Genomic DNA, 72089 nt, shown 5'->3' on the forward strand with positions numbered 1-72089 from the left:
AATGAAAGAGGGCCAAGGAAGGAGAGAGAGAGAGAGAGAGAGAGAGAGAGAGAGAGAGAGAGAGAGAGAGAGAGAGAGAGAGGGTGGGACCCTTTAATTAAATATTTTTGTTCTTTTTTTTATATAGAGAAAACCTCACAAATGGTCCTTGTGTATTGAAATGACGAAAATGTCCCTCACTTACCGGTAGAAAGCTGACGGAATTAGGCGGAAGGACCATTTGTTAAAAGTTTTGAAACCACAGGAACCATCTGTGAGGTTTTTGAACTTAGGGACTAAACTTGATATTTTTGGAAACCACAGGGATCATTTTTGAAGTTTTGTCCTTTTTCTAATATATCGGGTATCTTTAAACCTTTTTTTTTAATATCAGTTAAATTATTTGTATCTTTTTTAAATTTTTGTAAAGGTTATATGTTATTTTAAACATATGTAACATTTATAAATTTAAACAGCACTTAACAATAACATTAAATAAAATTAATTTACTATAATATATAAAATTAAAATAAATACTATTTAGAGTTTATATTTTGTTTTTATCATGTCACACATCATTTAATAAAAAAATATATCATATGATAATTGCACTTCTACTATTGAAGCTAAAAAACAAAGCTTTGGAGTTTAAAAGTGGTCGATATCATTGACCCATTAAAATAGTAAAAACCTAGGTTCTAAAAAGATTGTCATAACGCGTCATGACTCTAAAGCTTGTATTTGACGTCATGCTTTAACAAAATATTTTCATAAGTCATATATGTATATAAAAAGTGAATAATAGTAAATATTCCTTTCGAGATGCACTAAATGAGGTTCTTTGAGTTTTATATTTTATATAGTTAACTATATTTATTCAAAATGTTTTATTTGCCCATATCTATATTTAACCTTAAAATTTTTATTATATGTTGACTTTAGATTTAGTAGTTTTTATTTTAATTTCATATATCGTAATAAATTAATTTTAAGCTTTTAATTACCTTTCAACTTTATGAATATTATATATGCCTAAAAAAATAATAAATTAAATGAAAGGAATTTATAAAAGATTGTACAAAGATAAGGGTAATTACTAATTAGTTATATCTTTAAAAAAAATGGACAATGTTGAAGAAAGTTTGAATTTATAGCCTTTTAGTTTATCAAGGTTAACCACACTAGTTGTTTCTATTTAGATTTATAGTTTTCCTTTAACCAAGGTTCAAAAAAGACATTGGGACAACATAGTTCGTTAACCAATGAAAGTCTGAAAATTAATACTCCTTCCGTATCAAATTAATAATTTACTTTTGATTTTTGAAGTTTTTTTTTTCTTCAACTTTAACCTTAAATATTTTTATTTGTGTTATATATTACTTGATAAATCTTATAACCATGAAAAAACATTTAAAAGACAATTCATTCATATATTTTGCATCAAGTATTATCTATCAAAAACTAAAATATTCAATGTCAAAATTGAAGAAAAAAAACTTCAAAAGTCAAAAGTAGACTATCAATTTGGGACGGAGGTACTATCAGTATGGACTCCGGTCGATTTTCCAATAGCACGTTTAATCGATAGGTTATTAGTCGATTGCTTTAGATGGGTTGGAGCGGGCAACAAAGAGCGACGTTATTCCGACGTGGCATCCAAATAACGCCGGTATAACGGGTGGAACACCGACCCCGGTCTCCGTTTTCGACGTTTGGGTAACGGGACGAAACGCATGTAACGGTTTATTTTTCGACCGTTGTGGAACAATCACGAATAAAAAAAATCACTTTAAAAGGATGTATTTTTTTTTTTTGTAAAAATGTGTTTCAACGGATAACCAATACAATGGAAAACAAGTATCGTAATTACAGTTGTTTTAAAAAATGTATGTTCTTTAGATTATTAAATAATTGTTTTAAAAATTAAATATATGTTCTTTAGATTATTAAATAATTGTTTTAACAATTAAATATATGTTCTTTGGATTATTAAATAATTGTTTTAAAAATTAAATATATGTTTAGGTATGAATATTTCCGAATGAGGTATGATGCGTGTAACGACCCGTCTCCGGTATGATAATTCCTTAGTATTTATTTAGAAATTTGCAAGAGGGACTCGGCGAGTTCATAGCTTGACTCGCCAAGTAGGGACGGGATTTCGAGCACGTGTTAGTCGACGACTCGGCGAGTCCATATTCGGGACTCTGCGAGTCTGCCTGCCTGGAAGAAACCCTAAATCCCCGGGTTGCTCACTATTTAAGCCACCTTATAGCCCCCATTCTCGCCTCCTTCACCCTCAGAAAGCTGTGAGAAAACCCTAATCCATCCTTGAGTGATCTAAGTGTTTTTGTGTTAAATTTTTTGAAGACTTGAAGAAGGAAAAGAAGAAAGGAGCAAGGAGAAGAGTTGTAGAGCATAGATTCAAGGGCAAATCAGAGTTCTTTGAGGTATTCTTCGGATTTCCCCCTGTTTTATGCTTTAAACCTCCATTAGAACTCTTCTAGATCTAGTTTGATGCTTTTCTCAAGCCTTATGATTGTATGGATACCCTATTATGTCGAGATATCTTTAGATCTGTTCATCTAGGAGTTGGAGAGCCCAGATCTATTGCCTTTTTGAAGTTACTTTGCATAAGAACCCTAGATCTACCCTTTTAAGTGCCTTTTTAGCCTTTATCTCCTTTTTCATGTGTTTGTACACGTAAAGTTGGAAACTTTACGTGGTGAATCAGCTTATTGGGCTCAGATCTATCTTTTGTATGTAATGAACTCAAGCAGAATCGAGTTTAAAATAGTTGCATGGTTGTGACTCGGCGAGTCGGAAGAACGACTCGGCGAGTCGAGTCGCGAGTCCCCGATTTCTTCCTTTTTGAGTGATGCCGAGTGGGACCAGTGAGTAGTAGAGTGGACTCAACGATTTCGAGGTCAGACTCAGTGATGGGGGGACTCGGCGAGTTGTTCATACAACTCGGCGAGTCCAAGGCAATCTTCTTAAGCTCAAGAACAGCTCGTCGAGTTGTTCATATGACTCGGCGAGTCGGATGCAGATTGTCTGAGTTCTTGGATCGAGAGATTACTCGTCGAGTCGACACCATACTCGACGAGTAGCCACGAGTGGGGTTGTGAAATGAGATTAGAGACTCGGCGAGTTGGCGGCCCAACTCGGCGAGTCAGGTCAACTGTGAGTTGACTTTGACCGAGAGGGTTGACTTTGACCAAGGGTAAAAGAGTCATTTTACTCCAGTGCAGTGTTTAGTATTTGATTAAGTGTGTTTATGGACTTGTAGCCGGGGAGATACCGGAGCAGCAGCAGATAGCTTCCAGAGCCATACACACAGCAGCCAGTTCACGAGGTGAGTTTCCTTTCAGTAGGAACGGGTCTACGGCCACAATGCCGGCCCGTTTAATTAGTAGTAGTTAGAATGCTTGATGTCTTTGTGATTCAAGCATGTTTGTGTTATGTGTTCCGGACTCTGTTCCAATGCAGTATGCAGTATATGTGATTATAATAGTTGATATGTGTTATGCTATGCCATGATCAGCCAGTTCCGGACTTCAGTCCGATGCAGGGGACAAGGTCCCAGTCAGTTCCGGACTTCGGTCCGATGCAGCTAGTTCCGGACTTCGGTCCGATGCAGTCAGTTTCGGACTTCGGTCCGATGCAGTTAGTTCCGGACTCTGGTCCGACGCAGGGGACAAGGTCCCAGTCAGTTCCGGATTTCGGTCCGATGCAGCTAGTTCCATACTTCGGTCTGATGCAGTGGGCAAGGCCCAGTATGTGCTTTATATATGTATTGTATGGTATGTGGTAGCTTGGGGGGAGCTCACTAAGCTTCGTGCTTACAGTTTCAGTTTTGGTTTCAAGTACTTCCGCAAGCAAAGGGAAGAGCTCGGGATGATGGCATCGCACACACACACCACAGCTTCAGTATTTATCCTGGGAGTTGACTCAGTTTTCTTAGATATGTTTTGATACAGATGTGATACAGTTTTCTCGTTACAGTGTTTTTTTTAGTATGGTTTTGAGATACGCAACGCGTGGTCTTATTATGATATACTCAGTTTTATGATTTTTGGTTATATTAAAAATGAAATTTTCGGGTCGTATTTTTGGGTCGTTTCAATGCGAGAGGTAAACGAGGTTTTATAGGGTTGCAAAAATGTGTTGCTGCAATCAAGCTTATGGCTTTGGGGGAGTCACCCGATTCTAATGATGACTATATGAGAATATCAAAATGAACTGCAGTACTGCACGAGAAAGTTTGTATAGATTGGCGAGAGGTGTTATCGAAACCTTCGGTGACAAATACTTGCACACACCTTCATTGAATGACATGAAACAACTATATACGTCGCATGAAGAACGACATCGTTTTCCTGGAATGTTTGGAAGCAGTGATTGCACAAAGTGGATATGGGGAAATTGTCATGTGGCGTGGAAATGTCAATACACAAGTGGTCATCTTGTATCACCTTCGTTAGTATTAGAGGCTATTGCGTCACAAGACGTATGGATGTGGCATGCTTTTTTTGGAGTTGCGTGTTCTAACAACGACGTAAAAGTTCTTGATCAGTCACCAATATTTCAGGACCTTTTGATAGGAAACGCAACAGATGCTCCTGTCATAGTAAATGACCATGAGTATAAGTTCGAGTATTACATCACAGATGGAATATACCCACCATATTATACGTTTGTGAAGGCGTTTTGACACCTGATACAATCAAGAGACAAAAATTTCAAGAGAAGACAAGAAGGAGCACGTAAGGATGTGGAACATGCTTTCGGAGTTCTGAAAGCAAAATGACACTTAGTTGAGCATGCGACACGTCCATATGAGTTGGACACTCTACGAGATATTATGTATGCATGTATCATAATGCATAGCATGGTGATTGAAGATAAATGACAAAACATTACGGAGTCTACACCTACAAAACCTGAACACATTCAATTTCAACCAGGGACAGCAAAATACTTACATAGAGTCGTTGATATTCAAGACCAATGAAAACACAAACAACTTTGAAAAGACTTGGTAGATCATATCTACGATGACATTGAAGATGAATAATTTATGTAAAAAGTGTAATTTCTTTCGTTTTTTTTTAAAAGGTTTTTAAATGTTTTTATCTTTAGTTGTAATTTTTTTATGTTGTTTTTAATTTAGGATTTAAAATTTTATTTTTACTTTTTAAATGTTATTTTTAATTTATGATTTAATTTATATGATAATTATAAATATTATGACATAAAAAAAAAGAAATTGGAAATATAGAAATTCAAAACATAAAAAAATAACAAATAAAATAAAAAATAAGAGGTGTTATTACATGTTATTTGGTGTTGCCCATTTCCATCTTGAGTGTTATATAACACCTTTTGGTTATGGTAACATACAATAACATATTGCACACACCCAACACCTAAACTTTTGCGTATTAATCAATATGAGATATTTATTACAAACTTTTCTATTAAAATTCTTATTTTATATCAATGTGAGATGACTTCTGAGTATAATCAATATGAGATGAATCATTACAAACTTTTCTATTAAAATTCCTATTTTATATCAATGTGACATGAGTGGTTGCATACTCACACAATTCAACTTTTTATTTCATATAACTATTAAATATGTTATTGCATTCAATTAGAGTTAAATCTGTATAAAAGAAGAAATTGCTTTATTCATTCTTAGTGACAGTTTTGGCCATTTATTAATAGATAATGATAAAAACAAATTAAACAAAAACATGTGGCCCTTAAATGCACAATGTGATATGATGTTGCTACTTACTAAAACCATTATCGGGCCACTAACTTTAAGTATTATAAGATTTTCCTTTATTTTCTTATAGAAATCTAAACATTATTTTCTGAAAGAAATCTGAAGTTGGTTTTGTTAAACATGATGAGTAAACAGTACTTTTAAAAATTCGAATAAGTTACTTGTAAACAAAAGTTATATTTTTGTTTAATTGTCTGGTAAATGTGAAATATTTTTACAAGAGACAATTATACGGATTGGAGGGAATCATTAAATCAAAGACTTCATTAATGATGACCCATCCGGAAAAAAAATCACAGTATAAACCATTAGAGTTGTGGTACTGACTTGGTAATATATGTAAAAAATATGGGTTAGATGCAATTGTTATGCATCTTTTAACATGTTTTTTTATTACTTCCACCTTATCATTTAATGGTGGGTTCCCTTGTGTTTCAATAAATTGTGTATGTCTCGTTTTCTTTGCAGAATGTCCTACTATTCATTTTTAATATAATTTTCAGGGTAAATTGGATTGGTACGAGAACATGAAGATTTGAGGATGCACGTAAGGAAACACTGAAGCATAATCGGAGCTGAAAATTACTAATGGAAGATGGGCACTGGATGGAAGGAGCTAAAACTTAAGATTTATGCATGAAATGCATGGAAATGCCTTTACACGGTTGTGTGACCCTATTACATGACATGTAAGCATCCTACAGAAGTTGTGGACCATTTATTCATGCATAAAACCACCACAAGATTACATGATCGTGTAAGACTACCGCAAGTGTTATACAACCTTTCAAGCATCCCAAGCAATCCACAACATGATTACATAACCGTGCTTCCCTTTACACGATCATGTTTTTTTCCTGGAGTCCCAAAATGGCATTGTACTTCATTAAACCGACTCAACATTTTGAAAGTGTCTGAAGGATGCCAAAATAGAGAAAGTCGTAGGTAAAGGGTTATCCATCAATTAGTGAACACCTATATTTTTAAGGGAGTGAAAAACTAATTTTCGGGGATAAAGACCTCGTTGGCGACTCAAAAATGTCTTTGGTATTTTTCAGATTAATCTAACATCCTAGAAATTCTTGAAATACTTCCCAAACATGCTAGCCAGATCCCAGGACGCCCCAAAAATGCCATTATGATGTTGATTTTTGTAAAAAAAAAACATCCCATCTTGAAAAGCCATAAATGCCTAGGCGTCCTAACCCTTAGTTCCAGAGTTTAGCAAAAGAAAAAAAAAGAAGAGAAAAGAAAGTCACAAGAAAAAAGAAGAGAAAGGAAAAGAAAACAAAATTTTTCTTTGTGTTCCCGAGTTGGAGAGAAATGGAAGGAAAATGAATCATTTTATTCTTTCTTTCCAAATCCTCCCAAATCGGAAGGAAAGTTAGGGGGGGAAACGATCCTCCCATTTCCCTCCACTTCCCTCCTTTAATGAAACTCGGGAACACCAATTTCTTTTATTTTCTTCTCAATTCCACCTATTTCCTTTCATTTCTCTCGTTAAGTTGAACTCGGGAACGGGGTGTAAGAAGGCTAAAAAACTCATGAGTTCCAAGCTAGTTTTGGTAATGAAACTGGCGGAATTATCTTAACGAGCAAACGCCAAAGTTGGGGAAAACTCTTGAATCACATCGATTGGAGCACTAGAGTGAAAGATATGGTTAAAAGATTGAGGACTTTGCTCGACAATATATTTTATTCAGTACTTTGTTTGGTTTGTCCCACATGCTCGTCGGCCCCTATTTTCTTAGTGGTATAGTTTTCACCAATTTCTTTCACTTTTTTTTTTTTCATATGCATGTATATTCAATAACTTTATCAAGGAAGACCGTTGTTTGGCAAACATACACTGAAATAAGTGTTTTCAAACATTTTACCACATACATAAGATGAACCAATCAAGAAGACACATTAACTAAATGTGGAATGTGGAATGTTAAGTAATAGGACACCCACCCAATCAGTGTATTTGAAGTATGGACGGATGAATGTGAGATGATATAGAGTACCGACTTGGCTCTGATATAAAATGGGGTAGCGACAGGGGCTTAGATAAATCTGTTTTGGACTCGGTGTCAGCCAGAGTGCGATGTAGGTTTGTAGTGAAGCATGCACACATGCTCAAAGATGTATGTGACATATTCCGCTGACTGAGCGTGATGAGTGTGAGTATCAAAAATCCTAAGAAAGTAATTTAGTTACTTGAAGTCGGTACATGAGAACTCGTGACTTAGAGTTGTGATGAGGTGTCACATAAGCGTCGATGAGGATGTTGTCAAAAGGATATCATATAGATAAAAAGAGACCGGATCTTGTTTGGAATATTAGGGTTTGCGGTGGAGATCTGGATACCAACTTGGATCGTGATATCATTTTCCGAACTGATATTTCTACCCTATGTCTGGGTTACAAGAAATTCAACCTAGGATAATCCAAGCGGACACCTACGTTTCTAGGCACAGAAAACGTAAGCTATTATGCTAAAGGGTTCTGTGAATGTGTGATGAAAAACGAGAGCTAAAGAACGTCTACTTTATGGAAAGGAAGAGTTGTTTATATACTAAACACGATTAGGGTTTCATTAGGGTTGGGCCGTCATTAGTTGCTTTGGAAGCAAGTAATATTAATCCGGATTAGGGTTACCAAAAACTAAGGAGTTTCGTTAGTTTTACCATAATCACCCTCAAGGAATTGAGTTTTCCATTATGATGCCACATGCAAAATTCGGTGAGGTTTTGGGGCGCAGCGGGACCCCAGCCAGGGGCTCTGCCCCTTGGACACCGCTAGGGGCACTGCCCCTTTGGAAACCCCGAACTCCCGACTAGTCGTCGAACCGGCTTCTGACTCGATCTTATACATGTGTGCACTCCACACAACCCCGTACATGTATTAGAGTACAAATCATGAAGCCCCTTAGCTCACATGTTAGTTCCAGTTACTTAAAATGACATGATGACACTAAATCACCAACAGATCTGGTGATATATAAGAAAGAGTTTGGGCGGCTGTGATGGAACCCAATACATGTAGTAAACTAGGTAAAACAATGGAATCATGTGCGAGAAGCTTGCTTGAAACCAATAAGGACCTTTGAGGATGATAGCATGATCGGGGTAGGTTGATCACTGAAACCAAGGGTTGGTAAAAATCAACCACTTGGGAAACGATGTGTTTATGTTAGCTAGTTTAAAGGATACAGTATGATACCATATCAAACGATGTATTTATCTTCCTATTAAACATGATAAATGGTCTAATACACATGTGATTTTTTGCCTAAACCGTGTACCGTACCAACTGTAGTTGGTATAATTTTTTTGCTACAACTACCGTACCAACTATAGTTAATACCAACTTGTTTGACTACTAATAAATTCGGTTGATACAAGTTGGTAATGGTATATACCATGATGTACGAAAAAATTGTAAATAACGATTTACATGTTCTTGAACATTGTGAAATACTGAAATGTGAATGAGGTTTTGTGAATTCGAGTTTGGTAATGATTGGGATTCAAAACTCGATCCAACCGAACATGTTGACTACCAAAATTCGAGTTTGGTAATGGTTGGTATTATCATGGTATTGAAAATTTTGTACAACTACCGTACCATGATTCCTCAATTGGTATGGTACTACCAACCAAATATGTTGGCTACCAAACATATTGATTACTTACATTTTTGGTTCGGTTGGTAACATGTTGGTTGATTTTTCGTGGTACATATTTGTCAGCCTTAATCTATATATACACTTAACATTTACACGCAAACGCCCCATTGTGTTCAATATTTGGTATGACAAGTTTGAGGTTTAGAAGCAACAAAAATTGCTTATAATAGCTGCGAAAAATATATGTGATGAAATCAGTAACATAACACGATTTATTAAATTAAGAAAAATAATTAAAAACAGAAAAGAACCCACTTAATTAAACTGAAAATATTGAGTTTAAAGTTCTATACGAAAGAAATCAGGTTCCAGTGTTCCACAGTTGGATCAAACAAAACATGTGATCGTCGAGACCTTTCTACTTATCCAATAACTTTTGGTTTCTACAATTCTACTCATCCATAACTTTTTAGCTTTACTCATCTAATCCATTAGAAACAAATTTTAGCAAATCGACGAATTTACCTATAATTCAATGCATATGAATCTATGTACTTTCTTTTCTCATAGCATCATAGAACTGTCTACTTTCAAAAGATAAAGTAACAACCCAAATCAACAAAATAATTTACTTACAACAATTACTTATTTCTGTAGAAACTTATGAAAACATCCCAAAAGTTAATAAATTCATACATTCACTAGTGTTTCTGTTTCATACAAGATAATGAAACAACAAAATCTACTTTTTCCCAAACAAATTTCTCAACCTCCCCCTTTCCAACTTCTCAAGCAACTTCCCACAACCGGGAATCTCTGACTCATTGAGTTTCTTGAGATACCCGATTGCACCGTAGGAAACCATTAGTTTCCTACACCTTTTGCTCGAAGAAAGCAAACCCAAACAAGAAACTGCGTATTTTTTAGCCGTATTTTGTGGACTAGAATCAAGCAGTTGAACCAAACTCGGGACACTTTTATCATCTTTTTTAACCTCTCTCCGATTACATTGAACCGTCATTAGGCTCGCAAGGGCTTGAGCCGCCACTTCCCGAACCCCATTTGATTTAGCCTCGAGCAAACCGATCAACAACGGGACACACCCACTTTCACCCACGAGTTTTTTCACTTCCGTCGTGTTGCAAATACGACATATCGATGACGTGGCAGCCTTTTGGGCCCCGAGTGAACCCGATTTTAACACGTGGACGATTCTCGGAAGCAGCCCGAGTGAAATTAGGGTTTCCATTGACACTAACCCGACCAAATTCCGTAAAGCTGCAACCGCGGGTTCTTGAGGTAATGGGCCATCGAGGTAAGCCAATAGACTGCGGACCCCACCTTCGTTAATCACCGATCTTTTTAGATCATCGTTGCTCGAGGTTAAATTCCGTAAACATTCCGCCGCGTATTCCTTTGATCCCAACAAGATTCCGGTATCGAGAACCGAAATCATGATTTTCACGATTCCTTCTTCAGCTAGGGTTTGGCGCAGTTCGGGGATTACAGATAAGTTTTTCAAGGTACAAGCGGCCGAAGCTTGGGAAACGGAATCACCGATTCCGGTGGAGCAAATGTCGATGAGTGGTGGGACTCCGCCGTGTCCCGCTATCGCCCTTGCGGTTTCTTCCGACATTGACAGTCTTTGAAGGGCAATTACGGATTTTTCCCTTCCAATTGAGCTTCCAGATTCTAACAACCGGATTAGAGGTGGAAGAACCCCTTCGGAAACTAGCCAACTTTCACAACCGCCGGATTCCGCCAATGAACAGATCAAAGTAACCGTTTTTTCCCGGATTCTTGGTGAAGTAGCGGTGAGGAGTTGTACCAAAGCTCCGATGTTACTACGTCCCACAATGGACAAAACCGTCTTTTCATCTTCTTTCATCACATCAACAAGGGTGTCGAGAGCTTTATGTTTAGCTTCCAAATGACCAATTTGCAGCCTCGCAAGTAATTCCCGGATGTTATTGTCCGTGCTTCGATGACTTGTACCTTCAAGATCGGTTGACATGGTGACCTCACCAAGAACACCGGTTTTGATTAAAAGCCCGCAATCTCGAAGATTCAAATCGAGTTTTCCTGATAATGAATCGAGGTCGCTTTGCATTTGGAGCTTTCCATCGTATTTTCCCTTTGAACATGTTTCTGCCAACTCGATTGATTCATTCAAAGTCTTGGAGATTGCTTCTAATTGTTCGTTGCATAACGTGTTCTTCGAGAAACATGGGTGGCTTGATAAATCTGATAAACGAGATGGGATTTGCTCTAATCGAGATATAATCATTTTCCATCTTCCTGGGAATTCTTTCACTTCTCGTGCCTTTTCCAAAGCCACCGGAACAAGATCTTTAGCACGTGAAAGCGACTCATCGGCTAATCGGAGGTCGGCCATTGAAACTTAACCAACTCTAATCTGCAAAAAATACGAAGAAAAACGCAATATTTTCAGGGGTTTAAATTAAAATAAACTCGAATTTGAGTTATTGAGGTCAAATTTGAATCTGTAAGCCTAAAGAAACCGACGTACAGAACTGAAAATCGAAAAAAATCGAAGCTTTAAGACTAAAAAGATGTACTTATTAGATTTTACATGGATATTATAGATCTAAGACCTCAATTTTGACTTTTTTCCGGTCAATTTGAATCGTCAAGCTCAAAAGAAACCGATATGTTTAAGTAAAGCGATCCGAAACAAGATAAAAAATTGAACCTCGTTCTTAAAAGATGTGGAAAAATCCCAACATGAAACTTTATTAATGAAATAAATAAGAAAAAAGGGAGCAAGATCAAGAAATTTAAGGAAACCAAGATCAAATTTGATTCTTGAAGCTTTGAGAAACCAACATGCTCAAGTTAAGTTATCGAAAATAAGATTAAAAATCAGAAAAAATCACAACTTTTTCGTTAAACTACAGAAAAGTTTGCATCACCTAACTTTCAAATTATCAAATAATTAAATAAAGACTAAAGAAAGAAAAAGGGACCAATATATAGAAGATTGGAGAATCTTGCATCGTCATATATAATCTGTTTACTTAAAATAAGAGAGGCAAAGTAATTACAAGGAAATGCAAACCCCACATGTGTGTAATGAGTAATGACCATCAAGTTCTAATAATACAAAGAAATTATATATAGATATATCTATGTATATATATGAACAAAATTGCTGCTTATTTTTCTTTCTGATTTACTTTACACGATTGTAGTGTAAAGATGATGAAAGTGAGGGGACGACATTTCAGTGGCTAAGAAAGAGCCGCCTATTAAAGGCAATTATCAAGAAAGTTTCTGATTTTTTATTATGAAAATGATATGACATGTACGTTTTTTTTCTCTGTGAAATAAACTGTAAAAGGACAATTATGTCTATTATTTATCAGAAAATTATATATGTATGTGTGAAGTCATGTTTCGAAATGCTAAGATTCAAATTTGGGCCTTTTTTGTCCTCATTATATATCTTATTTTCGAAAAACGAATCTAGAGTCAATCGAGTTAACTTCTAGCTATAAAGTCAAACGAATTTTGCTTCGTTTCAAGCTCGAGATTTGATAATTACTACATTGAATGAAAACATGTTTGGTGTTACAAAACTATAAATAGTTTTATGATGCTTGAGTTTTTAATATAAAATTTTGGATTTTTCCAAAATTTTAGAGCAAGTATTCTTTAGAAACGAAGAAAACTGAATCGAGACTTTGCTTTGAAGTGGGGACTTTAGAGGGTCTCTATCAACCCTCACTACAATCCACACAATACAATATTTTACAAAATTGAAATGGCACCAACCCATCAAATTATTTTTCAAATAACAATTTTTTTTTTGTTTTTTTTTTTTTGAAAAGGGAACATTCTGGTGGACTCGTGCTTTAGAGTCATTACAGATGGATCTCCATATAGCTATAAGGACCGAACAGTATTAAAATTTAAACATAAGTCAATCGGTTATCCATCGATACACAAGTTAACTTAAATTAACTTAAAGTTCATCTTTTTACTCTATTATTTTTGATTTTTGTGGGTCCATAATCAAAATTTCATTTATACCCATGTCGATGATGGTCCCACCAAATGCAAATTAAATTTTGGGACAATTAATACAAGATCAAATCCATACCTCAATGTGATTGGTTCCTTGCCATCATTTGAATTACTCAAAATCCAAGACTAATGCTCCTGTGAAGAACAAATACAAAATGAACAATTATCAAAAACTAAAATCAGAGAATTTGGAAAAAAGGAAGGGGCTTTGGTGGGGTATTGTTGGCTGTGTTCTTTTAGAAGAACTTCAAGCAAAAACCTTTTAAACAATTTTGAACTTTACGTAAAAAAAAAAAAAAAACTTTCCTTAATTAGTTAAAAGCACAATCTAGGATTCGGAAAGTAGTTTCTAAGAAATGTGTGAAATACCCTCCTAAAGATTAAGGTTACCCTTTTTTAGACCAATTGCGGGTAATGTATAAGTTTTAATGCACAATATGAATCGGTATTGCTTTTGGAATTGAAAATTGTTGCTTTGTACAAAAACAATATCAAAGATCATGCTTTGAAAACACTATTTTCCTATTTCACGGAGTACATTCAATGATTAAACAATAAGTTTTTAAAAGATTTTAGACATACCCACCAACGATTTGATCTTTATGAACACTATTATCTAAAATTAGAATGCACAACCAAGGAATTAATCATAAATTTCTTGGAAATTTGACATATACCCACCATAGATTAGAACAATCCCAAAAAAAGGGTATGATGGGTTTGATGTTTCAAAAATTATTTTCCAAAACAACGACAAGAATAGATGCAGTAATCTCAAAGAATTTGGCTTTTGAGAAATACCCTCAAAGATTTAATCTTTAAAACCTATTTTCCGAGATTACATCACAAGTGTTAAATCATAAGTTCATAACTGAAGTGTTGACTTTGACAAACAGTCAAACACCCAACAAAGAATTGAATTTGATCTAAAATAACAAATTTCCCTAAACTTAGAGAACCTAAACAGTGACTAAACAACAAATTTGATCCTGAAACACCTTATAAATGGTAAAGATTGATCTGAAGGAAATTTCAGGAACACCCACCAAAGATTTGATCTTAAAAACACCAACTTTGACCATGAAATGCTGAAGAAATAGAAGACCCAACGGTCAAATGTAGTATCCAAAAACGGAAATGCACAAGAATCAGGGAAGAATTTAAAATTTGAAATTTAGAAGTTTACCTGCAAATGAAGACGATCAAGCTCGCAAATGGATGACAATGGAGTGAAGCAAGCACGACGACAAGAACAATTGCATTCAAAAATCAAAAAACGCTTCTTCCTTCTGCTTCGAATCCCTCTCTAATGTCAGACGCAAGCTCCAAGATTCACTTTATGAAACAACTGTTCAGAGTAAAGAGAGGTAAAAACACAAAACCATAGAAATTGTACAAGTTTTTATGCATATATTTCAAGTTATGACTTCATCGTTTCTCTGGCGTCTATGGGTGTTGGTGTGGAGAGAGAAATTACTTTTAAATATACCTTGGTTAATGGTAGCAGGCCAAATATCCTTCTGGTTTTTGAGATTATCAATAGTAGTCCTTCTTGTTCTATAATTTGCATTATTTACCTTATACAAACATTCATTACATAACTATGCATTTGAAATGATTTATAGAAACGGAAACGGTGATTGGTGAAATATTAACGAACGTCACTATAAAGCTGACTGTATTTATAGATAAGACGTTGAAAAATTAAAATCATATCATCATATACACGGACGCAAAATGCATTGTTTGTTTTTCTAAGTAAAATGTCTGTAGTATGTGAACCACATCTGCAGACCTTTACAGTAGAAGAGGTAGACCAAACGTCTGCAATCTGAAAGAAAAAAACTATTTGTTTTTTAACATTTGTATATTGTTACAATAAATTAAAATTTAATTAAACTTATTTTTATGAAAAAAAAAACTTAAAAGAGTTTTCAATAATTTTATGGCTTTATTATAGATAATTAACACATGTAAATCAACTTTTATGTATTATTGTATAAAAGTGAAAATAAAATGGTATGAATTAACGTATATATTTAATAAAAAAAATAACAAATTTTGATCGGAAAGTTATACCTAAACATTGTAACTAGGGTCAAAATATTTAACACCTAAATTGGATGGAAATAAACTATGATTTTAAATGAAAATTTTGAAAATTTTTATTTTACTTTTTCAATTAAATCAATTAAAAGTTGGGCATAAATATTTTTTTTCAAGAAATGAATGATATTGTATTAAGTAATGTTTATAAAATTTGACACAAAAAATATAAGATAATATTAAGATTTTTTTCATGTCTATATAAACGGTTGCAATTACCTTATTGTAATTAAATCTTTATTTATAAATTTGTCATAAATGTTATTATGTCACCGAACCTTTATTCTTTTAGTATTGTAGTTTTTTTATTATTAAAAATTGTTTATAATAGATAAAGTTGTAATAAATCTAAGTTAAAAAAAAAAACAAAGATATATATGTTATTTTAGACTAGAAGATGTCTGAAAATGTCTAAAAACTCTTGTCTACATTTGCGCCAAGAAGATGACGCACATACCTTTTTAGGTCTGTAATCTTCAAAAAAAACAAACAGTTTGCGAAGACCGATGTCTGCACCGCACAGACAAAAAAAAAACTAAGAAAATCTATAGACAAAAAATAAACAACACCTTAGTGTTTGTGTGTATGATTTTTTTATTAGCTACAAATATCACATCATCTAGCATCTTTATTTTTTATTGTAAATAAAAATATGGCTTGACTTTTTACAAGAATGTGATTATCTATGTTCTATAAAAATTATGTATTCATAGCCTCTTTAAAATATTTGCATAGAAAGCAAGAAAACAGTAATGAGGATAACATAGATGTTCCCTAACTTATTTATCTTTAAAAAATATCATTTTTATTTAAGAAAATCACATCTCTAACACCATCTCACCTATTCTCAAAAAAAAATTAAAAAAAAAAAAAAAAAAAAAAAACTTATCCTTAAAAGTTCAAAATCCTTAATAAAACGTGGGAAAAACATGACGAGAAAACCCATTGTAACGTAAGTTAAGGGTTTTGACATATTTGATGTTTAAAAAAAATACAATATTTGATAAAATAATGTTAACTAAGATCATTAACAAAGTATTATCATTGTATATTTATGAATGTGGTTTTTGCAGTCGAATTCTTTGAATTATATAAACATTCATGTAATTTGTGAAATAAAGAATGATTGACCTGTCCATTTATTGAGTGAAAATGTAATTAATCATGATATTTTTATTTAACATTTTTCATTATGTTTTGACATATAAAATTATTTTCTAGATCAATCAAATGCATATCCTAACTTTTTTTTTCTACATCCGCAACTAGCTTTACGTGCTTTGAGTTATAACATGGATTACATTCACAGACAATATAAAATTTTTTCAAATGGATAAAAATATAATAATAATATGAATAAAACTTTATAGTAAAAATATAAATATTAATTATTTGTATATTGTATTACTTTTAAATTTTAGTAAATTTAAGTTAAATAAAGTGTTAACGTAAATATCATCTCGACACCACATAAAATCTCAATCGATCTATTAAATTTAGGTTTACTTCAAATTAGATTAATAAATTATATTGATTTTTGCCAGCTTTACATATAACGTCAAGAGCATTATAAAGGTTTTCTCCATGGTGATGTTCCTTCTTTAGAATAGTTCTTTACTAATAAGTCGGTTATCCAATTAAAAGATGTGAGAGTTGAGACTCTTTAATACGGGTATTTGGCGGTTGTTTGAGATACAACTCTTTTGAGGATTCAGGATAAACTTCACATATTTGTTAGGTGATTTATCTAAGAAAAAAGGGTTTCTAAGTTTCTTTGTACAGTTTTTAAAAAGTTGAGGGGGTAAAATTGAATAAGGGGCTGTTTCCAGATGATCGTACGGTGTGTAATTATGATGAAACAGGAGAGTAGACCGTTGGAATTCGTTGAAAGTTCAAAAGTGATACTTTTCAGTTTTCAAATATTACGGGATGATGACATGGTAGATGTGGGACCACTTAAGAGTTAAGAGTTTAGACTTTTATGAAGTTATGGTGACTTTTCTTCTACGCACAAGTAACTGTTTCCAATTTTTAATTAAATCGCTAAAAGTTAAAATTCTTCTAAGTATATATTTGAATTTGATAAAAAGAAAAAAAAAACATATTTAAGACCTCTGGATATGGTATTATATCTCCCTATCCTATTCTTTTTGCCCACCCACATAAGTCATTAACAATTAATAGGCCGTCAAGAATGCTTCGCCCCTCCACGTAAGCAGATTGTTTCTCACCAACCACCTTGCTCACAACTGTTTTAATCTTGGTAGCAAGCATCTTTGAGATAATTTTATACATACAGCCAATCAGACTGATTGGCCTGTAGTCGCAAAGAGAGGTCAAGTAACCTTGGGTGCAAGAGTGATAAATGAGGAATTGCAACCCCGACCTATAGAACCAGTTTCATCGAAATATTGTACGAATCTCATGATATCTGCAGCGACACAACTCCAGTACTTTTTTAAGAACTTAAAAGTTAACCCGTCAGTGCCTGGGGCCTTATCTCCTCCGCATGCCCATACTGCTTTCTTCACCTCATCAATAGAGAATGGAGCCTCCAATCTAATAGCGTCCATCATGCCAATAGATTGGATATGATAGTTTACAAGTTTTGGTCGTGAAATCCATTTCTCCTTAAATTTGTTTTGGAAGAACCGAAAAGCCTCATCTTTGATTTCTTTCACTTCTAAAGCCCATCTTTCGTTTATCATTAGACCTGGAATTCTGTTTTTCCTGTTATTACTGTTTACGTATCCATGGAATAGTTTTGAGTTTTCGTCTCCATCTATAGTCCATTTCAGACGCGCCTTATGTTTTTGGTCCATGGCTGCCAATCTTTCAAGTTCAAGTATCTTCTGAAGGTAATTACTTCTAGATGATAGTTCCTCTGAGGTGAGTGCCCTTATTTCAGCAATCTTTTCAATATTAAGAACTTTTTCTTTAGAGTCTAATAACTCTTGTTTTTCCTTTTTGTGTTCATCTCTTCTCCACTTCTTTATCTCTTCCTTTAGGTGGCGCAATTTAGTCGCAAGATATGAATCTGCGTTACCATATCCTGAAAATCCAGCCCAAGCATCTTGTACAATTTTGTCCAGACCATCTAACATTAACCATGAGTTATAGAATTTGAATGAGGGAGGTCCAAAGTCTACACTGTTAGAGATTAGTGTAATTGAAGATCCTTCTATTCAAGGTAGACTTTGACAAAGCCTTTGACTCCATAAATTGGGAATTTTTAGACTCGATACTGCTTTAGATGGGTTTTGGCTCGAAATGGAGATCTTGGATACATGGGTGTCTGGCCTCGTCTCGTGCATCTGTGATAGTCAACGGATCTCCTACCAAGGAGTTCAACATCACAAAAGGCGTAAGACAAGGAGACCCTCTCTCACCTTTTTGTTCATAATAGCTATGGAGGGATTGAATGTTGCAATGAAATATGTTGTTGAAAAGGGCATTTTCAATAGCATTCAAGTACCGGGTGATGGACAAGCAATATCTCATATATTCTATGCAGATGATGCGTTGTTCGTCGGTGAATGGTCGAGGTCAAATCTGAAAAACCTAGCAAGCATTCTCAAATGTTTTCATGTTTCATCAGGTTTGCGAGTGAACTTTCATAAATCCAAGGTTTTTGGTGTTGGGGCTTCTAACACCGAAACTGCACAGTGGGCACATATTCTTGGATGCGAAGCTGGTGTACTCCCATTCACCTATCTCGGGGTTCCGGTTGGAGCCAACATGAACCTGATAAAAAACTGGAACCCAATCATTGAAAAGTTTCGAAACAAGCTCTCTCGTTGGAAAGCTAAAACCCTTTCATTTGGTGGAAGGCTTACCTTAATCAAAGCTGTACTAGGAAATCTTCCTACCTATTACATGTCATTATTTAGAGCTCCCATCGGAGTCATTGAAAAACTGGAGAAGATAAGAAGGAAATTTTTATGGAGGGGTCATGAAGAAAAAAATAAAATTAATTGGGTTTCATGGGAGAATGTTATCGCTCCTAAGGAACTTGGTGGCTTGGGAGTCGGAGCAATTCGTACACTGAATGTTGCTCTCATTGTTAAATGGTGATGGAGACTTAAATCTGAACCCTCCTCACTATGGGCCAGAGTCATTGTAGGACTTCATAATCTGGGAAATAAACCTGTTGAGTACTTAGCAAAAAAAAAAAGAATAACTGGAGTTTGGAAGAATATTTTTGGAGTTAAAAAGGATATTGATGCATTGGGACTTAGTTATAATGATATCTTTGTGTAAATTGTCAAATATGGGGAAAATACTCTGTTTTGGCATGACTCGTGGGCTGCTGGTGGTGTAAACATGAAAACAAAATACCCCAGATTATATGAACTTGAAAAAAAAAGTCATGTAAGGTTTCAGAGAGAAAAAACGAAGGCGGGAACATGTGGAATTGGAGATCATGTCCTATTGTTGCTAGTTGTTCCTCTGAACTAGAACGTCTAGTCAACGACATGGATTCGATACGATTACAACATGGGGTCGATCGGCTGTCATGTTTACTATCGGCGGATGGAAAATATAGGGTGGACCTCCTCAGGAAAAAGATTGATCAGTGCTTCACCGCAAATGTACACCATTTTCAAATAAGTTGGTGTAAACTCATTCCAATTAAAATAACTACATTCATATGGCGTGCTGTGATGGGGAAAATACCGTCAGCTGTAGCCCTCTCCTATCGTGGGGTTACTCTCGACACTTGTAATTGTAGCTCATGTATTGGTGGAATTGAATATGTAAATCATATTTTGGTGGAATGTCCTTATGCGAAGTCAGTCACGAAGTCCATACTTAACTGGTGCGGAATAGATCAGATTGATTTCCATAATGTAGAAGAGATTACTTGTTTTGCAGCCAACTGGGGGAGATGCCCTAAGAAAAGGGAACGGTTAACAGCCATTTGCTATGGGATGCTGTGGAGTATATGGAGAGCTAGAAATGATCGGATATTCCAAGCAAAATTCATCACTCCAAATGGTGTGGTGGACAATATCAAAGCTTTAGTTTATTTTTGGGTAAAATGTAGAGGTGAATGTGGTTTTTGTAACTGGGAAGAGTGGCTCTCTTGTCCTTTTTCGTCTTAGATTTTATTTTCTTTGTATATGTAATATGTAACCGCTAAATTTTCCCATATAGTTTATTACTATTTGGGTGCGTTTTTATAATATTGCACGTTTCTAAAAAAAAATCTCCCTATCATATTCTAATAAAAGAGTAGTTCTTTTGCCAAGTGTCACAATCCTAATTAATATGATGCCACTTGTCATCGTATTAATTTTCTATTTTAAATTCATTAAACCTCCTAATTAATGTGATTCTATTTGTGTAATGTATATGGAAAATTAACTCCACATATTTATTTGAATCAATGATTATAATTTTACATAACTAAAAAATATCTTTTAATTAATAATTTATTTAAAATTTTATATAAAGTAAAATTTTGAATTTTTTACTATGAAAGTTTAATTAATTTTGTAACCGTGGTTCTCACGGGTTATAAACTAGTTTTAATAAAAGAATAGTTTTAATCTCTTTTTGACATGTGTCATTTTATTATGCTTCCTAATTAATACATATTTTATTCTTCTTTTGTCATGTATCACCTATTATGTCTCCTAATTAATGCATGTCATTTGTCAACCTATTAATTCTCAATTTCAAATTTTAAATTTCTCACTCTAATTACATTAAATTAATAGCATTAAAATAAAAACTAAAATAAAATTAATGCAAATTATAAGGTGATATAATTTCACATATTTATTTAAATTAACGATTATAATTTTATATAACTAAAAAAATATCTTTTAACTATTAATTTATTTAAAATAATTGATTAATAACTTTGAGTTTTTACTATTAAAATTTAATTAATTTTATAACCGTGGTTTTCACAGGTTATAAACTAGTTTTATAATATTTAGTTACAGATTATTTAATCCCATGCTCCTTCATCTCACAAAATTGATTGGAATGGTAACATACTTTACAAATTTTTTTAATGTACCTTATTAATTATATAAATATTTAAAATACATATTTATAATATAAAAAAATTCTATTAATTTAATTAAAAACGATTACATAGTTAAAACGCTAATTAAATTAAAACACTACAAAAAAGACTAATTGTCATATTTTTCATGGTTTTCGCTCTAACTCTCAAAACCATATCGAACTCGTTTCCGATGATATGAGCGGTGTTTTTTGTTGAAAATTTCATATAGCGACTGTTTTTTCTTTTCGCCTTCTTGCTTCTCCTCTCGAGTTTAATTTTCTCCCCTAATTTTCCATTTTCAAAATTCAAACGATTTTTGAATTCAAAATTTTCATTTCGAAATTACTAACGACCTTTTGAATGACATTTCCTCTTTCAATTCTCGATGTATTCGACGAAGACCCTCTCTTTTTCGCCTTATCTCGACCTATCGAACGAACTACCTCTTAAAGTTCGAGCTTATCCTCTTCATTGAAATCAAGCCCAAAATGCGCATTTGATGTAGTGTATGTAACTCATCTTGGAAACTTTGGTACTTTTTGAACCAACTTTATCACTACCATACTCTTTTACCCATTTCGGGGATGCGGCTAAAGTTTTCAAACATCGATAAATTTCAATGACCTCTTATTGTTATCGATTTGAAATTTTTTAACCATCTTCTTGAAAACTTGTTGATCGTTTTCCTTGCTTTTCTGTTGACTTTTCAACTTGTAGTAAATCACGTTGAATTTGTAATTGTTTTGTTCATTTTGCGTGAAAACTTTCTATTACATTGGTCTTTTCTACGGTACTTGTGACATCCCCATCTTTACCGCCAATTTAAAGTTTTTTTTATTTATGCTTAATTTATTTCAAAGTATTAAAATTGATGTGGAATTTGTTCCCAAAAGATGATAGTATCGTTATCAAAGCATTTCCGTGGAAATGTATTTCATTTATATTTAAAATCATGGGATGTTATTGTCAATATATATACATAAGTGTAAAAAAGTCTTAATAGACCTTATAAACATCTTACTATAGTAATGAACTACAAACTCCTCAAATCACTCATCATTTATGTACCTTCGTACCGCTACCTGTGATACAAGTAAACACAGTAGGTCAGGCTTGGGGGCCTGATGACCACATATGGTTTTCAACCTACAATAATTAAGTTCTTTAATTATATATTTTACATCAACTAATTTATCCGATTACTCATTCTCGTTATTCTCACATACTGATCCTAAGATACTGATCTCAAGGGACCTATCCTAAGGATTATCATCATCAACGGGTAGACAATACTACTTGGGGGGGATTCCTTAAGCAATATATGTTAATAAAGCAACCATATGGGGGATATAATACATCAAATGAATAGATAGTTTATTAACACCTACAGGGTGCGAGCATGCCAGCGTTTCCACTAGACTATCCAGAATTTTATGTGGTCACCATCTATACTCTGTTAGATGACTGATTCATCAATAGTCAAGTCATCTCGTCACTATCTCATCATTTTTCATCACCCGTCACTACCCAATAGATTTTTTTATAAATATATGAAAATACTTATATGATTAAGTCAAGTAAAAATCTTATAATTCACCTAGCACATATATCAAGTAATATAGATAATATGTACACATGACATTTTAATCATCTATATACTTTATATCTATGTGTAAGGTAAATGTAACTATGCACTCACTTGTTAAAGTGGATGACTGGAAAGTTAGGCAACACTTTGCTTCAACACTTAGCCTTTCCTTTGATGTGACATATGTTAAATTATCACCAAGTCTTAGTTTAATATTCCTCGTGAATAGTCTAGGTTCTCCAACAATCCCAATGTCTACATCAAGATCTATCAAGTAATGAACAACCAGGTAGAATCATATCAGAGGTAGGTTATGTTTGGTATACATAGTATACTGTTTGGAAATCCCACTTTAAATGTGACATCCCCTAATTTCTCGACCAGAAAAGACCGATTTAATTTATGTTTTTTAAAATAAAATCAAAGAAATCTTTTTAAAAGATGTTGCAGAATTTGTTCCCAAAACAAAACATGATAAAAGTTTATCAAAACCTTCTTTAAGAAATGTATAGTTTCATTTCATATCAAAACCTCGGGATGTCATGTTCTGATACAGATCAAAAGCATAAACAAGACATTATAAGCCTTTCAACAGTTATTTACAACTACTGGCCTATAATCCAAAAATCTCTCATCGTCCTCCGACTATGCTTGGGGTCCACTACCTGTAACATAAAAAGCTGAGTAGGTCAGGCTTGAGAGCCTGGTGATCATATAGAGTTTTCAACCCACAGTAGTAATAAACTTATTAAGTTCACCAATCAACAAAAACCCTGATTACTCGTTCCCGTTATCCTCACTTTACGTCCCTAAACACTTTTCACAAGGGACCTAACCTAAAGAATATAATCGGGATGGACACTACTGCTAAGGGGTTTCCTCAGCCATACATGTCCTAAAGGCAACCATGAGGGGGACGGAGTACAGTGAATGAACACTCTAGTTCATTAACACCTACAGGTTGCGGACCTGCTAATGTCTCCCACTGGACTGTCTAGAAAGTCTGTGGTCGTCATCCAAACTCCGCTAGATGACTGGATATCAAAACACATCGAAGCCTCTCATCAATTTTATTTTATCACACATCACTATCTACCCATGTTCTACCCAACATATTTGTAGATAAAAATACTTATACAGTTTAAAACTTGTATAAAACATCAACTCAACAGTCACCTCAAATAAACAATTAATATATTTACACATAGCACGTATTATAAGGTAAATACTTCATATCTATGTGTAAAATGAAAGTGACTATACACTCACTTGATTTGATGATAATCGGGCAGCAATTCGTTTCCTAAAACGATCGTTTCTAATAAAACCGAGAGTTTTATTGAGAAACCGGGCTCTACAAAGGTCGGGCTTCGAAACCGAAAAGATAAATTTTTCGGGCCTCTCGGGCACTTTGTGGAGTATTCCGGGCTTTGGAATAAGTATCGGGGCTTCGGGGGATTTGAAAATAGCCAAAATAGTGAAAAAGGGGCCAAAATTGCCAATTTCTAAATTCTAGCCGGGAGGGTTCGCACCCTTCTATTTATAGGGGCGAGGCTTTTGATCGGACGGTCAGGAGGGAAGACACGCATCGCAGATCCGGAGGCTTGCAGGGGGGTGGCTCGCACATGGTCTGCGCATGCGAGGGGCTCGCTGTCAGTCTGTGATTGGACCGAGGTCTAGGTCAAAAGTAGGGTGGGTTCGTGGCAGCTTGCGAGAGTTCAGACATGTGCTAAGAGGGTATGTGTCGCACCGCTATTGGACCACTTCAGATAAGGCCAGGTGCTCGGAGGACTCAGCAGCTCGAATGACTCAGCAGCATTTTTGGACACGTGACGCGTTTTGAGCGAGGGTGACGTGGCAACTCATGACTATGCGGATTTTCTCGATTTTCGCGCCAAAACTTCTAAAATCCATATCTTTCGCATACGACCTCCGTTTTTTACGTTCTTTATATGCAAGCGTAGCTAAAATTACGCTCTACAAATTCTGTTTAGACTTTGTCGGCTAATTTTGACTTTAATTTTTTTATTATTATTTTTAACAGATCGGGACAGGAAATCCGTTAAAAATTCATAACTTCTTCATCCGACGTCCGTTTTCTTCAGACTTTTTACCATTGTGCTACTAATGATGAGACCTTCGATTCTCGTTTAGGTCGTGCCGGATAAAAATCACTCGATCTAAAATTCGAGTTTTTTAGCTGTCTACTGCTAAGCTGAAACTTCGAAAAATCATAACTTCCTCATACGAAGTCAGATTTGGGCGTTCTTTTTATCGAACTTCTCAGTTTAACGAATACTATGACTTTCGTTTAGATCACTAAGGCTAAAAATTAATTTATCAAAAACTCACATTTTACGACATTCAGCACCGTGCCGGTTTTGTCGCGAAACTTCGACAGGTCATAACTTATTCGTTATAACTCGGATTTTGGTATTCTTTATATCCCCGAAATCCTTGTTTCAACCACTACAACTTTATGTAAAGATATCGAGCTTATCTCACACTTTAATTTTGACGCTTATTTTTATTCTTAATTAATTAAACCCTAATAATTAAGCATAAAACACATAATTCCTTTTCATTTCTTCAAAATGAGTTACAAAGGTTAACCTAGACTATCATCTCAATATAAATGCCTAGGCTAGAAACACGAGTGTTACATTAAACACCTTACTAAATCTAGCCTATACATCATCCTCGTAAGTAGATCAATCAGTATAACGAGTTGGAATTACTAAAAAAATCTTATTTATAGATTCATGATACCGACAATGAATATAAATATACATTATATGAAGGTAAAGTTAAGTGTAATTTAACTTACAGAGATTTCTTAGACAAAAGTCCGGAAATTGCAATGGCAGAACTTCGGCCTGATAGCAACTAGATGTCAGGCTCTTAGGGAGCTAAGGGTTTCACCAAAATACCCTAAATCTAAGGAAAATGGGGCTAATGTTGAGAAAAACTCAAGAGAAGGAGTGAGAATTGTGTGGAGAAAGAAGTGAGCTTAATTCAGTATTTATAGGCCTAAATTTGTGTTGTGCCCTGCGTCCAGAGTAGGTGCGCACTACGCACTGGTCCGGTCGGCCCTCTGAGATGCTGACTGATAGGTGCATTTTATGTACCTATTTTGCACGTCTATTTCTATATTTTCATTGCATTTTACTTCATAATTCTCGCATTTAATTAATTATTTGGGCACTTGCATGTTTTATTTGGAATGCATGTTATTTCATTGTTTTTGATTAATTTTGTAGGCATTATGGAGCTTAGAGCATTGGAACTATGAAGACGAGCTTGGAGCTTGGAGCATTGGAGCATGAAGAGAAGATGGACTGGTCATGTCATTGAAGAAAACATGAAGACATAACCCGAGTCATTGTATATCATCATAGCAAATGACTACATTTCAAACACATGTTGTGTCACACCGACACGTGTTGTTTTTGTCCTTTTTATGACATAGTTGAGCAACATGACTCGTGGTGAAGTTAGACCGAAGACGAAGCCAAGTCTGAAGACTTATTGGAGTTTTAGCAAAAAGGCATGGCCATGCTAAAAACACGTAGGCAAAAAGGCTTGACCATGCTAAAAATGCATGGTCTTATGGCGAGTATGTGAGTCCTTAATAAAGTAAGGGAAGTCGCCATTTTTCATCAAATATGGTTTTGGGAGCAAGTTTTGACGATTTTAGGAGTTTTTTTTGGGAGTTCTTGAAGGCTAGTAATCATTGCAAACGTTTTTTATTTCCAATTTTAAGAATTAAACACTTCCATTTCCATCTTTTTGTTGTTTGATTTGTTCTTATCCATGTGTGTCTAAGAACCCCTAATTTCTATTTCTTGTTCAAAACATGTTGATTGCTTGACTTGACGCATATGGCTTGATACTTGATTTATGATTATATTCTAGTGATTATGTTATTGTTGAAACTAGAATCCGTGAATTTGAGTTATATTTGACTGGCCACTTATATTAATTAAATTTTTGTGTAGTTAATTAACTTTTATGGCAACTAATCATTTTATAAAGTTAATGATTGGTAACAAACAATAGGTTTTCTTACTGTAGAACATATATCACATGCTTTCACACTTTCGAGCGTATGAGAAGAAATGAACATTGTTGGGAAGCTTGTACAAAACTTAATATAACTTTTCAATACAATCTAAGAGCATGTTTAAGTTGAATTCGTAAATATAGGTCTAGTGTAACGACCCGTTTCCGGTATGTTAATTAATTTGATTTGGGCTAAGTTTTCATAAGGGACTCGGCGAGTTCTAGCCTGACTCGCCGAGTCAGGTCGCGCATCTTGTGCACGCGGGAGCCGGCGACTCGGCGAGTCCATATCCTGGACTCGGCGAGTCCGTCCGTCTGGGTGAAACCCTAACTCCCCGGGTTTGCTCACTATTTAAACCCCATTATAGCCTCCATCTCGTCACTTTCCCCCTGAGAGCACTGTGAGAAACCCTAAACCTTCCTCTTGTGAACTTATAAGTGATCTTGTTCCATTTTGTGAAGGGGTGAAGAAGGAGAAGAAGAAGGAAGCAAGGAAACGAGCTCTAGTGCCAAGATCCAAGATCAAGTGTGAACTTATTGAGGTATTTTCGGAGTTCTCTCCTGGTTTCATGCTTTAACTTCCATTAGAACTCTTTTAAGGACTATTTGATGCTTGTTCCAAGCTTTATACTTGTTTGATTGTGTTGTTGAGCCGAAATACCTTTGGATCTGAGTGTTGGGGTGTTGAAGAGTCCAGATCCACTGTCTTTTTGGAATTACATTGCTTATTAGCCATGGATCTACCCTTATTGTGCATATTTTAGTCTTATTTCCCTCATTCATGTGGTTGTGCACGTAAAGTTGGAAACTTTACGTGGTAAAACAGCTTAATGGACCTAGATCTATCATTTGCATGTGTTGGATTCAAGAGAAATCGAGTAAAAACTATGTTGCATGGCGGCGACTCGGCGAGTCGGAGGAACGACTCGACGAGTCAGGTCGCGAGTCCCGAATTCTTCAGTTTCTTCAGTGTCGAGTGTCCGAGGTGAGTTAGGGAGTGGACTCAGCGAGTTAAGAGTAGACTCAGTAATGGAGGGACTCGGCGAGTTGTTCATACAACTCGGCGAGTCCAAGGCAATCTCCTTGAGGATTAAGAACAACTCGTCGAGTCTGTTCATCTGACTCGGCGAGTCGGATGAAGATCATCTGAGTTTTTGGATCCAGAGGATACTCGTCGAGTCGATGCCACACTCGACGAGTGACAGCTGGTAAGAGTTGAGCGGAGAGTCTAGGACTCGGCGAGTCGGGTATCCCGACTCGGCGAGTCAGCCCTGAGTAAGTCAACTTTGACCAAGGGTAAAAGAGTCATTTTACCCTGAGTGTAGTGCTAGTGATTGATTGAGTGTGTTTATGGATTTGTAGCCGAGGAGATTCAGGAGCAGCAGCCGTTAGCTTTCCGAGCCGCACTCTCATCCGCTAGCTTACGAGGTGAGTTTCCTTCCCGTAGGGGCGGGTCTAAGGCCACAATGCCGGCCCGTCCAGTTAATAGTAGTTTCCAGACTTCGGTCGGATGTAGTAGTTAGTATGTTGATGCCTTCGTGGTTCAGACATGTTTTATGTGCTATGTGTATGTGTTATGTTCCGGGCCACGGCCCGATGCAGTATGCTGTATAAATTGTTATGATATGCTATACTATGTGCAGTCAGTCCCGGACCTCGGTCCGATGCAGGGGACACGGTCCCAGTTAGTTCCGGACTTCGGTTCGATGCAGTTAGTTCCGGACTTCGGTCCGATGCAGTCAGTTCCGGACTTCGGTCCGATGCAGTTAGTTCCGGACTTCGGTCCGATGCAGGGGACAAGGTCCCAGTCAGTTCCGGACTTCGGTCCGATGCAGTTTCCGGGCTTCGGCCCGATGCAGTGGGCAAGGCCCAATATGTGTTTATGTGTTATTGTATGGTATGTGGTAGTTTGGGGGAGCTCACTAAGCGTCGTGCTTACAGTTTCAGTTTTGGTTTCAGGTACTTCCGCAAGCAAAGGGAAGAGCTATGGGTGACGGCATCGCACACACCACCGTTTCAGCTTTAGTTTGGATTGATTTAGTTGTTGTTTTGGATATAGCATGTTACATTTTCCGCACAGTACTTTATTATCTTTTGGGACATATCACGCATGGTTTATCTATATGATACTCTGATTATAGTTTTGATGGTATTAAAAACGAAATTTTCGGGTCGTATTTTTGGGTCGTTTCAAGTTGGTATCAGAGCCCTGGTTTGAGGGATTCGGATACACTCTCGGGTATATCTGAACTCAAACTAAGGGGAAATAAAAGATTTTTAATAAAATGTTTTTACAAAAGAATTGTTTAAAGATAGAGGTGTGTGCATGCGGTCAACCGAGCTCAAGTAAGTACTCCCAAGTTACCCATACAAGTTATTTGTTCAATTTCAGTTTAGTAGAACAGCATGCTAGAATAGGGCTAAGGGTGTAGGAGAATGCCTTATGTGCCTGCTTATGTGTTACAGCTCTATGAATATTGCATGCTAGAATTGAGTAGACAGCAGTAGGATAGCCTGTTTAGGTTATGCCTGATAGTGTGAGCTTAGCATCCTATGCTAGTGCAATTTCTTGTTATAAGAATAGCTTGCGTGAGTCTGTTTCCCTTGTCCGAATGCTGCTTGCTTTGTGCTTAGTGGGATTCCGAGTAATGGGAGTTAGCCATTAGGTGGACACGTCACACCACATGTAATCAGGTTTGAATAATCCAAGAGTGCTGGAACTGGCCCTACTGCGCAGCTCTTGTTTGAGTCCAACCGTTGTAGGGACGGACCTTTTACTTGAAGGATTATCCGACCCTCATCACATGTGATGGTGTTCAGGTGATGGCTAACTGGCAGTGCAAGGAGACCTACAGCAGCTGAGGACCAGTCGTATTGAGCTCGAGTTTTCTCTAGGGCAAGCCTAGGGTGAGAGTAGCAGAAAATAGCAGCGGTAGAAGTGACTTGGGGAAGTCGAGGCAGTTCTTGAGGAAAGTACGGATAGATGTGGAAGGTAGTAGGGGCCCATACTACTGGAAACAGAGGATCCGTACTCGAATCAAGGAAGGCCAAGATTAGACCAGGAAGCTAGTAGTCGTATTATGATCCCTTGAAATATTTCAATGTTCTGATATTGTTATGATATGTTTCAGAATGGTAGTTTTGCGTCCGAGGCCAGCAGCCGGCAGTTCAGATGCCGGAGGAGGATCAGGATCGGGATCCGACCCGGAGGTCGGACAGATGGATGAGCAGACCAGAGAGTTCCTTTCTTCTGAGATTACTCGCATCATACTTGAGCAGACTCCTGTGATCTTCGGTTCGATCAAGGAGGGCATTTTGGAGATGATGGATGAGAGACTGAGTACCTTCCGTACTGAGATGGCGGCCGTGATGGGGTCGCGCACACTCACTTTCAGGGAGTTCAGGGCGTGCGGGGCTCCTGACTACCACGGGGCACGGGACCCCATAGCGAGTACCAGGTGGTTGGCGGATGTGGCCAACGCATTCGGCACTAGCAGATGTCCCGAGGGGGACAAGGTCAGATTGGCGTCCTGTCTCCTGAAGGACAGGGCACGTGACTGGTGGGAGGAGGTAGGACATACCATCGGGGATGATGCGGCATTGGATGCCATGACCTGGGCGGATTTTTCTACCAGGTTCAGAGCGGAGTTCGCACCGGTCATTGAGGTGCAACAGTTAGCCAGGGAGTTCCAGGATCTTACCCAGACTACCGAGACGGTGGCGGAGATCACCGCCAAGTTCAGGGAGCGGGCCCTTCTTGTTCCTCAGTATGCAGCAGACGAGGAGATGAAGAAGGCCCGTTATCACGAGATGTTGCGGAGCGACATTCGTATGTTTGTGAGCCGGTCCAGTTGCAAAACACTGGACGACATGATTGCTAGAGCCAGAGAGAGGGAGATTGATCTCGAGATGGAGAGGAAGAGGAAACCGGAGGCGGTTTCGGGTGCAGGCAGTGTGGGCAAAAAGCCCAAGGTTTCAGATCACAGGTCCAGGGGTCAGCAGAGCCACGGTCGATGTGGCAAGTGTGGGAGGTTGCACGAGGGGGCGTGCAAGGCAGGGAGTTCCGGCTGCTACAAGTGCGGACGGATCGGGCATATGAGTAGGGATTGTACGGCCCCTGCCACTACGGTTACAGCAACGGATCTGATTTGCTTTCAGTGCAATCAGAGGGGACACAAAAGGTCCCAGTGTCCCAGTTTAGCTGCAGCAGGGAAGGTGCATGCGCCCACCCCTGCTACTTTGAGGATCACGGATGGCCGTCAGGGCCGAGCTGATGCGCCGGTGGCGAAGAGCAGGGCATTTCAGATGACAGCAGAGGAGGCGCGAGCGACTCCTGATGTGGTGACGGGTATGTATATTTCTTTCATCTCTTAATTATTAATATATCGTTTGAATATTATTTGATGGTACGCTTTATTTAGGGTCGTTCTCGGTGAACGGCATCCCTGCTTGGGTATTGTTTGACTCGGGGGCCACCCGATCATTTGTATCGCTTGCGCTTAGCAAGAGATTTAGCAGAGCTCCGGGGGAACTGGATTGTCCGTTAGAGGTGGAGATAGCAGATGATAGGACCGTGAGGGTCGACAAAGTATATAGAGGGTGTTCCCTTCAGATATTTGAGGAGCAGTTTTCAGTGGATTTGGTTCCGATTCCCCTGCGCGGGAATAAGGTTATTGTGGGAATGGATTGGCTAAGCCCCAACGGGGCGGTGATTGATTGTGAGCTTCAGCTAGTGAGGGTTCGCACTCCCAGTGGGGGAGAGATAGTGGTTCAGGGCGAGAGGCCCCAGCGAGGATTGACCTTCTGCTCTGCCGCTAGGGCGAGGCGCTACGTTCAGCAGGGTTGTGCCGGTTATGTAGCCTACGTCTTGGATGCCCGGGATAAGGGCAAGACGACGATCGATGATGTTCCTATTGTTCGAGATTACCTGGATGTGTTTCCCGAGGATTTGCCGGGGATACCTCCTGAGAGGCAGGTTGAGTTCAGGATCGACCTGGTTCCTGGTGCGGCTCCGATAGCCAAGGCACCATATCGACTTGCTCCCCCTGAGATGCAGGAGTTGTCTACACAGCTTCAGGAGCTGTTAGACAAGGGTTTCATTCGACCGAGCAGTTCGCCTTGGGGAGCGCCGATCTTATTTGTGAGGAAGAAAGACGGGTCGCATCGGATGTGTATTGATTACCGGGAGTTGAACAAGGTAACGGTGAAGAACCGTTACCCACTTCCGAGGATAGATGACTTGTTTGATCAGCTCCAGGGAGCGTCTTGGTTCTCCAAGATCGACCTACGCTCCGGTTACCACCAGATGAGGGTCAGGGATGAGGATGTACAGAAGACTGCTTTCAGGACCCGGTATGGTCATTATGAGTTTGTGGTGATGCCATTTGGGCTCACCAATGCCCCAGCCGCGTTCATGGATCTCATGAACCGCGTGTGTAGGCCGATGCTGGATCGGTCAGTGATAGTGTTCATCGATGACATCTTGGTGTATTCCAAGACGCAGGGTCAGCACGAGGAGCACCTGCGGGAGGTGTTGGAGACTTTGAGGAGGGAGAGACTGTTCGCTAAGTTCTCCAAGTGCGAGTTCTGGTTACGCGAGGTGCAGTTTCTTGGGCATCTCGTTAATCAGAAGGGTATTTTGGTTGACCCGGCCAAGATTGAGGCCGTGATGCAGTGGGAGGTCCCGAGGTCTCCATCTGAGATTCGGAGCTTCCTAGGATTGGCAGGGTACTATCGGAGGTTTATTCAGGATTTCTCCAAGATAGCAGTGCCGCTCACCCGACTAACCAAGAAGTCGGTAGTTTTTCGTTGGGGACCTGAGCAGCAGGCGGCGTTCGAGACTCTCAGGCAGAGATTGTGCGAGGCTCCGATCCTTACCTTGCCAGAGGGTGTTGAGGATTTCGTGGTCTATTGTGATGCTTCGATCACAGGTATGGGAGCAGTGTTGATGCAGCGAGGCCATGTGGTGGCTTATGCTTCGAGACAGTTGAAGCCTCACGAGGCTAATTATCCTACCCACGACTTGGAGCTGGGGGCAGTTGTATTTGCCCTCAAGATTTGGAGACATTACCTGTATGGGGTCCGCTGTACTATCTACACGGACCACAAGAGTTTACGATACCTTATGGATCAGCCGAGTTTGAATATGAGACAGAGGAGATGGTTGGACGTGCTGAAGGACTATGACTGTGAGATCCTGTATCATCCAGGGAAGGCCAACGTGGTGGCCGATGCCCTGAGCCGCAAGGTGTCGGCGGCCCCTATCAGGGATTTGTGTATGAGGATGACGGTAATCACTCCTTTGTTGGAGCGGATCAAGGAGGCTCAGATGGAGGGTCTCAAGGAGGAGAGGCAGAAGTGCGAGAGGATAGTGGGTCGAGTAGCTTCGTTCGACTACGACAGTCGGGGTTTGCTGACGCTTCATGGTAGGGTGTGGGTACCGTACTGGGGTGGGGTACGGCAGGTATTGATGGACGAGGCTCATAAGTCTCGATTTTCTATCCATCCAGGGGCGACGAAGATGTATCGAGATCTTCGACCTGATTATTGGTGGCCCTGCATGAAGCGGGACGTCGCTTGGTACGTTGAGAGGTGTTTGACCTGCCGGAAGGTCAAGGCGGAGCACCAGAGACCTCACGGCAAGATGCAGCCGTTGGATATTCCCGTGTGGAAATGGGAGGACATCACCATGGATTTTATCACCAAACTTCCCAGGACCGCACGTGGAGTAGATTCGATATGGGTAGTGGTGGATCGGCTGACGAAGAGTGCCCATTTTATTCCGATCCAGGAGAGTATATCGGCGGAAAGGTTAGCCGATATCTATGTGCGAGAGATTGTGGCACGTCATGGAGTGCCGGTATCGGTAGTGTCGGACCGAGATGTTCGCTTCACGTCCAGATTCTGGAAGCGGTTTCACGACGAGATGGGTACTCGTCTCCATCTCAGCACCGCTTTTCATCCTCAGACTGACGGGCAGAGCGAGAGGACGATTCAGACTCTCGAGGACATGCTTAGGGCATGCGTCCTGGATTTTGGGGGCTGTTGGGATACGTATCTTCCTTTAGCGGAATTCTCGTATAACAACAGCTATCATGCGAGCATTGATCGACCTCCTTTTGAGATGTTATATGGCAGGAAGTGCAGGACCCCGATTTGTTGGGGCGAGGTCGGTCAGCGGGTTATGGGGAGCACGGAGGTGGTGCTCAAGACGACGGAACTGATCCAGCAGGTCCGTAGTAGACTGCAGACTGCGCAGAGTCGGCAGAAGAGCTACGCCGACAAGAGGCGTTCAGACTTGGAGTTCCAGGTAGGAGACATGGTTCTTCTGAAAGTCTCACCTTGGAAAGGTGTCATCAGGTTCCGGAAGAGGGGCAAATTGGGCCCCAGATTTATTGGTCCTTTCAGGGTTTTGGCCCGGGTGGGCCGGGTTGCTTATCGGTTAGATCTTCCTGCGGAGCTCAGTTTGATACACAACACCTTCCACGTGTCGCAGTTGAGGAAGTGCCTAGTGGACGAGACAGCGGTCGTTCCCTTGGAGGATATCCAGGTCGATAGCGGCTTGAATTATATCGAGAAGCCGATAGCAATTTTGGAACGGAAGACCAAGACCTTGAGGAACAAGGTAATTCAGCTGGTAAAGGTGCAGTGGCAGCATCGGAAGGGGTCTGAATGGACATGGGAGGCTGAAGAAGAAATGAGAACGCATTACCCGGAGTTATTCGCAGGTCCAACCGTAGCAGACTTCGAGGACGAAGTCTGAAACAAGTGGGGGAGAATTGTAACGACCCGTTTCCGGTATGTTAATTAATTTGATTTGGGCTAAGTTTTCATAAGGGACTCGGCGAGTTCTAGCCTGACTCGCCGAGTCAGGTCGCGCATCTTGTGCACGCGGGAGCCGGCGACTCGGCGAGTCCATATCCTGGACTCGGCGAGTCCGTCCGTCTGGGTGAAACCCTAACTCCCCGGGTTTGCTCACTATTTAAACCCCATTATAGCCTCCATCTCGTCACTTTCCCCCTGAGAGCACTGTGAGAAACCCTAAACCTTCCTCTTGTGAACTTATAAGTGATCTTGTTCCATTTTGTGAAGGGGTGAAGAAGGAGAAGAAGAAGGAAGCAAGGAAACGAGCTCTAGTGCCAAGATCCAAGATCAAGTGTGAACTTATTGAGGTATTTTCGGAGTTCTCTCCTGGTTTCATGCTTTAACTTCCATTAGAACTCTTTTAAGGACTATTTGATGCTTGTTCCAAGCTTTATACTTGTTTGATTGTGTTGTTGAGCCGAAATACCTTTGGATCTGAGTGTTGGGGTGTTGAAGAGTCCAGATCCACTGTCTTTTTGGAATTACATTGCTTATTAGCCATGGATCTACCCTTATTGTGCATATTTTAGTCTTATTTCCCTCATTCATGTGGTTGTGCACGTAAAGTTGGAAACTTTACGTGGTAAAACAGCTTAATGGACCTAGATCTATCATTTGCATGTGTTGGATTCAAGAGAAATCGAGTAAAAACTATGTTGCATGGCGGCGACTCGGCGAGTCGGAGGAACGACTCGACGAGTCAGGTCGCGAGTCCCGAATTCTTCAGTTTCTTCAGTGTCGAGTGTCCGAGGTGAGTTAGGGAGTGGACTCAGCGAGTTAAGAGTAGACTCAGTAATGGAGGGACTCGGCGAGTTGTTCATACAACTCGGCGAGTCCAAGGCAATCTCCTTGAGGATTAAGAACAACTCGTCGAGTCTGTTCATCTGACTCGGCGAGTCGGATGAAGATCATCTGAGTTTTTGGATCCAGAGGATACTCGTCGAGTCGATGCCACACTCGACGAGTGACAGCTGGTAAGAGTTGAGCGGAGAGTCTAGGACTCGGCGAGTCGGGTATCCCGACTCGGCGAGTCAGCCCTGAGTAAGTCAACTTTGACCAAGGGTAAAAGAGTCATTTTACCCTGAGTGTAGTGCTAGTGATTGATTGAGTGTGTTTATGGATTTGTAGCCGAGGAGATTCAGGAGCAGCAGCCGTTAGCTTTCCGAGCCGCACTCTCATCCGCTAGCTTACGAGGTGAGTTTCCTTCCCGTAGGGGCGGGTCTAAGGCCACAATGCCGGCCCGTCCAGTTAATAGTAGTTTCCAGACTTCGGTCGGATGTAGTAGTTAGTATGTTGATGCCTTCGTGGTTCAGACATGTTTTATGTGCTATGTGTATGTGTTATGTTCCGGGCCACGGCCCGATGCAGTATGCTGTATAAATTGTTATGATATGCTATACTATGTGCAGTCAGTCCCGGACCTCGGTCCGATGCAGGGGACACGGTCCCAGTTAGTTCCGGACTTCGGTCCGATGCAGTCAGTTCCGGACTTCGGTCCGATGCAGTTAGTTCCGGACTTCGGTCCGATGCAGGGGACAAGGTCCCAGTCAGTTCCGGACTTCGGTCCGATGCAGTTTCCGGGCTTCGGCCCGATGCAGTGGGCAAGGCCCAATATGTGTTTATGTGTTATTGTATGGTATGTGGTAGTTTGGGGGAGCTCACTAAGCGTCGTGCTTACAGTTTCAGTTTTGGTTTCAGGTACTTCCACAAGCAAAGGGAAGAGCTCTGGGTGACGGCATCGCACACACCACCGTTTCAGCTTTAGTTTGGATTGATTTAGTTGTTGTTTTGGATATAGCATGTTACATTTTCCGCACAGTACTTTATTATCTTTTGGGACATATCACGCATGGTTTATCTATATGATACTCTGATTATAGTTTTGATGGTATTAAAAACGAAATTTTCGGGTCGTATTTTTGGGTCGTTTCATCTAGTCAAAGAGCGTGTTTTTGTTAGATAATTTGACAAACGAGGGGTATTAGAGTGTGTTAATACCTTTCAGTACCAACTTAGAATAACAATCATGAATTACATCAAGTCATAATCAAGTTAAATGACAACATTGAGAACTATAACTATAACTATTTCAACAACTTGTTTACAAATCTATTTCCTTTTTCTGCATGTTTTCAAAGTAGATTCCCAAGCATGATACTTAGAAGGGAATAGGTAGAAATGAGTTTTTAGAGTGTTGGAAGGTTCAGGTCACTAAATTTTATATTCATTTTATATTCTTCTAGAATTTGAAATTTTGTTATAATTGAGCATTTACGAACAACGAGACTAGTCGTGAGTTCCAAAAGCCAACATGTATCTATTATTATGCTTCGGTGTTGAAAACCTCTTCATTTTCTATTTTGCACGAGTAGCTTCAGGAGGCGTGTTCATGTGTGATTAGGTCGCTTTAAGATTTTTTTTATGAAAAACAAACAAGTCTAATCTTGAGGCACGAATCATTTACTAACTCAACCGATTCAAGAAGATTAGGTTCCCTTGGATTGGACAAAAAACAAAATAGAAAAGAGAAATACTTGTAACGCCCGCGTTTCTCGGTAGGCATTAATAAAATGATGTAACTATAATAGTCAACAATTGTAACCCTTTATAATAATCAATAAAGATAATTATTTGAGTATTATGTGATCTATGTGTAATTATATGTAGTATACGTGCTTAAATCAATAGAATAAAATAAGAATAAAATACACGTCTAAAATAGAACATTAATTAGGCTGAATATCCTTGATGAAAGAGAAAGTAGTCATGATGAGGATTCCAAAGATATAAGGAACGCTCTAATCCGATGTATATCGAAGAAGTTACGGTTCGTTGAAGTTTCGCGTTCGACCCGATATGACATCAAGTGTCGTAAATAGTTAATTAGAGATAGATCACTTATTAGCCTCCGTGATCTAAACAAAAGTTGTACGTGCATATAGAGAACGTCTAAATCTGACTTCATAAGAGAAAGTTATGATTTTTCTAATATTTCATCGTAACTGTATTAGCATAGAAATCGAGTTTTAGATCGATTAATTTTTAGCCAAAACCATCTAAATGAGCTACAAAGATCTCGTTAATAGGAGTCCATTAATATAAACATAACACTTCAAAAATCATAAAAATTTTAAATTTTCAAAAACAATCATTAACCATAATCGTTTACAAAAAGAACCATTGTTTCAAAAGTAAAGTCATATGAGGGTGTCCCAAAAATCAATATCATGAAAATAGGAAGCTGTACACGATTAGGTCTTCGCTTTCCCACGATCCTCTAAAGTATCTAAAACAATAAACTAAAATTGTAAGCCAAAACACGGTGAGTTCCCCCAAGGTACCATCACACGGCATAACAAAGAAAGCATGCAAATATGAGCCTTCAGCCTGACTGGACCGACCTGCAGGGCCTACAACCTATCTGGACCACTATACGGGCCTTCAGTTTTTACGAGGCACTCCAAGGGTTGAATCTTAGATCCATTGAAATCTACCGATGTTCTAATAAAAGCTCTAGCCTACTAACCAAGAATATGCCCAATTTAGGTCAAATAAAGGTCAAACTACATACCAACGATTTCCTGTGGCTCAACCTTGACCACCTGTCGGACAATAGGTGATGGCGTTGGCACTCCTTCCGCGACCCATGCGGGACAATCTGGTTTGAGATGACGCAATTGGTGGCATAGAAACCACATCCGTTTGTTTTTGTAATCGCGCACAACATGCCATTTCTCTCCATATTTGTAGCATTAGAACTTGTGGCAAGCAAACCTATGGGTTCTTCCACACTTGTTGCAAATGTTGAAGTCCCCTCGACTTCTAATACTCGGGCTAGCCACATCAAAATCCTCGCTTATACTCGAAAGTGTTGAATCATGTGCCCGCTTCCTCTTCCCTCGCCGCCTTCCCACTTCATGATCTCCCTCCCTAGCTATTTTAGTACTTTAATTCTGTCACAGTCTGAGTGAATGCAATCTGATTCTCAATCTCAACAGCCAACCTGTCAGAGATCCGATCAATGATACTAGGTAACTCTTCCAGTAAAATCTGTGAATCCTCAGCGGCAATATAATCGCGAAATTAATCCCCTTGAAGGCATAATGCATAACTCACCTTCGATCTTTCGGAGCAAGAACTAGCAATAGGATCCTCCTCCTAAAAAATTTTGGGGCTCTATAATCCTTGAACCCCTGATGAGGGAGAGTTCAAGCCTCCAACTGACCTGCTGCAATCTTGACCCGGAAAACCCCGAGATCCTCATCCAAGAGCTCCACGATCCCTTCCTTGATGGTACCAAACATCACAGGAGTCACATCCAAAATACCGCAAGTGATTTATGTCATAAAAACTCACGTATCCTCTGTTACAACTAGCATTTTGCTAGGAAATTATGTGCTCATGTAAACGCTATCTATGATAATACTTGTAACTCTAACTTGATGATATGCATTATGTTCATTTTAATGACAACAAATTCAATCGGGGTTCACCCAGTAAAGTTCAAAACTCTATACAAAACATATCAAAAAGTCAATTGGGAGTTGAAAACCCTAAAAATCCCGATTTAAGATTATTATGGACTAGGATTTTCTTATTGGGCCTATAGGACCAATGAGCATTCAATTCGACTATTTTGGGCCTAGAAACCCTAATTGGGTTCAAAATGGACCCACATTCATCAAACTTAACATATTGGGCCATGTGGACCTAAAATGGTTCATGCTAACCCTAATGGGCCAAGTTGGGCCATAAAAACTCCAATAGCCCTAATGGGCCATAAACCTCATTTCTTTGGTTCTAATGGGCCGTGAACCATCCTAAGGGACCAATAGGCCGAAAAATATTATGAGGCCTATGAAATTCGATCAAAGCCAAGGATTTGAGCCCAAAGCTATTTCACCTTCATTCATTGAGCCCATTCTCGGCCCAATGTGTTTATATATAAAAAAAGAAAAGGATTTGCATGGGAAGAGGTGTCACCACCTCTTCCCATGCAAATCCTTTTCTTTTTTTTAGAGGGTAACCAAGCTAATTACATGTCATACATCTAAGCAAAAACATTAGCCATGGTGTATTAACCACTAACCTATCTCTTCATTCTCCTTATCTTCGGCCGAGAACACACACCACCACCATCTTCATTTTCCTCAAACTCTTACTAGAAATCTCTCAAGAACTCTCCTCATTCTCTCTAAATTTTCGAGATTTGGTGTGTGTCTTCAAGAGGTTCTTATCTAGATTATCCTTCTTGGTAAGTTATCATCATGCACTACTTGTTATCCTCCATTCCTATGCTAAAATTTCATACTTACAAAGCTTCATTTCTTGACCATGTTTCCTAAAAACATTCAAGTTCGAAAACTTCTTCAAGGAAGCAACTAAGGCCGAAAACACTTTCAAATCTCCTTCATCTCTTCATCAAAACCGATCCAAACCCCAAAGTGAGTTCGTACCCCCTTGTTTTCGGTTTTCATATGTTTTTGGGGGAGAATACAAGTACTATGTGATAAATCTAAGTATTATGCATGTTATGTGTGTGTTTTTTGTGAAAATATGGTTAAATATTATAGATCTCTAAAACTATAGTAAAAATGGTTGAGTTTGTTAACTAAAATACTCAAAACAACACTCTTTAAGGGTGAAAAATCTTAAACATGCATGCTTGTTGAATAAAACTACAATAAACCATGTTTAAGGACTATATTTGTCAAACAAACAAAATTTTGGGAATTTTTATGACATACACGGTTTTCATGAGGAAAAAAAGAGTCATTATATTTCAAAAATGAACTTTTATGTTATTTTGATATTAAAGGGACCATAAATGAAAATTTTCGCATAATGGGCCTTTAAATGTGCTTTACGACTTTCTTGGGCCCAAAGTGAAAAATATTAAGTTTGGTGGACCAAAAATGTCATTATATGTAAACTTGATCCTTCAATGAAAAACTCACGGTTTAAGGGTTAAAAATGAAACTTATTTCTAAATTGGGCCAAAAATATGAAATTTACGGAATTTGGGCTGAAAATGCAAATTTTACAAAATAAGGGTTGGAAATGTCATTTATTATGGAAAAAGGGTTGAAAATATCAATGAATGTATTTATGGACTGAAATTGTAAATTATTTTATAATTGGGCTGAAAATACAAAGTTTCATAATTTAGTGGGCTAAAATGTTATTTTTGTCAAAAAGGACCAAAAATGTCATTTTAGGTGAAATAAGTCCTTAAATGTTTTATTTAAGTCATAAGGGACCTAAAGAGTTAATTTTGTTGAAAATAAGCCCAAATTGTAAAGTTACAACTTAATGGGCTAAAGATTTCCATTATAACAAAAATTAAGCATTTTACGTCTTTTTGATAAATATTTAAACTCAAATAAAAATGATGTAACGAACAGAAACAAATTACAATGATTACATGTTTATTAGGCCTAATAACCACTATACATGTTTATTGGGCCTTCGTGGTCCAATTGCATGTTTATTGGGCCCAATTCCTTCTTTACATGTCTATTGGGCCTTAGTGACCCAATTACATGCTTAATGGGCCTAAATCACCTTTTACATGTTTATTGGGCCTTTGTGGTCCATTTACATGCTGATTGGGCCTGGACTATTCATTATATGCTTAATGGGCCTTAAAGTGTCATTTTGCATACTCAACAAGCCTGGAAATAACTTACATGCCTAATGGACCACAGATGTCCCTTTTCCATGTTGGTTGGGCTTTGTCTTTTCATATAAATTCTTAATTGGTATGTGCAAGAATCTAAATTCATATAAATCTTATATCGTGAAATTCGAATAATTATACATTAACAATTGGGATCTAGTGGGACATGTCGGTTGACACCGCTGAGTGTATGATCATAGCCTGTAGTTATAACCAGAGTCTCCTGGGGGAGAGCAAAAGTTTGTGTATAGATATATACGGGGGTGACTCCCCCACACCTGAGCTGTTCGCTATAGTTAGACTAGGCCAGTCTAGGGCGACAAACCTTAACTTCAACAAACTGACGTTTGGAAAATGCCAAGACAGGCGAATTAGTCCCTATCAAGCATGGTTATAACGACTCACATAGAGATCATTATCATCATAACATTACGAAATCAGAACATTAATCATGTCAATACAAATCATACATACATCAATGCATGGTCTGAGGGTTTAAGACCACAACATATTTATAATAAGAAAATATCGGATTTTCTAGGGAAATACTATTATTCAATTAGCTTTTATTTATAACAGAAAGAATACAAAGAATTTCTGGATTGCATATCTATTCATATTTTACAATGGAATTCAGACATGCATTTATACTTGACTATTACATCATTTTTCAGAATTTTTACAGAAAATATCGGGTTTTCTGGGTTTTACAAATAATACAAAGACTTTCATTCAAACATGCTTATGAACTAACCAACATTATATATGTTGATCGTTTTCAGATTAACTTGTATTCTCAGGTAACCGTTTAGCAGGGAAATCTTCGAGTGTAGGAATTTATTTTGGTGTAATGTCAATTATCGTACAATTAATGTTTCGGAATATGTAACCTAAGACAATGTACTTGATGTGAACAATACCAGTTGTATTATGTAATGTTTGGTGATGATTGTGTTATGTTTCATGTATATTCATTGTGATGATATTTCAATTTATAGTCACACGAGCCCTCAGACGTTTTCGCCGTTTGGTTCGAGGGTGTGACATCCTCTCATCAATCGGCTTAGCACCAGAGCCTAAATCTGAAACATAGCCTCCTCCACGAGTGCTCATCACCATACTGAAAAGCTTCCATAAAAAATAACCAGAACATACCCAAGAAATCCTCATCCTGGATGGTTCCTAGATTCTCTATGACTTTCCACGAGTCGAGTATGGATCCTGTGCTTTAGTAGTACGAGCCCAATACTGCCTTCCACACCTATCCATACTTTCCTAAAGAGTTATCCCGGATCCTCTAAGTCATCTTCTCAACTGGTACTCCAAGTACTCGCTAAACAACGCACCCAAACCCACTAAAACACTTCTTAGGCTCTCCTAAGTTCCTCACCCTGGCATCAACTGTTGAAGAACTCTCACTAATGCCAGGTAACAGTTTCATGAATACAATCACATACAACAAAGCTTAGATAATCTTTCGACTAAAAGACTCAACCCTACAACGGTTAGACTTAAATGAAAGTTTCACAATAGGGCCAAATTAATCACTCTGAGAATATATTTAACCATTGCAGCATGTGACTTAACATATTCACTTAATAGTTAACTTACATCATTAAGGGTCCCATAAAGCACAAAGCAAGCATCATTCATGCAGTAACACTCCAAGTCACAAAACAATCAAAGGACATCCCAAACTCACTTGCTACTACTATGCTAGGAACTTTGAGTAAAACCATCGGTTTCCTTATGCATGCAAATTCTACACAATATAGGATTAAATAGACTATCAAACAAATGACTCAACCCGAGGGACAAAAAATAAGGTTAAATCACTCATTCTAGGGCTATATTATCCTAACTGTATACAATTTTTAAAACATACACTTAGCAATTACTTGCACTAGTATAGATTCCAAATCTAACTTAGCATCCAAGTCCTCTTAGGCTACAAGGCATCACAAATCAGACCAATCTATCATGCAATTCCTGAAGGTATCTTTAGCCTTATCCTAGCATGCAAACATTCCATATCATATAACACATTAACATGTGTGGGTATCGAAATCACTTACTTGAGCTCGACTGATTGCACGCATCGCACCCCTTTATTCTTTATGAAGATATTTTGGAAAACTTATTTTCTTTCGAAAAGATTACCAAATCCTTAGTTTGAGTTCAGACACACCCGAGAGTGTGCTCGAATCCCTCAAAGCAAGGCTCTGATACCAACTTGTAACGTCCCAAAAATTCATAGTAAAATTTTCATTTTTAAAACAATTAACCATACAAATGAGTTGTTTCAAAACAGGTCAAAGTGAATATTTTATATTAACATCAGAGTATAACTCACAAATAACCAATGCAGAAAACCCTGGGGGGTGTTGTACAGTCACGTCGGTCCTGTTCCTTTCGTACGAAAAGTACCTGGAACCATAAACATAAAACCATAAGCACAAAGCTTAGTGAGTTCCTCAAAATACCACATACAACATACATACAAATATAACAACACGTATTTGTGTCGAGTCTGTATAAACCCCCGGGCCCGTATCAACCCCGAGTCCATAATGACTCTATATAACAACTTGTAGCTGTGTTAGGTCCGTATCAACCCCTGGGTCCGTTTCGCCACACATACATAAGCATACATGCATATAAGCATGAGTCACAAAGACAACAAGCACATGCAAGCATATCAACAATTGTCACAAAGACAACTATCATCCTACAAACATAATCCAGTGGGTCGACATTGGTGCCTTTGATCCACGAGTATAGTGAAGAGACTCACCTCAGCTCAATGTCGCGCCGAGCGTAACTAACAGATCTTACCGCTAAAATATGGGTGTTAAACACATACTATCAATCTACACAATAAAAACCCTAAGTCTACCTTCTAAAAATAGAAATTTGACCACAAGTCAACCTATGCCAAAAGTCAACTGCCAATGTTGACTTTAGTCAACCGCCACGTCGTGGTCCTCATGCGATCAAACAGACGGGGAATTCTTAGTCGCCACGTCTTGGGAGCTAAGATTCCAACAATTTAACGGGTCAAACTGTTTTCTTCAATTCCAAGAGCTCCAAAGCCCAGATCTGGTCCATGCTATGGTCTAAATGGATAAAGTTTCCAACTTTATCCATTAGAACACCTAGAGAGATGAAGATTTCAAACCCTAGGTCGAAATAAAGCCACAATCCATAATATCTTAACCATTAAGTCCTTAATTTAAAAAATACTTAACTCAATCACTCTAGAAGGGTTTATAATACCAGATCTATCATAAAGGTGGAAGCTTTATAGACATACATACCCAAAACATGTCTAGAATTCATTCTAGGTCATAACAAGCTAAGAATTCCCAAAACTCATACAATAATGAGAACTTCCAACCAAAGCCTAGATCTACAACATATGTTGCTTTTGGGACCTAGGAGAGTCATAAAGTGTTGGATTAGTGTCTAAGTCCATAACTATTTTGGTATGTACTTGACCCGATGATGCATGGTCCTTTTGGGTTGCTTTCACCAAAGCAACTTGATAGGATGAATTATGGAGAGAGAGGATTAATTATGATTTATTAATATATTATGAGAATAATATATTAAATGAGAAATCATATTGTTTAATTAATATTAGTCAAGAATTAATAAGAATTAAGTTTGTGGCTAAAAGACATTAATTAAACTTAAGGGACTAGAACTGTCAATTGTGTGATAGTTGAATATTGGGCTAATGGACTCCATATTAGAGGGGTGGACGAATTCTATGGGGAAACCCATTAGAAATCGTCCCAGGCCTCTAAGGAGGGAGTCCATGGGTTGCTTAGGGCCTAAGCATCCAAATTAGGGTTTCCTTGTTAGATAACCATAATAGCCTCACTATTTAAAGGACCCTTGAGACTCAAAAACGTGGTGAACTTATTCCTTAGGGTTTCCACACGTTTTTGGCAGCCTCCCCTTTCCTTATTCTTCATCCTCTTGCTCTTGGTGTTTGTGAACCATTAGAGGAGTGACACTTGTGACTCTAAGCTTTCTAAAGTCATTACAAGGAGGATTTGAGATTGTTATTGCTACATAACAATCAAGGTAAGATCTAAAACCCATTCTTATGTTAATTTGATTAATTGTATGCTAGAACTAGGGTTTAAAGTCTTGGATGAATTGCATGTACAATAGAGAAACCTAGATCCAAGCATTAGGGTTTGTATGAGCACATAGGATGTTCTTATGGCCAAAACCCATCATAAAGTTTCCAACTTTATGAGTTCCTTCCCTCCAAACTTGCTCAAACATGAAGAACATGAGACAATATTCAAGATCTAACCACAAAAAGCCATAAAGTTAGAGCCTTTGACACTTACAAAGGTCCAAAAGCTATGAGGTAAGCTTATGGTGTTGCTTACTTGCAATATCCCACGGTAGAACACCTTCTTCTCTTATTCTCCAAGCTAACAAATGCTGAAAAAAGTTATGTTAGTGGCTTATTTCTAACAAATTCAATAATATTATTTTATAATAACCTTCTATCTTCCATGCGTTACATTGATTTTATAGTATTACCTTTTAATCAACCAAAAAAATATTCATTGGTTGCAAACCAATATATTGTTATATACGTATAAATTTGATCATCCTAATTTATTTGTTTTAATATAATTGTATGTAAAGAACAAGACAATGTCATAATATTATATTATAGCTGGATTAAATGTTTAGTACTTACTTTAATGTAATGAAATTTATTTTATGCTTGTTTTATAATATTGAATTATTTTTTTACATGTCTTTTTATGTAATTTTCGATTTTCATCCCATTTTTATTAAACATTATTTTTTATCAGCTAATAGCTAGATTTTTAGTTAACAACTAGTTTTTAAGCTAACATGACAAAATAGTCTAAAAAATCAATTTGATCGATTCAGGTCTTATCATATTACTAATCTTTCTCATTTTAAAAGCTGTTCTTCTAGTTATTTATTTATTTATTTTTTTATAAATTTTTTAGTTTTTTGCTAATTTTCCATTATAAAGAAAAAATGCAATGAGCAATATCTTAGTGGTGTCATTTCCCCTTAATATTCTACATGGATATGCCTTTAAATCTAAATGACATTTTTGACATATGGCTAAGGGATAATGCTCTTAAAAGGGTAATGTATTTTTTGATTTGTACATATTTGACCACTGAGTTTTTTTCGTCTACATTTACCCCTTCAACTTGTAAAACTATACATATTCAGTCATTATGACCGGTTACTCTAGGTTAGCCGAAAAAATGATTTAATAGAGTAATATATCTCTTATTTTGTACACCTTTAGTCCTTAATATTTTTTTGTTTCAAAATAAGTCATTTTGTTTTTTGTACTCATTCAGTACTTATGAATGATTTCTTTAGGTTTTTCTCACGAGATCTTATGTGGGACAATCATTGATGAGGTGTTTGGGGCCGTTGATGCTTATGTCCATCACGATCTCAATTGTTTGGTTGCATAAGTCTTGTGGTTTGACTTATGTCTTGTGTTCTGAACATCGTAACTTCTTCATACGATATCAGATTTTAACGATTTTTATATTCGTTTTTTGAGTCTATTACAATTTTTGTTAAGATTATTCCCGTTAAAATGTAATATATTTTTACTTACGATTTTATATAAAAACATCAATACATGCATTCATAAAAACGTATGGGTATAAAAATTGTTAGTAAATATATGTTACATTTTAACGGGAGTAATCTAAATGAAAGTTGTAGTAGACTAAAATACAAACACATTGATATAAAGATCGTTAAAATATGAGATCGTATGAAAATGTTATAACATTCATAACACATGACAGACCTAAGCCGCCAAGTAGTCGAGAACACGATGGACATAAACATCAAAAGCCCTAAACACCTCATTAATTATTGTCCCACGTTAGATGTCGTGAGAAAAACCTTAAGAACTCATTCATAAGTACTGAATGAGTACAAAAACAAAAAGAAATGACTTATTTTGCAATATATATATGTGTATATATATATATATATATATATATATATATATATATATATATATATATATATATATATATCTACCTCTCTAATAAAAGAATCCTTCTGGCACGTGTCTTCTTTTACAATTCATTTTCCATCTAATTGAAATTCCTCTTTTACTCTTCTTCCTTTGGTGTCACCGATCCTTATAATCTAGCTAATATTCTACCTTTCTTCTTTATTTCTTTTTTCAACCTTAATCCTCTTTTTCCTATCGTTGCGATTGCAAGTAACCCTAGGTGTCGTCGCTGCTCTGCTACCAAACATGCTCGAATATGATGAAGGCGAGCTTAAAAGGAACGAAAACCTACATCAGAGCTTCTGAAATTTTATAGTGTTCGATGATTTTGATTTGGCTAAGGTTCGTACCATTTTGCTCTCAGCACCACCATCGTGTACCACTCACCACCCTATTCGTCTCCTCCTTCTGATTTCTCTTTGTGTTTGTTGCAGGTTTCACGAAAAAAAATGTTATCTGAGTGTTTGTTTTCTTATCTTTCGAGCAGGAGGAATCAGGAAATCATCATCTCGGGTTCTTACTCTTTCACCTATTCATGTTCTTTATTTGTTTTCGTATGTGGGTTCTTATTAGACACCACATCGTGGTTGATTTTTACAAGTTTGATTTTCGTTTGTAGAGATAACAATGACTTCCATCGTCTCTACGTCTCCATACCTGTGATTTCTCTATTTCCTTTTCGATTCTGACATCTGTTTGTTTGTCGTTGATTTGTGTAGTTTTAAGAAGCCCCAGTTAGACTTCAATACTCATTCCATCTCTGTTGTTAGATCAATTTTTACATGTTTTATTTTGGCTTTCCTTGGCTTCCATTATAGGTTTTCCTTGATTTGTTGTTGATTTGTCAAGTGAATGGTGTTGTTGCATCCTTCTAAGAAGGATGAATGGAGTGACAATCTGAACTATCATCAAAATCAAATGATTCAGTGGTGTTTAAGAGAGTAGCGAGACAATGCCATTGGTTATACCATCAGGAAACCTCTTCGTGTCTCTCTAAACCATCATCATTATTTTATGTAAAAACCTTAGGCACCGTTTCCTTCCCATTTTGAGTTTTCTCTACTCACTCTCCTCTATTATTCATTTCTTATTCTTCTTTATCAATTCAGTTTTTCATCGGTATTGTCTTGGTTTGATTGCACATATAATGATGAAGAAACTTTTACTATAGGTGTGATGAAAAAAAGAAGTTCGTTTTCAAGCCAACCGGTGGTTCTAAAGAAGAAGCAGACATGTTTGTGGTTCTAAAGAAAAAAACAGGAAGTTTGTTCTTGGATGGTAAATTAAACTCCCTTCTTCTGCATTCTTTATTTTAGATAAAATCGATCATTTGATGGGTAGGATTTAAAAATTCTTTAGTCTATTTTGGGAGAATTTTTAATTTATTTGAATGTTCTAGCTATAAAGTTTCTAAAATAGTTTGGTATTTTTGTTTTGTTTTGATATGAAACAGAAGAAACATTCATCTATATTGGAGACATCGATTTTGTGTAACATCTTACTTACCATATATGATTTCTTTATTTCTTGGATATGTTGTGTGTTTTTTTGTTGGTTGTTGGTGTATATTTCAAAATTTTTTTAAGATAAAGTAATTTTGTTATTATGGAGATCATGGATTTGAAAAACTGGTTGAATGTAGGTTAAGGGAACGAGGGTTAGGGGTAAATTGATATTTATTGTTATTGCAATTCATGTAGAAACACATTTGTTTACCAGAAAGGACTGTTTGCATGTGGGATCTATACCTTTTTTGGATGAAAATGACATTTTAGTCAAAATAGAAAATTCTGGTTCAGGGTCAAAACTGAAAAATGATGATAAATGTTTGTTTACTCGTTCTGGAATATATATTATCAAAACTAGGTGGGGAGCCCCACGTTGCGGGGGTCGGATGCGATAATTTTTTCCGTTGTTTGTTCTTTGTAAATGACATTTGATAAACTATTTGTTTATAGTTTGGTTTTGATCATAGGTTTGATATTTTCTTCATTGTTTATATATTTTGTGTAGCAAGTGGTAGCGTGTTGTTGGTTGTCGTATGAATTTTGTAAAAAACCAAGTGTTATGTTTGTTACTATGTAGGGAAGGAGAACATGTGGCTTTAGTTTAAAAGAAAAAGCAAATAAGACCCAAAACACATTTAAAGAACAAATAACACCCATGAAAACAACAAATAACACACAAGGATCATTCTTGCCAAAAATCACACAAGTTCACTATTCCTAAAAAGTATTCATCTTTAATATATATATATATATATATATATATATATATATATATATATATATATATATATATATATATATATATAAGAATATATGGCTTTAAAAATCACTAATTAGTTCCTTTGTAGTTCCTATCTCATAACTTTTTTAATTCTAATTTATATAATGTTGTTATATATATATATATATATATATATATATATATATATATATATATATATATATATATAGAGAGAGAGAGAGAGAGAGAGAGAGAGAGAGGTAGGTTCAAATGTTTTTCACATCTATTGTGTGCTAGAATGCACCAATAGGAATTTAGTATTAATTATATGTATATTAAATGTTATCCATACATATAACTCATTTTTATGGAAACTAATTAAATTCGTCATTAATGTCAACAATAATATTCTTTCAGAATGAATTCATATCTAGAAGAATGAGACTGTATTCAAACAGAATGGGAGTGTATTCTAGTAGAATACACTCTCGTTCTTCATATTCCATGCAACTTTATTGTATTTTAAGTGAGGGAGTCCTGAAACAAAATACAAACTAATATATAAAAACCTAGATGCGAATTCATTATGAAAGAATGTTATTGCTGACGTTAATGATGGATATAATTAGTTTCCATAAAAGAGAATTATAATTATGGATATCATTTAATATACATATAATTATGGAAATCATTTAATATCTATATTTATTTAATTAAATAATTATTTAATTTACTAAATTTTATTGGTGCATTCTAGCACACAATAAATGTAAGAAAACAAAATAACCTAGCCCTATATATATATATATATATATATATATATATATATATATATATATATATATATATATATATATATATATATATATAATTATGCGAAATATATATTACTCTAATTACTTTAAAATAAGATAAAATAAGTCATGTAATAAGCTAATTTTTATTCCATTTAACGAAGCATATACAAGTTTGATGGTTAAATTCAAAAATAACAAAATATGTTATCATTTATTTGAAATATCTTCAAATTTTTATTTTTAATATTATCTACCTTTATAAATAGTGATTTATTCATGTATCAATATGGAAGACAAATAGACAATTGCTCTAAATTATTTTAATTGTGATTTCAAACATAGTTTCACACATTTGTAAACTATATTTCAAATACAATGGTTTTTTGGAAACTGGCCGTTTAAAAATAATTATTGGTAGGAAAAAAAACAATTTGTAGAGAAAAAATAATCGTCATTTTGGTTAGCACAACCTAATCGTTGCATGCCAATATATTTTTAAACTAAACCTTATACCCTAAACTTACTTATGTTTTAGAAACAAACTATTCGTTTAAAGGAAAACTTCTTGCCGAAATAAAACTTTTCAATGCACACATGAATGAAACTAATTGCTGAGATGAAATTATATGTCAAAGACTAACTAAAATAAAATTGTTCTCTGCACACATGAATGAAACTAATTGTTGAGATGAAATTATCAGAGACTAACTATTCAAAGTAAAGAATGATTAAAATTGTTAGTTTTATATAACGATTGTAGACTTACAAATACATTCGAGTTTGTTCATGCTGATGCAATGATAATTAATAAGAGTCAATGATAAACGTTATCGAATTTTAGTTTGTATCTCAAAGATCATGCTTAAAGTATATAAAAATTAAATTTGTTAATTATCAAAAGTCTAAACATAATTTATATCTTATTAATTTAACAGAATTTTTTGAATCTTGGATTTTTCTTTACTATTTTTAATTATTAATATTGTTTTTTTATTTTTACTCGTGGTTTCCACGGGTTGTAACCTAGTGTCTATATATATATATATATATATATATATATATATATATATATATATATATATATATATATATATATATACACACACACACACACACATTAAATATGTATAAAAATATTATGGACTAAATATGTATAAAGTACAGAAATATATTATCCTATAGTTGTCGGTCATAAGGATTGAATGTGTACAGTTTAACAAGTTGAAGGGGTAAATATAGAAAAAAAAACCAGTGAACAAATTTATACAAATGAAAAAATATATCAATTTTTTAAGTCATTATGTTTGATCGCTTAATAAATGATTTGAATATTGAAATATATTTATTTTTAATAGACTGAATTATATTCTCAAAGTAGAGGGGGGTAAAGCAAAAGTTTCAGATATATTGTATACGTATACGCTAGTTGAGTTTTGTGCAGTTTTTCATGGGGGAAAACGAGGCTCTGTCGAAAGATGTTGGAAGAAGGACAAAATCAATGTAAAACGAGAAACGGACTAAATTTCAAGAAATCACGGAGAAGGTGGATGATGATAGAATCAGTGCGATTCCTGATTGGTTGCTTCTTGAAATCCTGTCTCGTTTACCATCAACAAAAGACGCCATTAGAACAGTGAACAGGTACACTCTCCAAGCGATGGACTTGGGTACCAACTCTGATTTTTACACATTTAGATCATTCCACAACTATCCAAAACCCTAACTCAAGGTCCGATTTCGCATTATTGGTGGATAAAACCCTAACTCAATGTTGCCATTGAAACTCAAGAAATTCGAAGTGCGTACCTTTTATGATATCCAATTTGAATCACTTGTCAACAATTGGATTCGTTATGCTATAAGTTGTAACGTTGAAGAGCTTAAGTTATACATTTGGGAGGGGGAGGCTGAGTTTCTGTTAAATGAATTTATATTCATCAATTCATGTTTTACTGATCTGAGACTATCAGGATGCAAGTTGAATCCAAGTGGGGCGATTAGTTGGGAAAATCTTAGGAGTTTGTGTATCTCTGAGGTGTATTTAGATGAAGACTTGATTGCAAAATCGGACCTGAAGCCAATACTAGTTTATCACTAACTCAATGTCGCCAACTGTAGCAGCTCAAGAAATTCAAAGTGCATACCACGTTAGATCATACTTGTACAAAGATCGAGGATTGCCAGAGAACGCCTAATGAAGCGGAACAAGAGATGCTTGAAGGATGTACGTATAATGAATCTTCGTCATGTCAAGGAGCTTCAACTTGGGCTTTTGTATTCTAAGGTAAATTTTCTTTTGCTTTTCCATTTTGGATAAACTTGTTTTAATATTTTTATCACTTTTGCTGTCTTCTCACTTGTGTTCTTTGGTTGGTAGGTTCTTTCTTGTTTGCAAGCTAAAGGTTTCCTTCTTCCATCAAATGTGAAGCTTACACTGGTAACGGATATATAGAGAGCTGCTCTTGCATGATAGAGGAGGTGCTTTGACTTCATGTTTAGCCATTTAAGTTATCGTGATTTATTTTCATTTCTTTTTCTCATCCTTTTTGTAAAATAGACTTGCTTTCTATTGATGCCTAAAATATGGAATTACCCAACTACTTTGCTGCTTCAAATTAAATTAGGATGTTAAGTCTGCTGTACTCAAGAATTATTGCTTTTATTTGTTAATTCAACAAGTTAAATCTGTTAATCTGATTACTTTTTTTTTTCCATCATCTTAATTTCTTTGGTTTTACAAATATGTGAAATTTGATTAGTTTTTCTTTTCCTATTATCATATTTTCTTTTGTTTTACATCAGGTTAAATAAATCCAGAAACAACAATGTTCCTTTATTTTTGTTTGCATCCTTTATCATCTATTTTTTTATGTAGTCATGTCCCATTTGTAGTTTTGGCAACATGTAAATCTCTTTTAAAATGCAACCTTGGGTTGAATCCTTGTAAATAAATAGGTAACTCACTCGCAACAGGTAGAATCTATTGTTTGCAATTTTTGTAATGATTGGTAACTTAAGCTGTCATATAAAAGAAATTATTTTTTGTCATATGTAATGAATAATATCTTCTGGTTCATGGACTGTTTTATGGGTGGTATAATTTGTTTGAAAATACTGATTGTTATACTATTAATTTGATTTCGAGTATTTTATATCAATTAAACTATGTCTAGCTTGATAAAATTAGATATTCATCTTTAGGTCAACTTGGTAAAGTCTCGAACCATATAACTAAAACCCATACTGTATTAGTTTTTTTACATCGCTGAGCAAGACCCCTAAAATAGAAAGAACGAACGAAAACAAAAGGGTGCGTGATAATTTTCCATGACGCCCCCATAGTTTGAAGAGAAACCCTTTTAAATAAACCCTTCAACTTCTAGTAAACTCCACAAACTCCCATCAGTTTCCTTATCTCACCATGGAAAACCAGACTCGGTAGTTTGACCACTAAACTTGGGAGGAACCATAACCGATGAAGAAACCTTAAACCTTTTACTCCTGGAACCACCATCACTAATATCTGGGCTACTCATCCACCCTCCGATCATTTGGTCTCCAAAATAACTTCCTTCACAAGTATCCGACCCATCTGAATCCAACCCATGTTGTAAACTACTGAAACCCACCCACTCATTGCTGCTGTCTGCCGACACACTTGAGCTTTCCCAAGATGAGTTATAGGTGCAGGTAGCACCATCATGATCTGCCACCGTTTGTGGTGGCACAATCACACTGGGTTGCACAAGTTTCTCCATGTCAGCAACAACGCTGTTTTGGGGTGGGTAATTGGCCTTGAAATTGAATATACTTGCAAACGTGAAATGATCACTCACCCTACTTTTTGGTGACGACTTATTATTCTCTGTGGTTCTTGCCATGATGCTTTGTAAGTTCTTGCTGAGCCTCGCTTTTAATGAAGAAAAGCTAAGCGCACGTCTTGAATCTGATTCTGATAAGGAATCGGATATTACTGAATTAACCAAAGGAGCAAAGTTGGTTCTTGCGTTTTCACCTCTCAAGGCCCGAGCAGCTTCATCATAGGCTCGAGCAGCTTCTTCAGGGGTGTCGTAGGTACCAAGCCATAACCTCACCTTCTGAGAGGAGTCTTTGATCTCAGCCACCCACCGCCCTGATGGCCTTTGTCGGACACCAACAAATTTTTTCATCATGGGTTTCACTGCTTTCATTGTGGTTGTGGTGGTATTCTTCGTAATATCGGTGGTTGAGGTTTTCGTACTTTTGGATGCTGCAGTGATCATCATATATATATATATATACTATATATTTTCAGAACTAATTATAATCAAAATTCTTCTTGGTTTTTTGTTAAACTGAATTTATAGAAGGAAAAGTAGTTCCATGGTTGCATGTGGTGTTGAACTATATATAATGTTGTTCCAAAAGGTGTTTATCTAATACTATATATTATAAATATTCCTCCATTATTTCAATTTTCCTTAATTATTTGATTTTTTATATCCTCCCGACAAAAAAACCTTTTGGCTTGGCTCCCCAGTCCCAACAACTAGGTATATACCCACATAGATTACTCACTTTTATATATATATATATATATATATATATATATATATATATATATATATATATATATATATATATATATATATATATATATATATATATATATATATATATATATATATATATATATAGGTTCAAATGTTTCTCACATCTATTGTGTGATAGAATGCACCAATAAGAATTGAGTAAACATTAAATGTATATAATAAATGATATATATATGGTTAGGTTAAAGTGTTTTTTACATTTATTGTGTGCTAGAATGTACCAATATGAATTTAGTAAAATTATATTATTATTTAATTAAATAATGATAGATATTAAATGGTTTCCATAATTGTATGTATATTAAATGATATCTATAATTATAATTTTCTCTTTATGGAAATTAATTAAATTCGTCATTAATATCAGCAATAACATTCTTTCAGAATAAATTCGTATCTAGGTTTTTATGTCAGCAATAATATTATTTCAGGACTCACTCACTTAAAATACAATAAAGTTGTATGAAATATGAAGAATGAGGGTGTATTCTAGTAGAATATACTCTCATTCTCCTAGAATACACTCTTATTATTTTATATATGAATTCATTCTGAAAGAATACTATTATTGACATTAATGACGAATTCAATTAGTTTCCATAAAAAAGAATTATAAATATGGATATCATTTAATATACATTTAATGTTTACTCAATTTTTATTGGTGCATTCTAGCACACAATAGATGTGAGAAACATTAGAACCTACCTACCTATATATATATACACACACACACACAGTGGCTAACCTAAAATAGAAAAACACGTGGTTCCTTATATAAGTAAAGCAAAAAGACAAAAATATTTATAGCAGAGCAAGGCGGGTCGAACCATTAAAAAGCGGTTAGTTTGTGTTCATCCGAACCGTTCGAACACCTTAAAAACCAGTACAAAGCGGCCTACTTGACCCCTAAAACTGGACTTTTACAATAAATATATATATATATATATATATATATATATATATATATATATATATATATATATATATATATATATAATACAAATGGGTTTCTTTTCATTTTAGAAAATCTTCTTGCAACTACCTATTATTAGAGCCAATAATGTATTTTTACTAGTTTAAATAGAGATATCCGATTTATAATATCAAATAACTACCACTTTTTATCTTTGTCTCCAATTTGGAATAGGTTTTGATAAAAATTAACCATATTCATTGCAAATTTAAGTAAAATATTCCATCATTTCTTTTATTTATTTGTATCTTATTTGTCTAAATACTAAAAGGTAGGTCATAATTTTTTTTCAAGGTGGGTCATAATTTTTTTTATATACATAGATAGTAAATAAAAATAAAAAATTAGGTGGGTCGTAGGACCCACCTTGATACACCATAGCTTCACCCTTATTATATATATATATATATATATATATATATATATATATATATATATATATATATATATATATATATATATATATATATATATATATATATATATATATATATATATATATATATATAGGGAAGAGTTATTTGGAAAACAAAAAAACCATAAAAAAATCCTAAAAATCATAAAAATACATAAAAAAACCAAGAGATCACAAATCTTTTTTTTGAATTTTTTTTATCAAAAAATTGCAGCATTTTTTACAATTTCACTGAAAAAAAATAAAAAATCAATTTTTTTATGTAAAAATATTTTTTTTTCAAAAAAAAATTTCAGCGATTTTGACCTAAAAGTTGCGATTTTTGATAAAAAAAGTTTTGTGATCTCTAAGTATTTTTTTATGCATTTTAATGATTTTTAGGGTTTTTTGTTTTCCATAGAACCTAAACCTATATATATATATATATATATATATATATATATATATATATATATATATATATATATATATATATATATAAAGAGAGAGAGAGAGAGAGAGAGAGAGGAATGATCATTTGAGAACCTATAGTTTTCCAAGAACCAAACAAAGATCGTTAGATCAAAATAAACGACGGTTAGGATGTTTTGTGACATTTTTGTAAATACCTGGAAAAAAAACATGGGGCATGTTTTTGAAATGAATCAAGGGTATTTTAGGATAAAAAAAAATTCATACCCATTTATCGAACTGAATCACATCAACCTCTACGCCCTCTCTCCCTCTTCATCCCACCTCTCTCTACCCTTCATTCCATATTCGACAATGAATTATAGAAAGAATATACTAATGATGTGTTATGGATCAACAAATCGATGACATTCCTCAATAATGGTGATTTTATTAAAGAGTAGCTACATAGGGTTTTCGAAGGGTTGAAATCAATTTTGATTTCTGATTTTTTTGATACAACCATGTTTCCGATTTGCCGATCAGACATGTAAGCGAAGATGAAGAAAAAGAAAATCGAATGGTCGTGATGGTGGAATTTGTTCCAGAGCAAGCATTAAACAAGCTGCTCCATTGTCCACAATGTTTGGCCCTGAATGCTGCGATAACCCACCTACACTCTCCTCCGGCAGTGAATATGGCGATGTCTTGCAGATCGCGTCTCTCAATTCTTACGTTACCGGGAACACTGATTCGAAGATCGCCGTTGTTCTGATTTCCGATGTTTATGGTACGCTACTTCACTCCACTCTTAATATTCTTATTTACCATCTCTAACTACTGTAATAAATGATAAGATTTATATATGGAGGTTCACCAGTCACTCTTCCAAAAATTAGGTTTTAATCCATAAATAATTTACTTTTCGAGAAGTCTTTAAAACACCTGTATTTGATTGCAACACATTACTTACTGTGAAACATGTCTTTTAAAATCACTAGTCCTTTTTGTATTTTGCAAATAGTTTGTATGATCATCTGATTGATGTAACTTGTTTCTGTCTGGTATCTTTTCTGCAGGTTATGGAGCTCCAAAATTGAGGTGCTTCTTCCATTAAAGAATGGAAGTATTCTTTAATGGATGTTCTACTCTATTTCACATTAGCTTCTTCCATTCAGTGTCTTTTTCCGACTTCTTCTCCTTTATTTCAGGTTCTTATCTTACCTTTATACCTTAAAAATGTATGTATACGCTTTGTAATCACTTGCTTGGTTTGATATGTTTCTCCTTTATGCCTTGTTTTCTCTATTTCAATTCCGTTGAGTTTGATTGTTTACATTTTCCTTTTGTGCATTTTTATCCATCATAATTCATAAACTTATGGGTTTTATTAGAGTTATCTAGTTTGGTTATAAATGTTGTTGGGTAAAGTAGTTATTTGATGTTTCTTGGTGGATTAGCAGGATCCACGTGCATGTTTCATTTATAGGTTGTGAGTTTTAAATGCTCATATTTCTACATAGGACAACAATATGAAGATTCAAGCAGAAGCTAAAAAGACAAAGGAGTTCACTAAAGAACTTGACAGGTGATTATTTTTTAAGTTGGATTTGTTTTTTATTTTCATTTTTCTTTTCATTATATTTACTTGTTGTGGTTTTAAATATATACTAGAGCTTACCAGATATAATTGATGAAATTGCCAAAGAGGATGAACAAAAAAGCAAGAGACATGAAAGACGTGTTGTTGTTAAAAAAGAAAGACTAAAATCATGTCCATCACATCTAGGGAGACACAAGTAATTTTAGGGTTGAATTTGTAAAACATCATTTTTCTTGTTTACAACATTGTAAGTTTAGGGTTGAATGTTTAGAATTGGGGTTGAATACTTTTCAAATTTGAACCTACACCTATTCAAGTGTCGTTATCTGAAGAAATCATTGGTTCTTTAAGGAAACTCAAGGTTTGCATTTTTTACAATTAGATTTTTTTAATGATAATAAATATAGATTTGTTAATATTATAAATATTATATTATTTTGTAGGCATGTTGCACCCTTGCGAGAGACAGATACAAGAGCCTTGAGAAAAGATGAATAATTGTGCCTAGTGCTAAGAGTGGCAGGTATTGTTACTCGATCATTTTTTTTAACAAACCATGATATGTGAATGGCTAGTAAGATCCCCTACATTATTATGTTAAATAGTCTTATTATGTGAAACTAGAATTTGTATGGTATCACATCAAGTGTATTAACTACATACTGTATAATAATCTCCCACTTATAATTATATTTTTGGTGGCTAATTAGCCAATCATATATATTTTGTGTGACTGGTTAGTATGCTCACATACATTATAGTGTAAGCAGCCTTTTGATTTCCATATGAGATTTTTCATTTTCATGCCAAGGCTATGACTACATGTCATCACTTTTTTTTTTATCAAAAAAGAACAAATTATTAGTTTTGTAAACAGTATGTGTACACATATCTTACGATAAAACAGTCGAGATGTTGAATTTAATGTAAAAAGTTTTTTTTTTGCTTCATATATAAGAAAAGATTAACAACATAGGATGAAACTGATATGCAACAAGATATAGCTTTTGTGGTGTTCCATATGGAGCTTGTATCTAGGTAACCCCTTGTTATCATTACTTAGATTGCATTGCATTTAATTGTGCATTTTTCTATTTATGAATTATGTTGCAGTGTTCAAACAATGCATATTATGTTGCATATCATCCTCTTTGTGCTTGTGTTACTAGATTTTATGCTCCTAAACAATGAGCCCACTTTCCACATAACTTCCTTGTTTTTTATTTTACTCTATTATTTGAGGAGATTTGGCATGATAGGTCTTATCTTTTATAATCTATATAAAAGATTAGTAGTGTTAGTTTTCATATGTAATTTCATTTTGCAGCTTAAGTGGGATTAAAACAAAAGCCTGGAATGAGTCCACCTCATGGTGCAGACTAGGTGATCCAAACCAACATATTGTTGTGGAGGATATATTTGATGAATATGGTGGACGACTTATGCTTGTTGACATGGTTAGATCAGAAAATATAGAACAAGCTGGTCAAATTAGATTCAAAGCCAAAATGCAGGTAATTTTGAAGTTGACTAAAACTTTTCATTTGTTCAAAAAAAATTATAAAAAATTACTAAAAAATTGTTCCTTTTTGATTGATTAATTATTGTTCTTGAATCACATGTAATTCCTGTTGGATTAGTGTCTAAGTTCATAACTATTTTGGTATGTACTTTAGCCGATGGTGCTGGTCCTTTTGGGTTGCCTTCACTAAAGCAACTTGATAGGATGGATTATGGAGAGAGAGGATTAATTATGATTTATTAATATATTATGAGAATAATATATTAAAGGAGAAATCATATTGTTTAATTAAGATTAGTCAATAATTAATTAAGAATTAATTTTGTGGCTAAAAGAGATTAACTAAACTTAGGGGACTAGAACTATCAAATGTGTGATAGTTGAATATTGGGCTAATGGACTCTATATTAGAGGAGTGGAAGAATTCTATGGGGAAACCCATTAGAAATCGTCCAAGGCCTCTAAGGAGGGAGTCCATGGGTTGCTTAGGGCTTAAGCAGTCAAGTTAGGGTTTCCTTGATAGATAAACCTAATAACCTCACATATTTAAGGATCCCTAGGGCACCAAAAACGTAGCTAACTGATTCCTTAGGGTTTCTAGACAGTTTTTGGGTGCCTCTCCTCTCCTCCTTCTTCATCCTCTTGCTCTTGGTGTTTGTGAGCCATTAGAGGTGTGACATTTGTGACACTAAGCTTTCAAAAGCCAATTACAAGAAGGAATAGATTGTTACATAACAATCAAAGGTAATTTCTAAACCCTTAATTTAGTTCGTAGTATGATAGATTTAGGGTTTATGGCTTTGGATGATTATTGCATGTTCATTAGACAAACTAGATCCAAAGCTTTAGGGTTTGCATGTACACCATAGGAATGATGTAGTGCTTAAAATCCATTAGTGGTATCAGAGCCAATGACTGTTTGTTAATGAATTTGATGCATATTTGATCGTTTATTGCCTGAAAATCGAATTTTTGGCTCTCCGCCTGTCTGACTCGGTGTGTCAGTGGATGAACTCGGCGAGTCAGGTCGACTTGGCGAGTCCCGAGGTCAGACAGAGGGAAAATCGGGATTTTGTGCTCTTTTTGTTGTGGGATAATTACCAAAATGATTTTTATTGATAAGATTCCATTTTTTTTGATATTGGGTGATTATCCTTGCCAAAATAGTAGATAATTGCTAATTAATCAAATATTTGTTGCCTTATTAGATAATGGTTAATTATTTAAGTTATTTGGTGAATTATCTTGCAAGTAATTGGACTATGTCAAAATTAGATAACCATAATTAATTGTTAATTGCCTTATTTGAATTGTTGATCTAGAATATTCTGGATAATGTTTTGAAAAGTTTCAAAACTTGCCCTCAAGCTTTGGAATTTAAAATTTTGATTAAAAGTTTAATTTTGAAATATTTAAATTCTAAACCCTAATGTTTTGAAATGTTTCAAGACTTGCCCTCAAGTTTTGGAATTTAAAATTGTTTGATTAAAAAGTTTAATTTTTGAAATTTTAAATTCTAAAACCCTAATTTTTGAAAAAAAGTTCAAATTGCACCCTTATGGTTTGATTAAATTAATTAAGTGTATAATTAAAAGAGAGTTAATAAATCCATAGTGATATGGTTTACACTTATTAAATTAAAAGTGTAATTTATTAAATTAGACCACCTAGTCTTTTAAAAGTGTAAAATACACTCTTATACTATATATAACATTAAAGGTCTAATATTATATATGTATAACTTAAACTGCTAGTTTTACCGTTTGTAGGCCTCATTCACGAAGTCGATCTATAAGAAGGTATAAAGTTATGACCTATAAAATGGTCGTTTAATGGGTGTCCACTCTCACTCACCGCTTCCTTGATTGGTGGATGGTAGTTAGCCGAACGGGTAGGATAGGGCAAACCCTTTCCATTAAAAGTATAATGAATTATAAAGCAACTTAATGTTTTTTACAAAAAAATTTCAATCCTAGTTACTTTAGGTAAAAGTGAATTGATGTAATTCCATGAAATTACACTTTGTACCCTTACGAAGACGTTAGTGGAGCGTGTGTGGTTAACCGGCACACTAAATTGGTTCTAAGCAAAGGTAGCAAAGGGTGAATCAATGTTTGTCATAGTTCGGTGGAGCGTGTGTGGTTAACTGGCACATCGAATAGGTGATTGTAACATTGGGGGCACCATGTAAGTTTGCATGGTTATTCACACCCTATTTTCTGATCTTCGGCATCCCAGTCACAAATCGAGGGGCATATCGAGATTTAAACATGCCACTGAAAAGTTCAATGAATCTCAAAGGATCTAGGAGTTTTGCAATACATTTAAAACCTAATCTCTTTTTTGTTTTTCATGGTGGAAAATTAGCGAATCGTCATTCACTTACCCTCAAATTTTCTGCAATTTGGGTTACGACATCCATCTCCCAAGTTGTAGAGTATTGTGTTGGGTCCTAGCCTTAATATCTCATTTGGGTGACTTATTAAGGACTCAATCAATCAACTAACTTTATTTTTCTCTCGTTTTGTAGATGTCTGAATCTAATCGTGGTCTTTCCCGAATCCCATGGAAAAGGTTTTCTTGCTCAAAGTGAAAGTCTGTTACACAATGAAGGTGAAAGATCGATCCCTGCATTGTAGATTAGCTTGGTTTTACTTCCTCCACCTCCTCCTATTGTTCTCCGAAACCCATAAGATCGAAGAATTGAAAAGTTCAAAATCACTCAAGCCCTATTGTCAATGAAACATGAAGATGGAAAATCCGTGTGTGCTCACGTCCTAGAGATGAAATCACACATGGATAGGTTGACAATGTTAGGTGCATCTTTTCCAAAGAAGTTGGTTGTAGACTGGGTTCTGCAGTCACTCCCTAAATCATATGATTGGTTTATAAGGGATTATTATATGATGGATCTTGACGCGACCCTCATTGACTTAACTTACATGCTTATTGCTGCTGAATCAGAAATGATTTGGCAAAGCAATAGAGCATATTTTTCTGGTAATTCAACCAAACATGCTTCCGTAGTCACTCCAGAAGAAGCCACCTGTTTCTGTTGACAAGAGAAGGGGCGTTGGATACGAAGCTGCCCAGAGGACCTGAGGAATTTAAGAGATGGGAGAGTCAAGAAGTATGGATCTACTTTATGTAAATTCCACTGTCTAACTCCATTAAGTTCCTATTCATTGATTCTTAATACATAATGTGATAAGATTACATTTGAATGTTTTGCAGGATCAGAGAAAATAGAGGAAGATTGATAGAAGAGCAAGATGAATCTGATCACGAAGAAATGGATCACGATCGCATGGGTTCGAAGATCAGATTTTTGAGCTTAGAAAGTTATGATAGATTTGTTAGGAATATTTGATTACATAGTTTTCAGTTGATTTTGCATTATAAGGACATATTTTCCACTGCTTTTATGAATAAAATAAAATTTTAACTTGTCTTATATATATATATATATATATATATATATATATATATCCTTGCAATGAAATCATTGTGAAAAATTGATGTTTGTGTATTTCTATAAATGGATATGATTCTTAGTTATGTTATTTATGGTAGTGAAAAAATTTTCTAAGTAAGGAAAGATTCCCATCACCCAAGTTTCAATTGGACAGAAACTTGGAATCATATGATTTGAATCATGTGATGTATGGAAATCTTGGTATTTAGGAAATTAAGACTGATTCCTTGATCACACAAGTATGTGAATCAAGTGAAGGACTAAAGGACTAGAACACAATGTTGTGCGCTAGTCAAGTCCACCACAAATAACAATGAGACTATTCGTCATAATTTACCAAAAGTCTAGTATATATGGTTATACTTACAAGATTAAGTGTAATTCTGAATCATTGAAAGGTTTCAATGAATGGCAGAACGAATAAGAAGAATCAATGAAGGCAGAAAGATAAAAGTTCCTCCAATCTAATAAGAAGGGAGAGTACTTTTATATCAGTGTTATGATCGTCTTAATGATTAAGAAGAATGGTTAAATCAAAAGGATGAGTCATACTTCGTTCCAAAATCGAGTCTTAGAATTGTACTCCAAGATTGTGAATTGAGTGACACACACACACTCATCAAATGTGAATTGTTTTTCTTACTCTTGCACGTTTGAAATTGGTAAGTTGTGATGTCTTGGAGAAGACAAAGACCATCTAAGACCAAATGTGTGTAATGTTTTGTCTTGATATAGACACACACTAACTCTTGGATATTTGTTTATCAATAAATGTTTCTTGATAAGAGAATCTAATATGTCAAGAGGTTAGTGGGAGTCTGAAGATCTTGAAAAGATTCAAGAACTAATCAAGGGTAAACCTATTAAACACTAGCACACGACTTGAGGTTTGTAACCTATCATGTTGACAAAATTCTATTTCTGTGTCAATCCTGTTGAGTGATTATGCATATGAGTTCTACGAGTTCTCAATAGACTGCATAAGGCAAGCACCTTGTTCGATAAAAGTACATTGATTGACATAGGTGGGCTGCTAAATAACTTGGAAGTAATGGTGGGACCCTTGATGGAAAGAAATTAAGAATGAATAAGTTCTGTCCATAAGAGTTTGAATTTGTCACAAACATTATCTTTCGATATTGCTTATGGGAAATTCACATGGATAGGAACACATACACCATAAAATCTAAGTTCATAAGGTTTATCTCCTTCATGAAAATGATTATGAGGAAACGCTTTCACTAAGAGAGATTTTAAGAAGATAGCGATTATGTAAATTGCATTATCGAATTCGATTATGATTATGGCATCCCTCTTCATAGTTCGAATTGTGAGATTTAGCAATTAGTCTGAACATTTGGGACTTAGTAACATAAGTTCTGAATTAGTTTAGACACACATGTGAGCTGTCTAAGGAAAGGTGTGTGATTTTGAGAAGCTTAGATAAAGGCTTGTCGGATCATATCATATTAGAAACAATAAACTTTGGAAGTCAATAAGTATTGTTTTCTAGAAGTTTAGCTGGTTTCTAAATACATGTCAAAGCTAGTGGGAGCATAAATGTTATGCTGGAATGGATATAATCATCATGTTAGTGGGAGCATGATTATTATTTAAGTATTGCAAGTTTAAAATATTAATCATAGAAAAACAAAAGTTTCACTTTGCAAAGTTGCAGGGGTAGAAAAGTTGATTTTGGTATAATTAAGGGAGATAATGTTATACTTCGTTTCCAATCTAAAAGCTTAGATCGAGAAATTTTAATTGAATTTAGTCAAAGGTATATTTATTATTTGCATTCTCAAAGTTCGATTATGATCATGACATCCCTCTTCATAGTTTGAATTTTGAGAACACGACAAATAGAAATATTATGACGATATTATAGTAAGAAACTGGTAAAGTATCATGTTTTTTATTATGGATTGTATCCCATACGCTTCGGGTATAGGATTGATTGCATATGCTGTAATATTCGACCGTTCTAAAATTTTCCAAATTCCTAGGGCATTTAGAGGGAAAAAGGAAATAGAACCGGTTTTGACTAAAATAATTAAACAACTGCCAAGGACAATCTAAGGTTCGCCAATGATTGGTCGCTCGTGGACAGTTGAAAGTATAGTCATGGATGGACCATATTGACATTATTATGAAGAGATAAGATTCTATTTAGAATGAGTTTTCATATGGAAAATATCAAGAATAAATGTCTAGATTAGAAACTTTTATGCAAGAAGGATGTTGAAAGGAATGTACTTTGAATATGAGATTTCATGACTATGGAATTGTCTTGTAACAATATCCAATAGAGTAATTTGTAATTTCATTGGCCAAGTCTTGGTGACTTTTGTGTCGTGACATTATGAAAGGACTGTTGCATAAAATGTTAGAATCAAGCATATTCTAGTAGTGGCGAGAATTTTGTATTCTTACACTAATGGATTAGGAATTGTGAAATGAGTGTGATTGAAAATGTTATTCGATTATACTATTTCACAAAGTAAGGACCATAGGTAAACATAGTGTGCATGCTAAGAGCATGGGACAATTGTAGTTATAATTCAAGTAAGAAGTTGATTACCCAAAACAACAAATGATGAGTAATCCATATGGTGATTAAATAAAATGTTTTATTTATACTCAAAGGTTTGAGTCATATATGATTAGTATTATTCTTGTGTTTCACTTTGCATGTTTTGACTTCCCGAATAATAAGATTATTCAAACCCTCCATAGTCGCTCATTCTTTGGAATTAGGAATGAAAGAAGACTGTCATGAATCTGACTGTAGATTGTCTAAAGTGTTTTAGACATAGCAAAAGTTTGCTGCAGGGTTCATGAGTACTACTATAAGATTAGAGTATTGGAATAAACCCACAATCGTTTGGATCGCTTCATGGATTTTATCACGAGTGATTAGTGAGACGATAATATCTTGTATTCTTGAAACCAAGATGTGTAAGTTGTATCTTACGAGTCAGTTACACATTGATAATATGTAAACGCACCAGTAACTTGGTGTTATATAACGTATTGTTGTGTGTAACTCAGTGAGTGAGTAGAAGCCAGCATTGAGTCGAAGTTTATCCATTCCTTTTACCCAAAGTGGGATAAAAGCGATATCAGTGGATCCCTCGATGATTTAGTGATGACACCCTAAGCACTTGGCCAAGCCGGGACTAAGTTGATGTGTTCAATTGTAGTCTGTTGTCAGTCATTATAAACCGGAACTCGGGAAACAATATGTAGACAGAGAGAATGAGTTAAATCCATGTCTCAGTCTATACGATATCAAGAATGGAGGAATATATGATCCCTTATCTAAAGGACACGCTATCTGATAAGATCAGAATTGACAACGGATTTTGAAAGCTACGATTGCGGATCAGGATCTGAAGTCATACGCAGAATAGTTATTAGAATTATCCAAGTGGGAGACTGTTGGATTAGTGTCTAAGTCCATAACTATTTTGGTATGTACTTGACCCGATGGTGCATGGTCCTTTTAGGTTGCCTTCACCAAAGCAACTTGATAGGATGAATTATGGAGAGAGAGGATTAATTATGATTTATTAATATATTATGAGAATAATATATTAAAGGAGAAATCATATTGTTTAATTAAGATTAGTCAATAATTAATTAAGAATTAATTTTGTGGCTAAAAGAGATTAATTAAACTTAGGGGACTAGAACTATCAAATGTGTAATAGTTGAATATTGGGCTAATGGACTCCATATTAGAGGAGTGGACGAATTCTATGGGGAACCCCCATTAGAAATTGTCCAAGGCTTCTAAGGAGGGAGTCCATGGGTTGCTTAGGGCTTAAGCAGTCAAATTAGGGTTTCCTTGATAGATAACCCTAATATCCTCTCATATTTAAGGATCCCTATGGCACCAAAAACGTGGTTAACTGATTCCTTAGGGTTTCTAGACGGTTTTTGGGTGCCTCTCCTCTCCTCCTTCTTCATCCTCTTGCTCTTTGGTGTTTGTGAGCCATTAGAGGTGTGACATTTGTGACACTAAGCTTTCAGAAGCCAATTACAAGGAGGAATAGATTGTTATTACTACATAACAATCAAAGGTAATTTCTAAGCGCTTAATTCGGTTCATAGTATGATAGATTTAGGGTTTATGGCTTTAGATGATTATTGCATGTTCATTAGACAAACTAGATCCAAAGCTTTAGGGTTTGCATGTACACCATAGGAATGATGTAGTGCTCAAAACCCATCAATTCCGAGGATCACAAAACAGGGTGTGAATAACAATGCAAATATACATGGTGCCCCCAATGTTATAGTCACCTATTCGATGTGCCGGTTAACCACACACGTTCCACCGAACTATGACAAACATCGAGTCACACTTTGCCACCTTTTCTTAGAACTCAATTAGTGTGTCGGTTAACCACACACGCTCCACTAACGTCTTAGCAAGGGTACAAAGTGTAATTTCATGGAATTGCATCAATTTACTTTTTCCTAAAGTAACTAAGATTGGGAATTTTTTTAAAACACTTAGTTACTTTAATATTCATTATGCTTTTAATGAGGAGAGGGTTTACCTTATCCTACCCGTTCGGCTAACGACCCTCTATCAATCAAGGAAGTGGTGGTGAGAGTGGACACTCATTAAACATCTATTTTATAGGCCATAACCTTATCCCCCCCCCCCTTTTAGATTGGCTTCGTGAATGAGGTCTACTAACGGTAAGACTAGCAGTTTAAGTTATACATATATAATATTAGACTTTTAATGTTATATATAGTATAAGGGTGTATTTTAGACTTTTAAAATAGTAGGTGGTTTAATTTTATAAATTACAGTTTTAATTTAATTAAATATAAACCATATCCTTTTTGATTTATTAACTCTCTTTTAGTTATACTTTTAATTAACTTAATAAAACCTTAAGGGTGTAATTTGAACTTTTCAAAACTTAGGGTTTTAGAATTTAAAATTTTCAAAAATTAAACTTTTAATCAAAAAATTAAATTCCAAAAGTTGAGGACAAGTTTTGAAACCTTTCAAAACATTTGGGTTTAAACTATTTAAATTTCAAAAACTATAACATTTAAGTTCAAATTTAAATTATAAAACCTCAAGGGTGTAAATTAAAACTTTTCAACCTTACTAGGTTAAATATATGACTAATAATAATCCTATATTATCCAAAAATAACCAAATCCATCAATTGTGATGAAGATAACCATTCCAAACATAAAAAAATCAGTTTTAGGCAAGAAAAACGAGTTTTGGAAGTAATCCTCAACAAAATTTGGCAGGAAAAACGAAAAATCCGGCAACAGACCCTTGGACTCGTCGAGTCCACAATGGAACTCGTCGAGTAGGACCTACTCGTCGAGTCCATTCATGAACTCGGCGAGTCTGCCAGTCAGTAACCCAAAAAATTAGTTTTTAACCAAGCAATGAACAATTAAGCATCAAATACATCAAACAAACAACCTAGCTCTGATACCATTGATGGGTTTTGAGCACTACATCATTCCTATGGTGTACATGCAAACTCTAAAGCTTTTGATCTAGTTTGTCTAATGAACATTCAATAATCATCCAAAGCCATAATCCCTAGATCTAGCATGTGATAATTGATATTAACATAAGAATAGGGTTTAGATCTTACGTTGATTGTTATGTAGCAATAACAATCTCAAATCTTCCTTGTAATTGGCTTCTGAAAGCTTAGTGTCATAAATGTCACACCTCTAATGGCTCACAAACACCAAAAGAAAGAGGATGACTTAGGAGCAGAGAAGGAGGCACCAAAAACGTCCAAGAAACCCTAAGGAACACTTAGCCACGTTTTTGGGTGCCCTAGGGGTCATTATATAGTGATGTCATTAGGGTTTTGAACTAGGAAACCCTAATCTGGCTGCTTAGGCCCTAAGCAGCCCATGAACTCCCTCCTTAGAGGCCTTGGATGAATTCTCAGGGGTTTCCCCATAGATTTCGTCCACTCCATCCTTTATGGAGTCAATTAGCCCAATATCCAACTATCACACAATTGACAGTTCTAGCCTCTTTATTTAATTAATGTCTTTTAGCCACAAAATTAATTCTTATTAATTCTTGACTAATATTAATTAAACAATATGATTTCTCTTTTAATATATTATTCACATAATATAGTAATAAATCATAATTAATCTCTTTCTCCACAAATCATCCTATTAAGTTGCTTTGATGAAGGCAACCCAAAAGGACCATGCTCACAATTAGGTTAAGTACATACCAAAATAGTTATGGACTTAGACACTAATCCAACAGTTATTCGGGTTAGAACCCGAACGAACCGACCCGAACCCGATAACCCAATAAGGGTAATTGCATGAACCTAAAACCGGACCGATTAACCACTACATGTTCGATTTGGTTCGGGTATTAATAGGTTCGGTTCATTTATTACTCGAATAACTCAAATAACATGTACACGATGATTAAGGACTTAATATAACTGAAAAGAACCGATCAAATAAACTGTCACACCCCAAACCGAGATGGCGGAAACATTCGGGGGCAGAAGACGTCATGTACAATATCATAACAATGCGTAATAGTAAAACAAACAATAACATCCATAGTATTAAAAATACAATTATTACATGTGTGTTCTTAGTATTGTTTGTATGACACCAAAACGTATAGCAAAATAAAAGGCGAGTCTTGAATATGCTCCGTCTTCTCAAAAACATATGTGAGTGTACCTGTCTACTGGTTTCCTGAGAATACAAGTTATTTTGAAAAGAGAATATCAACATTTAAGTTGGTGAGTTCATTAGCATTTGTAACATCCATAAATTTTACGCTAAATTTAAACTTTTCAATCATAAATAAGAACCAAATAGCATTGTTTACAAAATGTTTTCAAATCATTATCCATCAGAGTGTCCCAAAAATTATAACATAACGATGAGAAGCGGTACGGTCACACCTTCGCCTTTCCACGATCTCCTGAAGTACCTGAAACAATAAACTAAAAACTGTAAGCCCGAGGGCTTAGTGAGCTACCCCCAAAATACCAATACCACACAGACAATACCATATCAGTAACAATCAATCAATCAATCAACATGCATACTGGGCCATCGACTTGACTGGACTGCCCTATCGGGCCTACAGTCTGTCTAGATCTATCTCGAGCCTTCGGCATGACTGGTCCGCTACATGGGCCTACAGTCTCCCCGGACCGCTCATAGGGTATGTTGGCCTTCAGCACAAAGCAGGATCGCCTCAACCCAATCAACAAACAAACAACTATGTACGCATAGCTATCATATACTGGCATATACAAACATCAAGTATATCTATCTCGCTGATCGTAAATCATAGAATCCTCTCGTAACTAGAACACCGACCTAGCAGGTCAATAGCATACCAATCCCTACGGATCATAAAAGCATAACATACTTTCTATCCTGATTCCGATCAAACAGATCATAATCATATATCGCATACTACAATAATAACAACTATAAGGGCCGACCTTGGTGCCGTAGACCCTATCGATATAGTGTGGGTAACTCACCTTGCAATTGTCGACTCAAAACATACACTTCAACCCTCGGATCACCCGACACCGGCTCCACCACCTAAGATCATAGTACAATATACTCATAAGTCCTTAACCTTATAAGGTACCCCGTAACCCACTAGTCAATCTCTGACCAAGGCCAAATTCCTCAGTCAAGGTTAACTGTCCATGTTGACCTTGACTCGCCGAGTGCCCTCGGCTACTCATCGAGTTCCCTGAAGTACATTCCAACTCGCCGAGTCATCGGAGTGACTCGTCGAGTTCCTTCGATCCTCGATCACACTTTAAGGCCACCCGTCGAGTCCCCTCCTTGAAACTCATCGGATACACACTCATACATATCCAAGAGAAAACTCATCCGACTCGCCGAGTTGTTCATCAACTCGTCGAGTCTTATGACGATCTTCATCGGACTCGCCGAGTTGTTCATCTAACTTGTCGAGTTCACGACCATCTTCATGTGACTCGCCGAGTCAACTTTGCGACTCGCCGAGTCCATTCAGTCCTCTTTCAATACAAACTTGTTTTTAGCCATGCAACGGCTCCAAATCACAGATCCAAGCTTCTAGGGCATGCTTATCACGTGAAGTTGCAAACTTTACGTGCGTGCATGGCCTTAAAGGCTCCAAATGCTAAATCTAAGTTCTTAATGGGGCTTCATGCCCAAGAGGGACCTCAATCACAACCAAAATTGTGACTTTATGCTTCTAGAAT

At 36.0% G+C, this 72089-nt stretch overlaps 5 protein-coding genes across 7 annotated transcripts; 3 read left to right on the top strand and 2 right to left on the bottom strand.

The window, feature by feature from the left end:
- The first annotated feature begins 4216 nt into the window (after positions 1 to 4216).
- Positions 4217 to 4693, top strand: LOC111912841 (uncharacterized). Its single transcript, XM_023908564.1, has one exon. The coding sequence runs from the start codon at positions 4217 to 4219 to the stop codon at positions 4691 to 4693; it is 477 nt and encodes a 158-aa protein (XP_023764332.1).
- A 5323-nt stretch (positions 4694 to 10016) lies between these two features.
- LOC111912870 (protein CELLULOSE SYNTHASE INTERACTIVE 1) lies at positions 10017 to 14772 on the bottom strand. 3 transcript variants are annotated; one of them, XM_023908601.2, is made up of 3 exons: positions 14623 to 14772; positions 13513 to 13571; positions 10017 to 11805 (listed from the first exon to the last, which is right to left on the bottom strand). In XM_023908601.2, the coding sequence occupies exon 3, from the start codon at positions 11782 to 11784 to the stop codon at positions 10132 to 10134; it is 1653 nt and encodes a 550-aa protein (XP_023764369.1). In that variant the 5' UTR covers positions 11785 to 11805; positions 13513 to 13571; positions 14623 to 14772; the 3' UTR covers positions 10017 to 10131. The 3 variants fall into 3 exon arrangements, with proteins under 3 accessions (XP_023764369.1, XP_023764368.1, XP_023764370.1); XM_023908600.2 differs by lacking the exons at positions 13513 to 13571; positions 14623 to 14772 and adding an exon at positions 12455 to 12618; XM_023908602.3 differs by lacking the exons at positions 13513 to 13571; positions 14623 to 14772 and adding an exon at positions 12377 to 12497.
- Positions 14773 to 18950: 4178 nt separating this feature from the next.
- LOC111912840 (uncharacterized) lies at positions 18951 to 19616 on the top strand. The gene has a single exon (XM_023908563.1). The coding sequence runs from the start codon at positions 18951 to 18953 to the stop codon at positions 19614 to 19616; it is 666 nt and encodes a 221-aa protein (XP_023764331.1).
- A 332-nt stretch (positions 19617 to 19948) lies between these two features.
- On the top strand, positions 19949 to 20647 carry LOC111912839 (uncharacterized). The gene has a single exon (XM_023908562.1). The coding sequence runs from the start codon at positions 19949 to 19951 to the stop codon at positions 20645 to 20647; it is 699 nt and encodes a 232-aa protein (XP_023764330.1).
- A 33395-nt stretch (positions 20648 to 54042) lies between these two features.
- Positions 54043 to 55193, bottom strand: LOC111912821 (ethylene-responsive transcription factor ERF087). Its single transcript, XM_023908544.2, has one exon. It carries the CDS (start codon positions 55109 to 55111, stop codon positions 54263 to 54265), a length of 849 nt encoding a protein of 282 aa, XP_023764312.2. The 5' UTR covers positions 55112 to 55193; the 3' UTR covers positions 54043 to 54262.
- Between the last annotated feature and the right edge of the window lie 16896 nt (positions 55194 to 72089).

The sequence above is a fragment of the Lactuca sativa genome, chromosome 7, assembly GCF_002870075.4.
Source record: "Lactuca sativa cultivar Salinas chromosome 7, Lsat_Salinas_v11, whole genome shotgun sequence".
Taxonomy (NCBI): Eukaryota; Viridiplantae; Streptophyta; class Magnoliopsida; order Asterales; family Asteraceae; genus Lactuca; species Lactuca sativa.

What these genes read in the sequence shown, in the direction of transcription:
- LOC111912839 (XM_023908562.1), top strand. Translation starts at nt 19,949, where the DNA reads ATGTGGAATTGGAGATCATGTCCTATTGTTGCTAGTTGTTCCTCTGAA.
- LOC111912841 (XM_023908564.1), top strand. Translation starts at nt 4,217, where the DNA reads ATGAACTGCAGTACTGCACGAGAAAGTTTGTATAGATTGGCGAGAGGT.
- LOC111912840 (XM_023908563.1), top strand. Translation starts at nt 18,951, where the DNA reads ATGGAGGGATTGAATGTTGCAATGAAATATGTTGTTGAAAAGGGCATT.
- LOC111912870 (XM_023908601.2), bottom strand. Translation starts at nt 11,784, where the DNA reads ATGGCCGACCTCCGATTAGCCGATGAGTCGCTTTCACGTGCTAAAGAT.
- LOC111912821 (XM_023908544.2), bottom strand. Translation starts at nt 55,111, where the DNA reads ATGATGATCACTGCAGCATCCAAAAGTACGAAAACCTCAACCACCGAT.